General features: G+C 35.8%; 3 protein-coding genes across 5 annotated transcripts; all 3 read right to left on the bottom strand.

Annotated features, from left to right (window-relative positions):
* Window positions 1-33,783: 33,783 nt before the first annotated feature.
* LOC132307026 (probable serine/threonine-protein kinase PBL7) lies at window positions 33,784-39,458 on the bottom strand. Of its 2 annotated transcripts, none has more exons than XM_059804680.1 (5): window positions 39,160-39,458; window positions 37,964-38,217; window positions 37,557-37,749; window positions 37,036-37,427; window positions 33,784-34,678 (listed from the first exon to the last, which is right to left on the bottom strand). In XM_059804680.1, the coding sequence occupies exons 1-5, from the start codon at window positions 39,269-39,271 to the stop codon at window positions 34,364-34,366; spliced, it is 1,266 nt and encodes a 421-aa protein (XP_059660663.1). In that variant the 5' UTR covers window positions 39,272-39,458; the 3' UTR covers window positions 33,784-34,363. The 2 variants fall into 2 exon arrangements, with proteins under 2 accessions (XP_059660663.1, XP_059660664.1); XM_059804681.1 differs by having other exon boundaries at window positions 33,785-34,678; window positions 37,557-37,746; window positions 39,160-39,455.
* Window positions 39,459-40,435: 977 nt separating this feature from the next.
* On the bottom strand, window positions 40,436-50,469 carry LOC132307025 (two-component response regulator-like PRR37). Of its 2 annotated transcripts, none has more exons than XM_059804678.1 (11): window positions 50,171-50,469; window positions 48,957-49,402; window positions 46,943-47,104; window positions 46,693-46,826; window positions 46,253-46,432; window positions 43,661-43,844; window positions 43,125-43,542; window positions 43,008-43,035; window positions 41,928-42,671; window positions 40,872-40,945; window positions 40,436-40,765 (listed from the first exon to the last, which is right to left on the bottom strand). In XM_059804678.1, the coding sequence occupies exons 2-11, from the start codon at window positions 49,318-49,320 to the stop codon at window positions 40,693-40,695; spliced, it is 2,361 nt and encodes a 786-aa protein (XP_059660661.1). In that variant the 5' UTR covers window positions 49,321-49,402; window positions 50,171-50,469; the 3' UTR covers window positions 40,436-40,692. The 2 variants fall into 2 exon arrangements, with proteins under 2 accessions (XP_059660661.1, XP_059660662.1); XM_059804679.1 differs by having other exon boundaries at window positions 50,195-50,469.
* Window positions 50,470-52,311: 1,842 nt separating this feature from the next.
* Window positions 52,312-63,742, bottom strand: LOC132307024 (mitogen-activated protein kinase homolog NTF6). Its single transcript, XM_059804677.1, has 6 exons — window positions 63,385-63,742; window positions 62,469-62,598; window positions 62,068-62,205; window positions 53,448-53,780; window positions 52,952-53,135; window positions 52,312-52,838 (listed from the first exon to the last, which is right to left on the bottom strand). The coding sequence occupies exons 1-6, from the start codon at window positions 63,540-63,542 to the stop codon at window positions 52,666-52,668; spliced, it is 1,116 nt and encodes a 371-aa protein (XP_059660660.1). The 5' UTR covers window positions 63,543-63,742; the 3' UTR covers window positions 52,312-52,665.
* Window positions 63,743-72,089: the final 8,347 nt, after the last annotated feature.

The following is a 72,089-nucleotide window of genomic DNA, read 5'->3' as shown; positions in this document are numbered from 1 at the left end:
GTTTACTTGCAATTAGGATTAGGGGACTTGAAGCCAACATCGGTAGTCATCCAACTAGCCGATTAATCAATTAAAAAACCAAGGGGAATTGTTGAGGACATTCTAATTAAGGTTGATAAATTTTATTTCCCGGTTGATTTTGTGGTACTAGATACTAAGCCAGTCCCTAATCTCACCAATCACATTCCAGTCATCCTAGGAAGGCCATTCCTTGCCACTGCCAATGCCACCATTAATTGTAGATCTGGCATTATGGATATCTCATTTGGCAACATGATGGTTAAGCTTAATGTATTCAATGCGAGTCAACATCCCACAGATGAAGACGAGTGTTTCCTAGTGGATGTCTTGGATGAAACCATAGAGGAGACTCTTCCCTCTATTCTATCTAAGGACCCACTTGAGGCGTGCCTTTGTGAAATGTTTGAAAGTTGTGGTTTTGACACAGAAGGATCCATAAGTGAGGTGAATGATTTGATGGACTCTGTGGCCACTTTGGATTACCCACCTTGGAAAAGCAAGAAAGAACCTCTTCCTTCACTCTCTAGTACTCCACCAGTTCCATCTCTCATCTCTCCTCCTATTCTTGAGCTTAAGCCTCTTCCATCAAATCTGAAATACGCCTTCTTAGGCCCAAAAGGGACTCTTCCGGTCATCATTGCTTCCAATCTTGAAAATGACCAAGAGAATGATCTTTTGGAAGTGCTTAAAGCTAACAAAGAAGCCATTGGATGGAGTGTGGCTGAACTAAAAGGCATTGACCCTTCTATTTGTATGCATCACATACACATGGAAGAGGATGAAAGGCCATTTAGGGATGCTCAAAGGAGATTGAACCCAAATATGAAGGAAGTTGTCATGAAGGAGGTTGTGAAACTTCTAGATGCGGGGAATCATTTATCCTATCTCTGATTCCAAGTGGGCTAGTCCAACTCAAGTGGTTCCTAAAAAGTCGGGAATCACAGTTGTTGAAAATGCTAAGGGTGATCTTATTTCGAAACGCACCGCCACTTCATGGCGTGTTTGTATAGATTACCGAAAGCTGAATTCTGCCACTAGGAAGGACCATTTTCCATTGCCTTTCATTGACCAAATCTTGGAAAGATTGGCTGGGCAACGATACTATTGCTTCCTAGATGGTTACTCGGCGTACAATCAAGTGGCCTTAGATCCATTGGATCAAGAAAAGACCACATTCACATGTCCTTTCAGTACATTTGCTTATCGACGGATGCCTTTCGGATTGTGCAATGCTCGTGCCACTTTCCAAAGGTGTATGATGTTAATTTTTTCGGACATGGTGGAGAAGTATTTAGAAGTCTTCATGGATGACTTCTCGGTTTTTGGGTCCTCATTTGATTCGTGTCTCCAAAATCTCAAAAAAGTGCTTCAAAGATGTCGTGAGACTAATCTTGTGTTAAGTTGGGAAAAGAGCCATTTCATGGTTCAAGAAGGAATCGTGCTTGGACATGTCATCTCTAAAAGAGGAATAGAAGTAGATAAAGCGAAAGTTGAGCTAATTTCTAAATTGTCTCCACCTACTACGGTGAGAGAAATCCGCTCATTTCTAGGACATGCCGATTTTTATCGCCGATTCATCAAAGACTTTAGCAAAATTGCTAGACCCTTGTGTAACCTTCTTGCCAAGGAGACTCCATTTGTCTTTGATGAAACATGCCTAAATGTTTTTCATCAACTTCGCACTCTTCTATCATCCGCTCCTATCATGCAACCTCCAAATTGGTCTTTACCATTTGAGATTATGTGTGATGCTTCCGACTTCGCAATGGGTGTTGTTTTGGGGCAAAGGATAGGTAAACTACCATATGCTATATACTATGCGAGTAAGACTTTCTCAGGTGCCCAATTGAACTATTCTACCACCGAGAAAGAGTTACTTGCCGTAGTATATGCCCTTGATAAATTTCGGTCATATCTCTTAGGATCCAAGGTAATTGTGTTTTCCGATCATGCCGCTCTTAGGCATCTTTAATGAAAAAGGAAACCAAACCTCGCTTGATAAGATGGATTATACTTCTTCAAGAATTTGACTTTGAAATCAAGGATAAAAAGGGCTCCGACAATGTCGTTGCCGATCATCTGTCTAGATTAATGGTTGAATCTTCTCCAAATCTTGAAATTCATGAATCATTTCCGGATGAACAACTCTTTCAAATCTCAAATGGGACGTTGCCTTGGTTCGCCGACATTGTTAACTATCTTGCAACCAGCAAACTTCCCATTAATTGGTCAAAACAAGAAAATGACCGATTCTTTCCTAACATCCGGAAATACTATTGGGAAGATCCCAATTTGTTTCGTTATTGCCCGGATCAAATCATCAGGAGATGTGTGCCGGAAAGTGAAGTTCCGAGCGTCCTTGCGTTTTGTCACACACTTGCTTGTGGTGGGCATTTTAGTGGAAAAAAGACCGCGTTGAAGGTTCTTCAAAGTGGGCTCTTCTGGCCCACTATCCACCGAGATGCCTATAACTTTTGTAAGGTGTGTGTTCGGTGTCAAAAGTTGGGATCAATGTCAAAGAGAGACATGATGCCCTTAACTTCAATCTTTGTAGTTGAAATCTTCGATGTATGGGGCATAGACTTTATGGGACCATTCCCAATGTCTTATGGCTTTCAATATATCCTCGTTGCCGTTGATTATGTTTCAAAGTGGGTTGAGGCTTGTGCTACCAAAACGAATGACCACTCCGTGGTAATTGCATTCGTTAAATCAAATGTCTTTGCTCGTTTTGGTATGCCAAGGGCTATGATAAGTGATGGAGGAAAACATTTCTGTAATCAATTCTTGAAGCAACTTTTCTTGAAATACTCCGTCACACATAAAGTGGCCACTCCCTACCATCCCCAAACAAGTGGGCAAGTCGAGGTGTCAAATAGGGAAATCAAGCATATTCTTGAGAAAACTGTCAATCCGACCCGAAAAGATTGGTCAAGAAAATTGAACGATGCTTTGTGGGCTTACCGGACAGCTTACAAGACTCCAATAGGCATGTCTCCATATAGACTTGTTTATGGGAAGCCTTGTCATCTTCCGGTTGAGCTAGAACACAAAGCACTTTGGGCAATAAAAAGGCTCAACTTTGATCTTGATAAGGCTGGAAAGGACCGTTTACTCCAACTCAATGAGCTAGAGGAATTGAGAAATGATGCCTATGATAGTTCAAAAATTTACAAGGCAAGGACAAAAGCATTTCATGATAAACATATTGTGAAAAAGTCCTTTGAAGCCGGTCAAAAGGCTTGGTTATTCAACTCTAGGCTCAAATTTTTCCCTGGAAAGCTTCGAACCAAATGGGAAGGCCCTTATCAAATTATCTCCGTTTCACCTCATGGGGCTGTTGAACTTAAAAATCTAAAAGATGAAGGGACCTTCAAAGTTAATGGTCAAAGGCTTAAACCATACATTGATGGACAAAATATTCAAAGAAATGTGGAATCTGCCCTCTTGGTAGATCCCATTTATTTTGAAGATTGAGAACATCTCACGTCTTTCTAGCGACATTAAACACTAGTTGTATCGAGTTTCTCCTTCGTTGCATTTTAATTTTCATTTTATTATTATTTTATTTCTATTTTTCCTTTTGTACATTTATGCATTTTTAAATTTAAAAAAAATTTAAAAAAAAAAATTGTAAATGAGTAATGTAGGTTGGTGTTTGATTTTATTTCTATTTTATTATTATTATTTTTATTATTTTTGTATATATTTCATGTTAATTTTGATTTATTCAAAAACATAAAAAAAAAAATTTTAAAAAGTATTAATTAGTATAGGTTGATAAGTGATTTTATTTCAATTTTATTTATTATTATTTTTATTTTATTTTTTATCTATTTTTCATTTTAGTGTATATATTCTTTTTAGTTTTGTTTTGTTTTATTTTTTTTTGTTTATTTTTATTATTATTATTATTATTATTTTTAAAGAAAAAAAAAATTTAAAAATTGAAAAAAAAGGAAAAAAGAAAGATCGATCCCCAAAATGGGTAGGAGATCGATCCCATTTTCTTGGCAGAGAGCAACAAAAAAATAGGCCAAGTGGATTGATCCCCCGTCCAAAGGGATCGATCCCATTTTACTTATGTTTCTCCCTTCTTATTAAACAGTGAAGGGGACAATTTTTGCCTAAAATTGTCGATCCCCCATCAAAGCAGATCGATCGCACCTTAGCCCTTGAAACCACGAATACATTCCTCTCTGTTGCTTGAAATTCTGCTTCTTCCCCCAAAAATCTCTAAACCCAATTTCATTGTCCAACCCTCACGGTTCGTTCTTCTCTTCTCTTGGCTGTTCATAGTTCTTCTCTGGCGTCGAGGCTGAGTTTTTCCAGCAATTTAGGCTGGTGTTCTCCAGCGATCAAGGCTGTTTCGGCCTTTATTTTTTCGCCGTCAGATCTGGGTCACGGCTATTTCATATGCCGGCGAGACCCAGCAGCGGATTCGCAGCTGGGTTCATCTTTCTGGCGATCTGTTTCGTCATCCGATGACGCGGTTGTTCGTTGCTTTCCTGCGTCGCATCTGGGTTCGTCTTTCCGACGCCGTTTGCCGTTTTCTGGGTTCGTTAGCCGGTAATTCCAGCTGGTGGGTTCGCGGCTCGTTATTCTCCAGCGAGGTCGCGGCTGCATCGGCATCATATTCCAGCGATCTCGGCTTCATCGGCGTCCCTTTTCTCCCAGCGATCGCGGCTGGTTTACGGCTGCATCGGCGTCGTCTCTCCGGCGATTGCTGCTGGTTCGTCCAACGGCGTAGCGGCTGGGTTCTTCTCCGATCGCTGCTGGGTCGCTGTTCTCCGGCGAATGTCGGTTGCGTCTCGCCGGCGGCTTTTGATTAGGCTTTCTCCGGCGACCTCGTGTTAAAAAAAAAAAAACAAAAATGGTGTCTGAGCCATTTTTCCGGCGTCGCAACTGGGTTCGTTCTCCGGCATCGCGGCTGTGTCTCTCTAGCAATTTCGGCTGGATCTCTCCGGCGCTTTCGACTGGGATCTTCGCCGGCGAGTTTGCAGGTTCCTTCCGGCCGTGCTTCATTCTCCGACGAGCACGTGTTGTCAATAAATTAAAAAAAAAAAAAGAAAAAGAAAAGATAAGAAAAGAAAAGAAAAAAAAATTAAATAATAATAAAAAATGAAAAAAATTAAATAAAATAATAATAATAATAAAACATAAGAAAAAAAACAAAAATTAAAAAATTAAAAAAAAAAAAAGTGTTAAATTGATGATTATAAATAAATAAATAAATAAAATGGACTTGATTATTTAAAAAAAAAAAAAACAAAAATAAATAAATTTTTTTAAAAAAAATTTAATTAAATTGTTGACTCAAACTAAATAAATAATAAAAAAAAAAACCAATTCAGTAGATTTTGAAATAATGTTTTTATTTATTTAATTATTTCTTTTAAAATGTCCAAAAAAAAAAAAAAATTCAAAATTTTTCAAAGTCGCATTCCGTCTTACTAAAGACGTTAAATTTAGTCCATGTTATTTATTTATTTATTATGTCTTGTATACTTATTCTTTTTCACAAAAAAATAAAAATAAAAATAATAAAAAATATATTACTAGTATACCCTTATGCTTGGTTATACATGTTCATCTTTTATCCAGAGTTTCATCTCATAACTCTTTGCATCCTGTTCTATATTGTTTTTGATTGTATGCATTGCTTATCCTATATGATATTTTATGTGAGTTTGCTAGTATGGTTCTACGGCTAGGTTTTTGCATCCAAGTTTGGGGGAGACATCTTTCCTACTGGATCATTGCTGGACTTCATAATCTTTGCCATCACGGTATACTCTTTCCATCATTTTTCATTGTTCTCTTTGCACATTGAGGACAATGTACAGTTTAAGTTTGGGGGTAAGGTTATCATGCTTCATTCTATTTTAAGTCGAGTTTGAAATGCATGATGCAATTTGAGATGTATTTGGCAATGATTTTGAACTTTTGAAGCATAGTACTTTTAAAAAACAAGTTGTTAAAGTCTAATACTTCTTGTATGCTCTAGGATGCCATTCAGGGGTAAATTTTTAATTTTTGATATCATGTTTGGTCTTGTGGTACACATCATCTTGTTGGTTGAAAATGCTTTGAGAGTTGATTCTAAAATTCTACACTTGCACTTGCGCACACTAGCATTCAATTTGTGGGGTACATGCTTAGTTGATTATTGTCTTGGTTTATCCCAATTGAGCTAGTATGCTTTGGAAGCTTTCATTCTTGATAAAATGACCTTGCAAAGAAAAGAAATAAAAGCACTCACCAAAGGTGAGGAACAAAAAAAAAAAAAAAAAAAAAAAAAAAAAAAAAAAAAACTGCATTCTTTCAACATGTCAACTGATTAAAAAGGAAGACAAGGAAAGAATGTAAGATGTATGATTAGTTTGAGTTCGTAGCCTAATCATTCCGAGTCATTACGCCCTTAGGAGTGTCTTTACACTTAACGCCCTAAGACCATCTGGTTTGGGAGTCGTTGGCTCAACGCTTGTTACATGGGGTGATTAGAGAGCTTAAGGAACTTGGACATTGCACATGGTCATACATATATATATATAAAATTGATGAAATCAAATATAAAAAAAAAAAATGTTTGATTGAATAACAAGGTTCATTCAATGTCTTGATGTCTGGTACTATATCTGTATGCTAGTTTGAGGGTAAGGCTATGCCATTACTTTGATTTGCTAGGATAGCAACACATTTTGATGCCGGTTCACTAAAAAGGGATGATAAAATTGATTCAATTTGCATGATTAACTTGCTTGATGTGTGGAGGACCATTTTTGCTTACATGATGTTGAAATATTGAGAATAGCTTAGAAATGGCAGAAATTTGCATACTTGAAGTAGTCTACTTTAAACACTTATTTGATATGTGTCGTTACTTATCAAGTAAGAAAGAACTGTTGATGTTTGTGGGTACCATTTCTGGAAACCCTCACGAGACTTCACTCGTCCACTAGGAGTAACCTAGGGGTTTAAAAGGCTTGTTGCATATGCTAAATGCAACCGTGATCCCTACGAAAGTGGTGTTATCTTTATTTGCTTAATTAGTTCATAGTTGTATATATGTTTGTTTCATTTCCATGTTGTAGTTCATTGCTAGGGACTACCAATATCTAAGTTTGGGGGCGTGATAAGTGCTTAAATGTTGCACATTTCAGCACCTAAGCTAAGGTATTTCAATCTTTGCATCTATCTTAATTTTATGTTTTAGTCCTAATTTATGTTTATGTGTATTTCAGGGCAATAAAGTTAAAATGAGCTAAGAACGGTCCAATTAAGTCTTTTTGGAGTTAAGCAAAGATTTTCAGACAATGGCACAAAGCGGTCAATTTCGGGCCTTTGATGATGTTCCCAAAGATGGAGAAGCAAACCAAATAGCCCGGGGCAAAAATGGAGCTGAATAAGGCTTAAAGGAATTTGTCAACTCTGGGGGGATCGATCCCCAGGGTGGGGGATCGATCCCCCAGGACTTAGCAACATTACAGCTTTTATTTAATTTTTGGGCTCATTTTGGGAACTGTTGGGCTTTAATGAGATTGTTACTTAAGGCCTAGTGAGCCATTAGATTAGGGTTAGTTTTAGTTTTTATTTAGGTAAAGATTATTAGAGAAAAAAAGAAGAAAAGAGTTTTATTATTATTATTTTTCTGTATCGTAGTATCGTATTTTCTCTCTGGAAAAACACGCGAAGAAAGGGAAAAAGAAGAACAGGCTAGGGTTTGGAAGAAAAGTTCAGAGAAGATGAAGCAGATGATGGGGATTGTCCTGTCTTCGACTCCATCAACCATGAGTGGCTGATTCTTCTACTTAGGGTTGGATAAACCCTAAGCATGTAACCTATTCTCTCTCTCTTTTCATACTTTTTGGGGATTAATTTATGTAATTAGTGTATAGTCTTGAATATTATGAATTAAATTCTTCCAATTGATTATCTGTATTAATCTCATATTGTCTTATGTGTGGTTGATTGATAAACAAATTTTACACATGAATTCTTTGTTAATTGATTCTTGTGATGGCTATGCATGGTATTGCTTAGTTGTAATTGTGTTTCAAATTGATGAAAAATGCTTCCATTTGATGGATGGTACTACATGTTTAGGTTAATTTGTTGTCTAATTAGTTTTAAATTCATGTTTAATTAGTTTAATTTAAGTTTAATTAATTTAATTACAATTCAATTATTAGGTAAGTAGACCATCCATACTTATGTTTGAATTCCATACTTTTTGTCACAATTGCATTATCTTCTAGATTAATGTGTGTTAAATTTGAAACTTGGATTGATAAATCATGCTTTGAATGGGTGAATTGCACTACACTTAGTTTAATTGTCATTAGGTAGTTGATTCATGCTTGAAATTGATGGTTTACACTTTTCATTGCACTTGTTAGCCACATATAGATTACATAGTATTATTTCCCCAATTAGTTGAAAGTGAGTGAGTTAGGGAATGTGCTTAGTGGTGAATCCTACACCCTAAGTATCTTTCCAATCTCTTAAACTCTATTTCTTTATTGCAATCATTTAGTTTAAAATTAGTTTTAATCACAAACAAAACCTTTTTGGCAATCACATAAGCATTAAAGTAGAATTCAATTCTGGAAAACCTATAATTGTTTAGATCTCTTGGGACGATCCCTGCTCACTTCATACTCCATAGTATAAGTGTTTCGTGGTTTTATAAATTTTAAAATATGGTGCCCACTTGACATTATTTCTAAACCTAAAATGTTGTGCATTATTTTGTGCACACGCTCGGTCGCACCATTTAACATGCATAAACGATGTAATTAAAACTTAGTTTAATTCCTAGAGTCTAACTAAGTATGCACAGTACACAGATTCATGGGAAAGAGAAGGGCAGAAACTTGCCTTTGAGTTTCAGATTTGAAACTCTAATTCCAAAATTTCTGTATGATACGTTTATGTCCTAAACTGCAAGTCTGCTCCTCCAGTGCTTTGATTCAACCCAGAACAACCCCGTGCCTTCCTCTTTGAACTACTTTATTAATCACCCAAGGTTACCCTGTGTTTCTCTCCAATCCTTCTCTCTGTTTCTCTCTGCCTCTCAGTCCGGGAATAAGGTTTTGTTTTCAACCCTAGGCAGAACATATACATGTATATTTATACATTTATAAACCCTAAACCCTAATTCTAATTGTAATCCAAGAATGGAACGTATTCAATAAGTAAATTAATAAGTCGGCTACACCTTGAAACCTAAAACCCTAAGTCACGATACACAAAATCAATAAACAGTGAATTAACTAAATAAAACAATTAAGTAATTAAAGTAATTAAAACAGTCAACTAATCCAAGTTATTAATTAAATCAAATACAAACCAATTAAGTAAAATAACATAATAAAACCAATTAAATAATTAAATACACTTAAACAATTAATTCCAAGTAAATAATTAAAAATAACTCAATTAATTCAATTTAATCACCATAATAAAACAATTAAGCAATTAAGCAAATAAAATGCAATTAACTCAAAAATTAAATACCAGAAATATCGAAATATCCTTTTAAAATTAGGGGTATTACAACCGGTATGGGACGGTGGCATACTAGGGACGAATTAGTTTCAAAATACTAAATCCTAGTTATACGGAATAAGGGAATGGATTATAAAATAAATCATACTTATATTTAAGTCAGATCAACTGAAACAAAGTTGAATGACTAACTGAATTACTTGCTATGGATATGTAAGTCAAAACAACCGAATAAGCTGAACGATTTACTGGATTACTTGTTGTCTAAGTTAAGTCAAAGAAGCTGCACAAGCTGAATGACCAACTGTATTGGTTTGGATGGATATGATAGGACTTTAAATATATACTTATGGTACCGTGATATGAGTTTGAGTCTTAGGATCAACGGTTAAGGAGCGTATATGCAGTAGGATGCGTAGCTGGCTATGTTGGTTGAGATATACCCTGTTAGGCTTAGGTACTCATGCCCACTCAGGTGCGTTTTGCATGTTGTCTTCTCCTCAGGTTAAGACCCTCATCATAATCCAGTGAGAGTCCCATAGTGTATATATATATATATATATATATATATATATATATATATATATATATATGTACGAGCTACATAGTTATTGTTAAATTGGTTATGATGTACATGCGTATCAAGTCTCTGCTTAGATTGTAGTAGGATAGAACTTGTTCATGGGCCTGACCCACTTCTATTTTTCAGGTATTCGCCAGTTTCAGTTTTAGACCTGATCATGCTGAGTAGAGACTATCACTCACTCTTCCGACGACATAGGACTTCTCTCCATGGTTTACTTTGGATGTTCTTTTAGTAGTTTCATTTCAGTTTGGATTTTTATTAGGGGTCCACTAGAGATGGATTCCCGAGTTGTTTAAACTATTGGAGGTTTTGGATTATTGGTTTTTCTAAGCATTTAATTTGAAAGGATTTTATTTTAGAATTCATTCAGCTTTTATTTATTTCTTAATTCATTTTGTAATCTGTGTTCATTTATATATTAATTGTTTGATATTCCCTCGGGTTCGGGCTTGGGCCTGATCAGCCCGTGTCTCATATCCGAGGGGTATCACAATTGGTATCAAAGCACTCCAGGTTCTAGTGTCTGTAGAAGTGTCTTTCGTTATATGACTTCCGCGTTACGTCTCTTAAAACTTAGAGCCATATTAGGATTCATTGTACTCTTTTACGATTCGTTAGAAGAGGCAGATGTCAATTATATTTCATAATTATGGAATGGTTGACACTAGGAGGAAGATGGGATCCAAGGCGACAGCGATACAGACCCAAAGGAGTAAAAGAATACGTTATCGAGTTCTTTGTCAGAAGCAGAACTTGAGATCGAAGGGTTAGTTCCGTTTGGCGCTACTTGTAGAAGTATAAGCCAATGAAGGATTTAGGAGTGTGTTTTAGGTCACCGCATAAAGGGACTAATACGATTTCAGTTGTTCTCATAAAGGAGACAAACAAGGAATAGGAGTCCGAAAAGGATTCAAGTGGAGGAGATTTCAACATACCCAAGAAAGAGGGTATTGAATCTTGAAAATCAAGGATCGCGCGAGGGTGATCTTGTTCGCTAATAGTGTAGTGAACGATACTAGTAAAGTTGGTGTGGATCGACCTACATATAGTTAAATTTTCGTGATAAAGAGAACTCTTAAGGAGTTTAGGATCGGATGGAGTTCTTATCGAAATGCAGTAATGATTTTATATCACATTCCGGGGAGTATGGGGATTATGTTATGAGGATCTAAGTTGCTTTATTAAGCTACATTAGACGGTTTGTATTCTGTGTATAGGGAGGATGAGGGTTAAGCCTTTGGAATTTGCTGAGGTAAATGGATTTTGTTTTAAGCTATGGTTTAAGCTTATGTTTCGAGGTTGGATGATTACCTCCGAAACTATAAAAGGAGATTGTGAACCAATCAGGTAAATTTGATTTCCAAAAGAGACTTTCTTTTCTGGGAGGAGCGATGTTTTACGTAAGATTTTACTGTGTTTTATTGTGTGTGCATTATGTGTTTCATTTTCGTCAATTATTCAGGATTGGGAATGCGGATTAGTTAGGGACATAAGTGTGTGATCAGCCAACTACTGTTTTAGAGGAATAGCGTTAATTATTCTAGGATTTTGGGCATACGGTCATAGGATTTGGTAAGTATACCAACTTTAGCCAATCTAATGAATCTAGACATGCGTAATTATGGTATGTTTTTAGGATGGGATAATTTGAACCAGTAGTATGAGTCAAATAGTCCGATTGGTTGGATATACCATAACGCCACGATGATCTATCGGAGGTACTAACTTTGTTGAACATCTTTTTGGAAATTTTGAAAATTGTTCCCAAGTTGGCAGGGGATTTTGTACTAGGTTAAGTACTTATTGGAATGATACCGACTGAGAATCATAGACGGATTAACTATTCATCAGTTTATGAGGGGGTGACATTAGGAAGAGTTACCGGAGTTGCATATCGAAGAGGAAACAAAGTCTCTTCATTTGCAAAAATAATATGGAAATTTTTTTTTTAAGTCACAGTTCGCAACAAATAATTGTTGCTAGGAAATTACTTACTTTTTGGAGGATGGAAAGATTCTATATTCTTTTAAAGTTAAGCGAGAAGTCTAATAGACACTTACTTGTGTTAGAAAAGTAGGATGTCAAGGACATGAAGGTTAGACCGAGCATCTAAATAAAGAAAAGGTGCACGATGCATGTGGGAAAGTTGTAGTTAGTTGACTTTTGATAAATAGAATTATCGATTGACTTCCTACATTGGAAAGTTTATCACGGATCAAAATGTATGGATTTAGTTGCAGAGTTAATGTTTGGTGATGCTCAAAATTAAACAATGGGTGCAGATGAAAGCTGGTGGTACCAAACTAACGGTACTTTTTGTAGACAAATTGGAAGGAGGATGTAAGGACTAAGGTTCATAACTTTTAGTTTTTTCTTTATTCTGGTGGAAACATGATGTTTCACGGAATGAAACAGATGTTTGGAGGATAGGCAGGAGGAGGGACCCAGTAATTTTGTCTCAAAGTCTAATATCTAGTAGATACTTCAGATGAACCATCAAAGATCACTAGATCCTTGCAGCCATTTCTCATACTAGAGCGGGAATGACAGAGTAGTTCCCACGGATTTAGTTGCGAAATTTTGGATTCTACACAAGGGTCAGGATTCTAGTTGGGATACTGCTTAATTGATAAAATAAAATCAGCTTCACTTTGTCTATTTTGGAACTGATAAGATATCAGTTCATACGAATAACACGGATCACGAGACGACTTAGATGGATAGATGTGGTGATTTACACTTTGCATTAAGTTTCGTCCAGTGGAAGTAGTAGGGAGGAGGATGATATTAACAACTGATATGATAAGTGAACCTTCGGTGGTTATTGCGAAATCAGTTGAGTTTTAGCATGTGTAAAAAAATAACACTTGTTATTACCAAGGTAATTGAGGAGGTCAATTTAGAATATTGGAGCTGACCCTAGAGGATGTAGTACCTTACTCAAATGAGCTTAGGGTACTGAAGGAGGATGAGCAGTTGGTCTTTATGATGCTAGGAAGGTTGGAGTGACTGAGCTGTAAAATTTATAAATTTTACGGTACAGTCAAATGGTTATGAGTTACATCACGACATACCAGGTTCGTTTTGGTGAGCAGGTACAGATAGAGACATGTATATCACTGTCTCCAAGTATATCACTTGTTCGCAAGGTTGTAAATGGATACTTGGATATCATTAGAGGTTTTAGCCACTTCCTATATCAAAATGGGAGTAGGACTAATCAGGAGAGGATGGTGGGTAGAAAATACCGATATTGGTTGAAATTTTAATTCCATATAGATTAAGAGTAGTGGATAGAGCAAGTTCGCTTATGGATATCATTTTAGTGGTGTTTACCTTGGCGTTTCATGTCAATTCTACGTGCACTGATAACGGAGTTATAGCAGGTGGTTATTTCTTATAGTAGATAAACAGTGTGATGTCAAAGGAATTTTTTGAAGGTGTGGGAGCAACAACTTTGTTTCGCATCTCTAGACGGGAGGTTTGGTCAAGACATTATCTTTAGTCATGGAGGATATGCTTAGAACATACATCCTAAGTTTGCATGGGTAATTGGAAGTGTTACTCCGCTTTTCAGTTATTATCTATGCTATTGTTGGCATAAAGAGGTTCGTACGACAACGGTTGAGGTTTTGGATATTACGTAGTGTAGATCTCTCACTTGTTGGTCTGAAATGGAAGCGAAGGTTATCTAATAAGACCTTACCTTTATATAAGGTTACATCGAAGAGAAATACTCTCTTTGTCGAGGCTTGCATGCGGTTTGAAGGCGGCAATCGGATTTTGTAAATGGTTGAACTTGTGTATTCAAGTTTTCTATCAGGAGATGATTGTTTGGGATTTCTTCCGTATTGCAAGCACTGTTTTTTTTAGGAAGGTCAGTTTTACGTATTACACTGACTTTTCCCGAATATTGTTTATCGATTTAGGCAGTAACCTATTGTTTCGCGTTACTAATTAGTTAGCGCTGGATGCATAGGAATTTTATGCGTCTTTCTATTGAACTTGGAGGAATAGAGATCGTTACCCTTCACTAAATATTGGGTAAGATTGGATCGTTGATAGATACAACCTAGGAGTTGTACATTTATGGTTTTTCTTAAACATAGAAACCTTGTATATTGTTAGATGTGTTGGAATTTGGTGGAGCTTATATACAAAGGCTGTATCACACGAAAACGTAAATGAATTTTGAAAAGACATTAATTCAGAGTTTCGTGAATTCCGATGACAGAATTCCTTTTCTTAGGGGGGGAGAATGTAACACCCCTAATTTTCAAAAGGATAAAATAGGAATTTAAATTTGATTTCTGGTGCATTTTTATTTGGTTATGTGACTTATGTGTTTATTTGTGCAATTGTCAAATTGTGTATTTATTTAAATTAATTGTTTCATCATAATTACTACCTCCATCCCAAAAATAATGTCATCTCTCGGGAATCGTGTCAGTTCAATTTGTGAGAGTCGCGATTTTCTAAAAGTGACACTTTTTATAGGACGGAGGGAGTATTTATTTGCTTTACTTTATTTATTTGTTTTAATTGTAATTATTTAATTATTTATTTAATTATAATTACAGATGTGCTTTGTAGTGGACATAATTGTTTAGTCATTTGTTTAATACATTGTTTGCGTTATAATTAAGTTTAGAGTTTTATTTTATGTAAGTAGGTTAGCCGACTTAATTAGGCTGGAATTAGTATTAGGGTTTTGTAGGAGCCTATAAATATATCTGTATTAATCTGCCAAGGGTTTTAGAACCCTATACACGTACTAGAGGTAGAGAGAAAACAGAGAAAGACTTGAGAGAAACAGAGAGAGGAAAACTAGGGTTTAGCTGGGACTAAGGCTGAACCAAGGAAGGATTGAAGGGGTGTTGTACGGGTGTGGAACCAAGGAGAAATATAGGGGTTAGAACGGTGAACGATCGCCGAAAAATCTAGGAAGACGGCGTAGAGATTTTAATTCAAAATTTCATAGGCAAGTTCTATTCTTAACTCTCTCCCTTTGGCTTGTGTTCTTTACATGACTAATACAACTCCAGGACTAAATAAAGATTAAGATTAAATTGGATTGCATGTCTGAGATACTTAAAACTAGACGTGTTTACAAGTTGGTTATTGTTTGCTTTAAATTCTTTCTTGTTTAACTCTTGATTTATTTCATGTTTTAAATGATGTCAATTAATGAATAAAGGATTTAATCAGTGCTGGAACACCTTGGGAAAACATTAAACGTAATCTGATTCGCATGGGTGATCACTTGAAACAGTATGTTCATGAATGGGTAATTGTTTCGGTTTAAATTCTTCTTACATAATTTGTATTTTAATTGATGTTGGTTGATGAATTGAGAGTTTAATTAATTTTGGAACACACTTGACCTAGTATTAGACACCTAGGAGCTTTAGGAATGGAGGACAGATGATCAGAAAGTCAGAAAATAGCCGGCGTTGGAAAAGACAGAGGCTGAGAAGAGTAGAGGCGGCTCCACCCTTCAATGGAAGCGGCTCCATTGAAGTGGAGTTGGCTCCACATGTTATTGGAGGCGGCTCCAAGAGGGTGGAGGTGTAATACCCCTAGTTTAAAAAGGATAAAATTAGGATTTAAATTTCATTCTATGTGCATTTTTGTCTGTTGATTTTTGTGGCTATGTGCTTATGTGTCAAATTGGCTATTTAATTAATTGTTTGTATGTTTAATTTATTTTATTTATTTATTTGAATTAATTGTTTATGTAATTGGATTATTTTGTATTTGCTTTAATTGGGTTAATTTAGTTTTATTATTTTTTTTAGTATTGTTTCTCTGTGGGTTTTATTATTGGTAAAGTGGAATTAGGGTTTAGTCTCTAATCATTCATGGGCTAGGGTTATTATTATACCTCTATAAATATCAGTAACTGAGGTTTAGGGTTTTGAGAAAAATAGACGTGAATCCTGTAAAATAGGACCGTGAAATATAGAGTGAAAACAGAGAGGGGTTGTAAGGACAGAGCATGGTAAGGTCTGTAAAGGGAAGAATAGGGAGGATCAAGGAGGTATGGTGGTGGACTAACTAGAATCAGAGGAGGCTTGACAGTGGGTTATATTGCCGGAACAAGTAAAGTCTGTACAGGCAAGTTCTTCTCTTCCTCCTTCCCTTTGGTTCGTGTTCTGTGCACCTAGATATTCTCTAGGGTTTAATCAACCAGTAACTGGGATTTATATGTTTAATATATATTATATAAATGATATGTTTGCATTGAAATCAAAAATTGTTACAATTTCTGCATGGCATGTTTCAGTTTTATTTCTGTGAGTGTGTTAACTCTATTGTAATTTTAAGCTTGTTAATTGATTTCAACCACTGCAAACGGATCCTTGGGATGTTACTGGGTGTTACTGGGGTGATATAAGATCCTTAGGTTCAGTGGTAAAGAGGAATAGAGGGAGTGAAATAGAACTGGCGTTGTAAATCAGTTCAGTGTTGTGTTCTAACCTGCAAGTTCTATGGCTTTGTTTAAAGCTTTGTAATTGTTCCAAATTGTGTTATCAAACCATTAGCATGCTTTTTAGTATTAATAAGACCCTTAGGACCAGGTTTAGGAATCAACTGAAGGGTAGAAACATACCGGAAAAGAAGCAGAAGGTCGGAACGGAGCAAAACGGGGACAGACGGCTCTGAAGGAGGTGAGAGCCGGCTCCACAGAAGTGGGAGCCGGCTCCCACACATGTAGATCCGGCTCCTAGGTTATTAGAGCCAGCTCTAGGCTGATTGGAGCCGGCTCCCAAAGTTCTGGAGCCGGCTCCACCCCAAAAAGTGCTTCCTGGATTTATTTTTGACGCAGTTTTGAAGCTGTGAGTGTCTGAATTGTTTTGGAAAAATTCTGGGACACTACAGAGTGTTTAAGAAGTTAGTTTTGGATGTTAATAAGACTTTTAAATTGATTAAAGTTTAAAACAAAATTCATGAAGCAATCTGTTTAAAGCTTGGGCGCATTAGGTACGGTTAAGAGAGAGATGGAGATTATACGCTTAGGTTTTTCCCTGGGTGTTCCAGTGGGTTCTAATATATTTATAACATTGTTCCAAATATATTTTAAGGCCATTGATGTATTAGCTTGGAGGTATACATGCTTTGGAGGTTAGTTGCTCAAGTTGATAAATCGTTCCCTGCAACTATTTGGTTTACTGTTTGGATTTAAATTGCTGGAACTTTATATATTTTGCTGCAATTGTTTGGATATTGGTTTGGACTGTAAATTGCTAAACTTTAATTTAGGTGTTGTAATTTACATGGTTTGGATGTCAATTGTGAAATCTTATATATTATTCTGCAATCAACTGGATTAGGGTTTTGAACTGAAATTGCTATAATATTGTATAAACGATGCTGCAATTACTTGGCTTTGGTTTTGGATTCAAATTACTTGTTGATTATATATATGTGATAATTTACATGGATATGGAGGATTGTATGTACCGGTATGGGACGGTGACATACTAAGTAAGGATTAGTTAAAACACTAATCCTACCTAATTTGGAAGGAGTTGGATTAACCATACAAAGGTTAATTCCTACTTAAATGGATGTATATGAACCGATATGGGACAGTGTCATATTAGGGATGGCTTAGTTCAAAACACTAAGACCTACCTACATTGGGAATGGATTAGCTCAAAACACTAAGTCCTACCCAAATTGGATTAAGGTATGGATTAATCATAAAGGTTAAGTCCATCACCTATTTATGTCATGTCAATCAAATAAATTGAATGACCTACCATGGTTTCAGGATGGATTTGTTATACATATATCAGACCACTATACAGATGAATGATATTTTGTTTTAGGAGTACGGACTTTATATATTTATTATATGGGCCATGGTATGAGCTTGAGTCTTAGGACCATGGTTAGGGCGCGTATATCGCCTAGGATGGATAACTGGACGTAGGTGTTGTTCCCTGGTAGGTCTAGGTACTCATGCCCACCTTAGGGTGCGTATTTGCATGATGCCTTCTATTCAGGCTGAGACAGACCTACTGGACTAGCGAGCGTCCTATAGTGTGTACTATAAACATATATGGACTACTCTAGCTATTGTGAGGTATCTATGGTGTATCTGCGTATCGGGTCACTGTATGGATTGTAGTTAGATTAGAACTTGCTCGTGGGCCTGACCCACCCCTCCATTATATTTTTCAGGTGTTCGTCAGTCCAAGCTGTAGAGTTTGATCGTGCTGAGCAGATACAGTCATTCACTCCACCGAAGGCAAAGGATTGTATTTCATGTAGTAGAATTGAGTTTTATTTCCAGTTCTTTTGAACACAGTTGGAATTTGAATAGGGGTCCACTAGATGGATTCCCGAGTTGTATATGGAGGATCAGTTGTACCATAAAAGTTATTTATTAATGAAATTTTATTTCGAGGTTTCATTCAATGGATTATCATTTTAGTTTTCTATTCAGCATATTTTATTTAATTTTATTTATCTCTTTTGATATAATTATTCTGTGTTCAATTATTGCTAATTGTTTTGATATCCTCGGGTAATCGGGCGTGGGCCTGGCCAACCCGCATCTGGAAATCTGGGGGTATCACAGGAGGTGGCTCAAATGTGGTTTTTCCATTTTTTTTTTAGTTTCAGCGAGGGTTTTGCTTCGGTACTTGGATTTTGAAGTTTACAGCTTAATTAGAAGCTATATTGGAGGTTTTCAGAGGTGTCTAAGAGCAAATTAAAACTCCCGAGGGCCTTGGTAATGCATGATTAATCTCCTTGTATTATAGTTTGAACAGTATGAAATTCTTACACAAATTGGTATACTGTTTTAAATGTGGAGGTTAAAAATTGTTCAACAGTGTTTTAGCAATTTTTTTCGAGAATGATTTTATGGTTTAAATTATATTCCAGTGTTATAGATAAGCATGTGAATTTATATATTCTATTATGCTTATTTGGAATGAATTGATGTTTACATGTATAATATGTATTATCAGTTATTGGACTTTGTGGAGTAGTATCAAATAAGCCTGTTAAATTACAAAATTTTATCATGCTTAGTATGAAACAGTTGATGTTTATATTTAACATTTTAATTATCAATTGTTGGAGGTATGGATTAGTTGATGTTTACTTTCTTTATCTGTATTATCAACTACTGGATGGATAGATTATATGTACCGGTATGGGACGATGGCATACTAGGGACGGATTAGTTTCAAAATACTAAATCTTACCTATACGGAATAAGGGAATAGATTATAAAAAAAATCCTACTTATATTTAAGTCAGATCAGGTGAAAGAAAGTCGAATGACTAACTGAATTACTTGCTATGGATATGTAAGTTAGAGCAACTGAATAAGCTGAACGGCTTACTGGATTACTTGTTGTCTAAGTTAAGTCAAAGAAGCTGCACAAGCTGAATGACTAACTGTATTGCTTTGGATGGATAGGATAGGACTTTAAATATATTTTTATGGTACCGCGATATGAGTTTGAGTCTCAGGATCGACGGTTAGGGAGCGTATATGCAGTAGGATGCGTGGCTGGCTATGTTGGTTATGGTATACCCTGTTAGGCTTATGTACTCATGCCCACTTAGGTGCATTTTGCATGTTGCCTTTCACTCAGGTTGAGACCCTCTTCATAGTCCAGTGAGAGTCCCATAGTGTGGCTATATATATATATGTACAGACTACATAGTTATTGTTGAGTTGGTTAGGAGGTACATGCGTATCGAGTCTCTGCTTGGATTGTAGTAGGATAGAACTTGTTCGTGGGCCTAACCCACTTCTATTTTTTAGACCTGATCGTGCTGAGTAGAGACTATCACTCACTCTTTCGACGACGTAGGACTTCTCTCCATGGTTTACTTTGGATGTTCTTTTAGTAGTTTCATTTCAGTTTGGAATTTTATTAGGGGTCCACTAGAGATGGATTCCCGAGTTGTTTAAACTATTAGAGGTTTTGGATTATTGCTTTTTCTAAGCATTTAATTTGAGAGGATTGTATTTTAGAATTCATTCAGCTTTATTTATTTCTTAATTCATTTTGTAATCTGTGTCCATTTATATATTGATTGTTTAATATTCCCTCAGGTTCGGGCTTGGGCCTGATCAACCCGTGTCTCGGATCCGAGGGATATTACAACATAAAACAAAACAAATAAATACTCATATTCAGAAATATCTGACCAAGCCCTGGAACACTGTCCAAAAATTTTAGATAAAACTTTAATACTCAAGGCTGATAATAAGAAAATCCCTTATTTCAAAAGTTATGTTAAATAAAGTACGTTATCCCAACATGTACACACAAAGTTTATTTCCCTGTCCACGCATTATCTGAAAATTTCATACGTAAAACCCCATAATCATTTAATTACAATAATTAAACAAAATCTGTTTGGAAGAATATTTACAAATATATATGTTAGTCTCAAAATATACATTTCCTATTTATACAAAGATATATAACCAAATAGAACCGAGCATCCATCCATGTCTGTGGAGGAATTTCCTCTACGACCTCTTGTCCATAACCTGAAAAAAAATGTATATATAATAGGAATGAGCAACCACAACTCAGCAGGAAATGCCTAACCACCACTCCTTAATACCCCCATGAATCCAAACAAAGAATAGGAAGTAGAAAGGAGTTATAAAAATCAGGGGGGGAAATAATCATCACATCTTCATGATGTCTCACAAAACAGTCAACACAGAAGAATATGAAATGCCATATACACAGAGTCTAAACCATTTCCCTTATTACAACCTTCTATATAAAGAATTACATTTCCCATTATCACAACCATCAATCTAAAGGTATGCCCCTGTACCATGAAAAGACTATCCCTCTATTAATACCTAAGGAACCCTTTAGTATTAATGATTTACTGCACCTAGACAAAAGGATAACCACTCATGTTTAATCATAAACACAAACTGAGAATATCCATCTCTATTACTCCATAATTACCACATTCTTTCCAATCAATATCTTAGTTGGTCCTATGTTATACTGGGAAAAAATAACCGCAATATCACATTTATAAACCAAGTCATGAATGGATATGCCATGCAATGGGTGCAATGTCATGCGATGTTGTTCCCCATTTTTTCCAATTCACTTCAAAAACTTCACTTTTCAAATCGTTAACGTCACCCGTCCCTCGGTACCCCCTTGGCGACACGAGAGAAGGATTTGCCACTGTGCTTGACCCTTGGTAACCCCACAGCGTCATTTGGGACCCAGTTGGCTCAACCACACTAGGGCGATCTCCCTAATACTCTCTAGGCTACATTAACACCACAGACCATCGGTACCCCCTTGGCGTCCGAGTTTTCACAAAATCTTTTTCTCAAAATATTTCCTAAAAAAAAAATTAGTTTGTTTTCCAATCAAAACTCCTCCTTAATAAATCAGTTTTGTCCCATTGCTTCCCAATGTAAGGCATGATTAACACATGCTACACAATATTTTAATACCACATCATTACTCACATCAAAATCCAATTCTATAAACATACTTTGGCAACAAATTTATCATGGCAGCAAGCTTTACAATGACATACTATCACAACCTTTAAGAAATCAAAACAAGCATGTTGTCATCTAATCTATACAACATAGAAGTTATTAGAAATAGAAAACATATAGAAATTCTATAGATACACTTTAGCAGCAAATTTATCATGGCAACATGTTTCAAGGACAATGCATCATTCAGTTTTTGAACACTATTACAACGCCAAACTTATATCAAAACAGCTCATAATTGAAGTGAACTAAATATATAATTTCCAGCTTGTCAAACAATAACAATACAACCACTGTGATTACTAGAATTTCAGTTTTTAGGCACATAAACATCAACAACATTTTAAAAGCTCAAATTCCATATTTAAAACACATAACACATCATTTCTGTCTAAGTTACAAAATTTCAAATTTTAATTACACAACATGCTTGTAAAGAAAGCCTAATTCAAGTTATATAATGGTTCAATTTAAGGGGATTTAATTCACAAGGAAACAAAGGGTGTGAGGGTTAAAACAACCCCTACTAGTTGTTAACAATTCATACGCAGCTTGTTACCTCCATCTTTAAAAATTCATAATAATTTCAACTCTAAGTCAAATTGAGTGATTCTAAAGGCTAATGAAAACTTAAACAATGTACTTGGAAAGTGTCAATTTAGTTTAACAAAATCCCTTCCCAATTGGAACAGTTTTGACTCAAAATTTCGAAATAAAATCTGCCCAGAAACTAATTTCCAGCCTGTAGCTTCGATCTTTGAAAAATCATAAAAATCCCAATTCTCATCCAAATTGAGTGAATCCAAAGGCCTCTGAAAGTTCAAAAACTATATTTTCAAGATAAAATTTTACTTCACCAAAATACCTAACCAGTTTAATTTTTTATACACTTTACAACTTAATTTGAAAGAGATTAACTCATTAAAGGCAATGGAATTAAGGGTTAGACAATCCTACCTCAAGGGAGTTCAAACCCTTGGAACAAACACCTCCAAGCTACGACATGGATGGATCAAATCACCAAAATGAAGAACAAACACTCATTTGTTATCAATGAAACTCTTCCCTTTTCAACCAACTTCTGAAATGCTGTGATGAAGGAATGGACACACCCAATACACTAATGGAAAGCTCACTCTTTCTAGCTCACTTTTCTTTCACATGGCAACCTCTAATTCACCCCACAAAGCTCTCAATTTTGGGCTTAAAACTATGTCCTATAATGGAGGATAATGATGGACGAAGGTGGAAGGAAAATTACAAAAGCCATACACAGCCTAATTCTGCATAAATGAGTCACACAAGGTAAGCTAAATGAATGTCATATGGTATCCATGTGTCAAGCCCACCATGAGTCAAATGTGTGACTATGATAAATGACCAAAATGTCCCCACCTCTTCACTTAACTACCAAAATGCCATTACAACCTCAAATGACCATTCCACCCTCATGAATAAAAAAAATGACATCCAAGAAAATTATTTTTCAATTTAAGAAAATAACTCCAAAACCTAAAAATCCTGGCGTGGGACCCACACGAGTCGCTCGGCTCAAATATTCAAAAACTGTCTAAATGATTCCCGAAGCATATCGATGCATTCCGGACTCAACAAAACATTCCAGATCATTGTAAAACCTTTGTGACACACAATCACAAGCATGGCACGTAACCCGAGGTAATGAAATAATCACTTATGCCAAAATGAGAAATGCCCGGGAAAAATTAAAAAAGTGATGGACATCACAATCTACCCTCCTTAAAAAGATTTTGTCCTTGATATCTACCCTCCTTAAAAAGAAAAGATGATGTGCCTATCACACTCACAGAACTCGCCAAGAACTCTAACCAGCATCACCACACGATCTGCAAAGCCTATGGATTCACATCTACAACAGATACAACAATCTATAAAATCCCCTCCAACTCTCTAGATACTAACGAAGAAAAGTGGACACAAAATCTCATGATAAAATGCATCTACTATCAACTGACTCTAATTTGCGAATCCAAAGCCTGACAAGTCTGTGCCCTCAAGCAATAATGGATTCGAATCCTACAAAACCGAGCTAACGCAAATCATAACTGTCAAGATACTCATAACATTATTCCTGGCGTCTACTCTTATCACCAGTTAAGGTAAAATCAATCTCTAACATCAATCAATCCTTATTAACAACCGGTATTCAACCAAAATGCAAGTCAATTAAATGATAACCCAAACATCACCATATTACTCTACTATCGTCACCATCTCCAACCCAGGAATTCATAATCATGACATTCTACAGAATTGAGAAATCCATAACACAATCACTGTCACGAATGCTAATGTGGCAATCCACCAATCCAGCATAACACCAATGAAAAACTGCCAATCCTCAACCATCATAATCATGAAAGAATACAGCTTACCATGATCTGCTAGTCTGACTAGCGACTAGTGTCTGTCAACACACACTCATAAAAATGGTAGCCTCATCGGAGTCTAGAGCCCGCCCACACATACTCGTCAGCATGGTAACATAGTCGGCAACTAGCGCCCGCCCAGAACGTCCTTATATGTAATGTGGTATCACCAGTGCCTAATACAATCCCATAACATACCCTTTTCCTGAGACACCTATGACGTCACCTAAAACCGTAAGTGTCTCCCATGACACACTAACCGTCATCCTTATCAGTATCTTGATATTGCATTTAGAGCCGGGTATAGTCCACAATATCCGGCCGGTCCATTTAGCCATCCCATGCCCAAACAACAATTACATTATCACTAACCCACTTTCTTCGAATCACAAGTCACTAAGACTCAATTCTGCAATCGAAAACTTTTCTAACATCAGGATCTAACTTTGGACTCCTTACCACTAATCACACCTGAACGTTCCGCTGTTACATGCATGAAACACCCACATATGCTAAACACTAATCAGTACACATCAAAACTATATCCTCATTGGTAGAACCTCACAATACCAGCCAAGTCGTGTCCAATGAGGACATCTGACAACGATGCAAAATGCCATGATACCCACACATGCTCATGCTGATAAGCCATCCACAAACGACAACGCTACTGGCGTCAATCCTACCACTCATTTCCCAAACCTCTAAGTGTCTGACCTTTCTTACGAGGTGACATACTACAACGAAATACAAGTCAACAACAATGACACTATCCACAGTCCCTGACTCACATGGATACAAGCCATTAAACACATAGCATGCTTCATCTTTAAACAATTAAACAATTATCATGTAAACACATAAACATACTTGTAAAGCCCAAACCAAATAAACACATAGCCACTTAGGCAGGTAAGCATGCTTGCAAAACAAGTAACAAGTAAGTACGTAAACATGTGAGACAACACAAACTAGAAAACCTTTAATCGTAGACAGACCACTACACGTCGTCCCTAGGGTAGATGAACCATGCTCTGATACCACTTTGTCACGACCTTACACCGTAATCCAAGTTGTGAACATAAAACAAAAGAAAGAAATACTCATATTTAGAAATGTCTGACCGAGCCCTGGACCACTGTCCAAAAATTTTAGATAAAACTTTAATACTCAAGGCTGATAATAAGAAAATCCCTTGTTTCAAAAGTCATATTAAATAAAGTACCATGTCCCAACATGCATACACAAAGTCCATTTCCCTGTCCACACATTATTTGAAAATTTCATACGTAAAACTCAATAATCCTTTAATTACAATAATTAAACAAAATCTGTTTGGAAGAATATTTACAAATATACATGTTGGTCTCAAAATATACATTTCCCATTTATACAAAGATATATAACCAAATAGAACCCAACATTCATCCATAGCTGTGGAGGAATTCCCTCTACGACCTCTTGTCCATAACCTGAAAAAATGTATATATAATAGGAATGAGCAACCACAACTCAGTAGGAAATGCCTAACCACCACTCCTTAATACCCCTATGAATCCAAACAAAGAATAGGAAGCAGAAAGGGAGTTATACAAATTAGGGGGGAAAATAATCATCACATCTTCATGTTGTCTCACAAAACAGTCAACACAGAAGAATATGAAATGCCATATACACAGAGTCTAAACCATTTCCTTTATTACAACCTTCTATATAAAGAATCACATTTCTCATTATCATAACTATCAATCTAAAGGTATGCCCCTGTACGGTGAAAAGACTATCCCTGTATTAATACCTAAGGAACCCTTTAGTATTAATGATTTACTGCACCTAGACAAAAAGATAACCATTCATGTCTAATCATAAACACAAACTGAGAATATTCATCTCTATTACTCCATAATTACCACATTCTTTCCAATAAATATCTTAATTGGTCCTATGCTATGCCGGGAGAAAAATAACCACAATATCACATTTATAAACCAAGTCATGAATGGATATGCCATGCAATGGGTGCAATGTCATGCGATGTCGCTCCCTATTTTTTCCAATTCACTTCAAAAACTTCACTTTTCAAATCATTAACGTAACCCATCCCTCGGTACCCCCTTGGCAACACGAGAGAAGGATTGGCCACTGTCCCTGACCCTTAGTAACCCCGCGGCGTCATTTGGGGCCCAGTTAGCTCAACCACGCTAGGGCGATCTCCCTAATTCTCTCTAGGCTACATTAACGCCATGGACCCTCGGTACCCCCTTGGCGTCCGGGTTTTCACAAAATCTTTTTCTCAAAATATTTCCCAAAAAAAAATTCAGTTTGCTTTCCAATCAAAACTCCTCCTTAACAAATCAGTTTTGTCCCATTGCTTCCCAATGTAATGCATGATTGACACATGCTTCACAATATTTTAATACCACATCATTACTTACATCAAAATCCAATTCTATAAACATACTTTGGCAACAAATTTATCATGGCAGCAAGCTTCACAATGACATACTATCACAGCCTTCAAGAAATCAACACAAGCATGTTGTCATCTAATCTATACAACATAAAAGTTATTTGACATAAAAAACATATAGAAATTCTATGGACACACTTTGGCAGCAAATTTATCATTGCAGCATGTTTCAAGGACAATGCATCATTCAGTTTTTGAACACTATTACAACACCAAACTTATAACAAAATAGCCCATAATTGAAGTGAACTAAATATATAATTTCCACCTTGTCAAATAATAATAATACAATAATTGCGATTACTAGAATTTCAGTTTTTAAGCACATAAACATCAACAACATTTTAAGAGCTCAAATTCCATATTTAAAACACATAACACATCATTTCTGTCTAAGTTACAAAATTTTAGATTTTAATTACACAACATGCTTGTAAAGAAAGCCTAATTCAAGTCATATAATGGTTCAATTTAAAGGGATTTAATTCACAAGGAAACAAAGGGTGTGAGGGTTAAAACAACCCCTACTAGTTGTTCACAATTCATACGCAGCTTGTTACCTCCATCTTTGAAAATTCATAACAATTTCAATTCTAAGTCAAATTGAGTGATTCCAAAGCCTAATGAAAGCTTAAACATTGTACTTTAAAAGTGTCAATTTAGTTTAACAAAATCCCTTCCCAATTGGAACAGTTTTGACCCAAAATTTCGAAACAAAATCTGCCCAGAAACTGATTTTCAGTTTATAGCTTCTGTAACGACCCTAAACTGATACCATTTTAAAAAATAAAATAAAATAAAATAAAATAAAATAAAATAAAATTAGCATGACCTCCCCTAAAAAGGGGACTACAACCACCTGCTCAAATAAATAAATAAAAAACGCAATGACCCTTCCCGGCCTTTCAAAGCACCTTCAACCTAACCCAACACATAATACAATTAATATACTCCAACATCCCATCCATCCGTTCATTATACCTCAACATGGCTCATCTCATGGTGGAACATTTACGTACCGTTTAATCCAAATTATCATAATTACAGTCCCAAAATATAGTTACAATAACAAGAGTTCACAAATTTCTATACCAAATATAACAAACTAAGATTTTACAAAAATATGGGACTTGACACAAAAATAGCAAAAAGAAGTCTTCTAATCCAAATTAGGCCTATGGTGGAAAGTTATCAACCACTTTTTTCCCGTTTCCTGAAAAAAATATTAAATAATAGGGTGAGCATAAAACTCAGTAGGTAGCACATAAGACACACTTCTTGTGTCCCCGTGAATCCAAACATAGAATAGAGCAATGAGAATGGGGATCAGGCATGTAGGGAAACCACAATACAATAATCAATCTCCACATAAGTAACATAATGTAATGGGAATGCAATGCATGCCGATGTCGCTCCCCGTTTTCAAAATCAAAGCCATCACTTGTAAACTGTTAATATAACCCTCCCTTTGGTGACCCCGCAGCTACACGAGAGAAGCATTGGCTAGTGTCCCTGACCTTTGGTACCCCCGCGGCGTCATTATGGGCCCCAGCTAGGTCAACCACGCTAGGGCAATCTCCCTAATTCCCTCTAGGCTATATTAACCTTCCGGCCCTTTGGTACCCTCGCAGCGACCGGATTTTCACAAAACCGATTCATTAAAATACTTTCCCAAAATTCTCTTTTTCTTTTCAAAATGATTTCTTCCCTTTCATGCCCAATGCTAGTGCATGAATGCATCAATGTTATGTCCATGCTCATAATCCCACGACTAGTTCAAATTTAACTAACAAGGCATGGTTCACAAAAATTCCCAAAGGATTTACCACATAACGGCATATAACAAGATTTTAGCATTTTTGGCATATGAAAATTAACACATAAACATGCTCATTACATAAAGCATTTAATCCACATAGTTCCATAGTTATCATATAAGCAAGTTTTTCATACAACATATTTAACACACATTCTCATATGTTTATATATCTCAATCAAGTCAATTTAAACTATAATTAACATAATTAAGCATTCTAAGACACAAATCAAATAGATCAACTCACTAAAGCACAAGATTTCATGGATTAAGGGCCCCTACCTCAAGATTGGACAGAACCTTTGAAATGGGTTCCAAATTTCGAAATCCAATGAGGGCACCAAAGCAGAAATTTCTGGTACTAGTGCGTAGAGCTCATCGTGCTCTTCATTTTGCCTCAAACGGCACTTAAATCCGGCAAGAATTGAAAGAGAAATCTTGTCTCAAAGATTGAAACTCAAAATAAAGAAAAAAGAAAACTCTAGAAGGGGAGAGAGAGGGTCGAGCGGGAATGAAGAGAGAAGGAAGAAAATGAGGCTTAAAACATGCATATGGGTCCCACCATTTTTTTGAATTTCTTTTCCCTTTTTCTTTTACTCCAATTTCTACATCACACACATATAATGCAACACATAAAATACCACTTAATCCACATAAATTAAAATGCACAAAATGCAATGGACCCAACTAAAAACCCGTACACAAGACGTGAAAAGACCGAAATACCCTTGCATCAACGAATTACCGGAAAAATGAAAAATGTAGAAAATTGGACACGTCATAGCTTCCATCTTTGAAAAATCATAAAAATCCCAATTCTCATCCAAATTGAGTGAATCCAAAGGCCACTAAAAGTTCAAAGACTATATTTTCAAGATAAAATTTTACTTCACCAAAATACCTTACCATTTAAAGCAAGTTTGATGAGAAATGATGAGCGCTGAAAAGTGCGCATTTAAACCCCTTAAGCTTAGGTATTCTAGGACCTTTATCTATCTTACTTTCTCGTTTTAGACTGATTTTGTATTATTTTCATTTTCAGGTACTTATCCCCAAAATAAGCTAACTCAACTAAATAAGAGCATAATTGAAGCAATCTTGAGATGAATCAAAGAAATGAGCAAAGTGGAAGCAGTTTAAAACAAAGTATGGAATTCAGCAGGTTCGATCGATCACAAGTATATTTCGATCGATCGAAAATTCATCGATCTAGACATTTCAAGATGGATCCAAGCTATTTTGTCCTTATCCAAAGATCCCACAAAGTTCGATCGATCCAACAATTCTCAGATCGATCGAAAAGATTCCATCTTATCCTGTTGTACCACCATACCTACCACTTTTATCTCATTCCCCAAAATATCTTAGATTTGTCTTTATCCAAAAAGGCGTCACCATAGAGGATCGATCCAGCTTAAGTTTGATAGATCTCAGCCATGTTCGATCGATCTCAGAGAATGTTTGATTAATCGAACTTCCCCAAGTGCGAGAAAATTCAATTTCCAGCTCATTAAAAGCTGTCTCATATCCAATCATTGGGAGGAATATTGGTGTACGAGCCTAAGTCATTGGGGGTGACATTTTAACCTATCTATATAAGGAATATAAGCCATTCTTGATAGCATACTTGAAAGAAGACTTTTGACATAATTTCCATATCATATTCTTAGTGAGGAAGAAAAGAATTGAGGAGGCTAGAAACACAAGCTTGAAGTTCTTCCATCAACCAAGAAGAGGAGCAATTTCTACCATAGAGTTAGCCCTTGAGTGTTAGAGGACACCATTCATGAGTGGCTAGACATCCTCTTGGGGCTAGAATTAGCCCTCAACATACTTTCTACATCTTGATTTATGTATTTTTCAGGGGATTTGTATTGTGATATATGTTTTGACATTTTTATATACATAGATCTTATTTATTCAATGATTTGTGTGGTTTAATGCTTCCAATTGATCATTTCATTCTATCTATATGTCTATGTATGCTAGAATAGATATTCATGTGTTTGTCTCTAGATTTTGTATTATTAATGCATGTCTATGTGTATTGATGTTATAGATCTAGAGATTGTCAAGACATAGTGCTTATTAGAATGCTCTTGTGGTTTATTTGATGGTTCATACTCATTTCTTAATGGATTGTGCCTCTCTCTTAGTTTAATTAGTTTAATTTCATGTCATTAGCTTAATTGTAGTGTAGTTGTAGTTTAGATGTTAAATGGGAAGACAATCCATGCTTGTTATTTGATATTCCATACTTATGAAAACAAGTAGCATATGTCTCTAACCTTGTGATGTGTTTAGATTGTGAGATTAAAGAAAGGATTAATGGCTTAGTTTGATATATTGTGTTATCCACTATATTGCTTAGACAATATATACTTAATTAGTCATCCATGCTTATTAAAACAACCACACATACACACACTATTGTTGCAATACATATTTTCCCCCTCATTAATCATTCATTAAGGGTGTAGAAAAACTATGTTTAGATCTCTAAACCCCAAGATCTCTGTCTCTCTTATTTTCTCTCTATTACATTTAATTATTTACTTTAATTTAAATTGCATCTTAGTATAATTCAATCACCAACCAATCTTTTGATCACTCGACCTACTAACCCTAATCTCGATTCCACAACCTAATACGACCCACCAATCCCTTGAGACGATCCCTACTCGCCCTAACTATATTTTTAGTGAAAGGTAGTAGTGATAAATTATAAATGTAAAACTTGACCACACTCATCTTAGTCCATCTCTTTGCAAGCTTTGGGTGAACCGCGGCTTAATCACACCAAGAAAGACTCAAACAGAATCTGCCCCAACCCAGAATTTCCAGCAAGAACACTCTAACTTCAAAAATTCATAGTAAATTCATTTCTCAACCAATTTATGGGGAGCTAATTCTTAATGAAAGCTAATTAACTATATTATCATAATATCAAATCATCTCTAAATGATAAATTACGAATTACAGGAATTTGAGCAAAACAGTAGCGTGTAATTTCAACCCAAACAGTTTCAGCATGCTTTAGTTTAATTTTTTATACATTTTACAACTTAATTTAAAAGAGATTAACTCACTAAAGGCAAAGGAATTGAGGGTTAGACAATCCTACCTCAAGGGAGTTTAAACCCTTGGAACAAACACCTCTAAGCTACCACATGGATGGATCAAATCACCAAAGTGAAGAACAAACACTCATTTGCTATCAATGAAACTCCTCCCTTTTTCAACCAACTTCTGAAATGTTGTGATGAAGGAATGGACACACCCAATACACCAATGGAAAGCTCACTCTCTCTAGCTCACTTTTCATTCACATGGCAACCTCTAATTCACCCCACAAAACTCTCAATTTTGGGCTTAAAACCATGTCCTATAATGAAGGATAATGATGGACGAAGGTGGAAGGAAAATTACAGAAGTCATACACAGCCTAATTCTGCATAAATGAGTCATACAAGATAAGCTAAATGAATTTCATGTGGTGTCCATGTGTCCATGTATCAAGCCCACCATGAGTCAAATGTGTGACCATGATAAATGACCAAAATATCCCCACCTCTTCACTTAACTACCAAAATGCCATTACAACCTTAAATGACCATTCCACCCTCATGAATAAAACAAATGACATCCAAGATAATTATTTTTCAATTAAGAAAATAACTCCAAAACCCAAAAATCCCGGCGTGGGACCCACACGAGTGGCTCGGCCCAAAAATCCAAAAACTATCTAAATGATTCCCGAAGCATATCGATACATCCCGGACTCAACAAAACATTCCAGATCATTGTAAAACCTTTGTGACACACAATCACAAGCATGGCACGTAACCCGAGGTAATTAAATAATCACTTATGCGAAAACGAGAAATCCCCGGGAAAAATTGAAAAAGTGATGGACATCGCAAATACTTCGGGCCTCCCTCTTTGGCATGAATATGCCGAAGTTGTATTGGGGTGAGGCAGTGAAATCAGCTACATATTTAATCAACCAAACACCATCTAGTGTGATAGAGTTCCAAACTCCCCAACAAAATATGCAAATCATTGTTTTCCGTTCCTCCTCTCCCGAATCTTGAACCATGAGTATTTGGATGTACGGTCTATATTCACGTGCCTAAAGTCCAGCGGAGTAAACTTGATCCATGTGCGAAACGGTGTGTCTTTGTAGGTTACTCGGAGTTTCAGAAGGGATATTAGTGTTATGATTCTTAAATTCGGAAGTTACATGTGACATTGGATGCTTCATTTCATGAATTTGAACCGTACTATTCAGGGGGTGTCGGTGTCTCTGGGTCTTCTCTTCAGGGTGAGAGTCATAATGAAGAGAATAAATATGGTGGAAATGAATTATTCGAATTGGAGGAAAATGAGGGATGTTTTGAATTGGGTAAGAGTCGAATGATGCAGTCTGTGAGAGCTTCACGCATACAAGAGAAAGGAATGATTGTTAGGTGCCTGAAATAGATTTAAGTTATTGTATACTTTTTCTATATAATGATAAAGTTGTGTTGTCATTTTTTTATTGGTCAGGATGATTGTTTTGTCATGTCAGCATATTAAGTTGAAAAATAAAAGAAACAATGTACTACGCAGTTCAACTTAAGGGCAAAAAGGTCAGTTAATTTTTCTATTAACAGTTGGTTAACAAATTGTCCTATAGTGCAACAATAATATAGTTTAGGAGGTTATTTTTAATTTAATGAGGTTTATTGCAATCGGGTCATAGTTCCGGGGGTTTTTAGTGTACTTAACCCTAAATTTTATATTCTTGTAAAACTATAACAATCTAAGTTACATAAAACACAAAAGGCATAATGCATGTTAGAGATGGTGTCAAAAAAGAACAAGCACCTGTACTTGACTCTTGAAATGGACAACCCCAGTTGATCTGGGATTGAGGGACAAACAGAAAGCTGAATAAAGTTGGGGCCATTTATTTATTATTATTATTTTTTGTTTTTTTACGACCGTCGACCCTCTTAAAACAAAATCTATCACTGGGCACCCCATCCCACATATACAGAGAAAATTTTGGAAGGTGGCCCCGAAGGGATTCGAACACCGGAACATAATTAGCAAGAATAAATATGATTGCAATTTAAGTTTGGTGTCTTTTTTAGTACTGAACTTTCATTGCCATTGCTTCATAATGAAAATGCTTGTATTAACATGCCAAATTATGAAACCTGTATGAACTAATTAGCCATTAATGGTAATTTTCAGACCTGCATACTCCAAGCATTCTTATTGTTTGAACATGAAAATGTAAACCAAACTCAACTAAATTTGGTTTGAAAAACTTCCTTGCAATTCTTTAACATCCCATTGAAACTCTGAGAACTATTTAACAGTTCTAAAAAAAGGAAAAATAAACGCACACACATATATAAAGGCAAAATATACACAGTATAAAGTAGCGTACATGTAGTCTGCTATATGGACAAGAATAAACTTGAGCATATATAAATGTATAACTGTATATATATGTGTGTCCAATCCATGCACAAAAATAAATTTGTGTGCGCGCGTAGGAGGATGTTTACATTGCACTGAGTTTACGTAAACATAAATGTGTGTGCGAGAGACAGAGCGACACAGAGAGAGAGATTATTATCTGTATTATTACACGGTTGCTGTTCTGGAAATACGAGTGTGGTTGAATAGGGTATCAGCCATCTTTCTTAAACAAAATAGTAGTTGTACTTAACCATAGAACCTGCTATTCTCCATGAACCTATTGAATGTCTGCAAGTGCGTCAAGAGGGATAACAGAAAGGAAAAGTCCTTATTTATTAAGAAATGACAACTTTACTATTATCTACGAAGAGGCGTGTATCAATACAGCTCGCATTTTACACTGGAAGGGAAACAAGAGAAAAGGCAGAATTTCGCTTCCCTGATAAAGAGTATGGCTAGAAGTAGCACCTGTTATCTTCTGTTCAACGAAAACTGATAACCAGGCACATCGTGCACGAACAGAGCCAAAAGACATTGACGGCTGAAGTTAGTCGTCCAGGCTGGTTTTCTCCTGTCCATCATCAGCAAGAAGTTTCTGCTTATCGTCCTTTACTCTTCTATGAGTGGTAGGGGCCCTTCGGGGGCCTGGGACAGGACGAGATTGAGGATCATATGGTTGGGAGGCGAGGTAATTTAAAGCAGTGACAACATCAGCTGCTTGAGGGCGCATGGTAGGTTGTTCCTGGACGCACAATGCAGCAATGGCAATAGCTTGATACAAGCCTCTCACCGGATACTGACTTTGGAGTGCTGGATCAGCCATCTGTAAGAAATTCTTCCGGTCTTTGAACAGAGGTCGTGCCTGCAAACAGTTGCATTTAGATGTGCCTGAATAAGCCCAACAGAAAATTCTTTTACACTTTACTACGTCTCACTCTTAATGTAGCAATTTGTGGAGTAACATATATTCAGTATAGAGATTCTTTCCACTTACCAAGCTTCGTAATTCAAAAGTTCCTATATCGTAATAATGCAAAAAAAAAAAAAAAAAAAAAAAAAAAAAAAAAAAAAGGAAAAAAAAAAAGAAGAAGAAGAAGTTCTTATATCGTAATGGTGATATAATTATATTAAGAGAAACAGAAAATGAACCTCATAGATAATTACTAAACCAATACAAATATGAATTTCACCACCTAACCAATGCAGTAGAATTTTTTTTATGTAAGTTAAGACAATAAGCTCCACAATAAGATGGACAAATTAAAGACAAATTAAAGTTTAGAGCGGAATGAAAATATAGGAGTCATGTAGCCAACCCCAAATAGTTGGCAAAAAGGCTTGGTTGTTGTTGTTGTGGAAAAGCGCTGTTTCATTTCTAAACCCCAAAAAAGGGAAAAGCACATTTCACTCAAACTGGTGAGCAATTTAAGCTGTAAACCAAGGTTTGAGTTGTTCAATACAAAAGACATTGAAGAGATCAGCTTGTTTCTACACAATGTGAAGGTAAACTAAAGAAATCGATAGGCAAGAAGTATATGACAGTTTGGAATTGAACCTTGTTCAAGGCTCAAGATTTACAATCATTCGATTCTGGCTGCTCCAAGTGATACTAAATAACAGAATGATAATTAAATATCTGGAAAATGTCATTTGAAACTTGCATATAAGTTCCAACATTTTTCAATCTTCAAGGAAACTATAGGGTATGATTGATGACAAGAAGTTTCTTTTTTATTTTATTTTATTATTTTTTTAGGGGTTGGTTAGTGGGTACTATGGGAGTTGTTTTTAGTGTCTTGAATTTTTCTAAAGCTCTTATTGTTTTAAAAAATAGGGATAACTCACCATAGGTTTTGTTCTATAATAGTTTCCAAGCACCTGAAACTCTGAATATACACAAACTTGATCATGTGTGAATTTTAATGTAGCAGTAAATAATAAAAATGTGACAGAGAAAATTACTTAAAAAAAGGCAAACTCAGTGCACGAGACTCCCGCCATTGTAGGATCTGGGAAGGGTCAGATGTATCACATATGATGATATCTCACTAATACTATCAGAGAAAATTACTATTGAGATGAAAACAATGAAAATCCACATCTTCTATTAGTATTGGTGAGATATCATCATACGTGATACCGATCTGATCCACAATTGAAAATTTGTTCTATGTTCACCATTCTCCTTAATTTTCTTCTACTTTCTTCAACTGGTTTAATTGATTAAGTATTGAATTTCACATTTCATTTTCTTCTCCTTGAGATACCTTTTCTCCTTTTATTAATCAACCCAAAGATATTTTCCAATACCACCATTTACAATTAAGAGAGAGTATTAAAAGTAAGGTAATATTTCTTCAATCAAAAAAAAAAAACCCTTTAGCGTCAATAGAAAGCAATGTGTGTGTGTGTGTGTGTGTGTGAAAGATTAATTATAGTGCAGAAAATATAAACCAAAAGAAAAGATAAACAATTTGAGTACGCAATATAATGAGAAGAAAGAGTACAATTATACAATATGCTCTAAATTAACAAGGATAAACAAATTGATGTTGCAATTCGAGACAAAAAGTAGCGTAAAGCAATTAGTAGGCTTACAACTACAGAAAATAGGCCTATGCATCAGTAATATTCCTGTATGTAGCCAAGAATAGTAAAGTGGCTCATAGGAGTTGAAGTTCATGTACGTAAATGATGACAATATTTCCAAACAGTACTAATGAAACTAATGAATGGTGGCCCCATATTGCAATAGTTGAAATTAAAAAGCATGTCATTAGTTTCAAACATACCACTGGAGCAAAAAGAAAAAGAAAAAACCACGAGGTTGATGTCAACACCAAAACAATTGGTACAGATTCTTCGATGTTTTACATGTGGCTCTTCATTCTCTAATCAACCTAGACTGCCAATTACTCTAGCCATCTTGGATGACCCATAATGCAAAAGATGTCATCTTCTAAGTTGATCAATTCAAGTTGTCCATCAACTCCTCAGACAGGCCACAAAACAAAGGTGGTTCCAAATAATGAAGACCGATTCTTTCAAACATTAATTTTTAACTGAGTGTTTATTTTTAGATTGATAAAATAATATTCCACAGGCGTGCATATTACTTAATTAGCACACAAATCTTTCCACAAGTATAAACAAAATCTCGTACATGAATAGTCTGCAAAGATATTAACAGGAGCGAGTAGGGAAGCAGAAGTATCTTACCCATGAAACCAGATTCTGCTCGGCAGAGGATCTTGATAAATCGATTGCTCTCCTGCCGGTGATGATCTCCAAAAGAACAACCCCAAAGCTGTAAATATCTGATTTAAATGTTAGCTGACCGGTCATTGCATAATCCGGGGCACAGTAACCGTATGTGCCCATTACTCTAGTGGAAACATGGGTCTTATCTCCTTCAGGACCAACTTTGGCCAAGCCAAAATCAGATAGCTTGGGATGATAGCCCTCGTCAAGCAGAATGTTTGAGCATTTCAAATCGCGGTATATAATAGGGGGCTTTATCTTGTTATGTAAATACTCTAAACCCCTTGCTGCACCAGCTGCTATCTTCATTCTAGTATTCCAATCAAGTTGTTTCCTGTCAGGTCGAAAGCCTGTGCAAGGGAAAATGCATACCAAAACAAAGAAAAGACAAAAAAAAAAAAAAATTAGATGACGGTGCAAATGGTAAACAATCAAGACATGGCGAAAAACGAGAGTCGAGTTTCTGATACATGGCATACCATGCAAATGGTCTTCCAAAGATCCCAACGGCATGTACTCGTAGACCAACAGCCTCTGATCCCCCTCGGCACAATAACCAATTAACTTGACTAGATTAATGTGGTCACACTGACCTAATGTAGATACTTCAACAATGAATTCCCGAATCCCTTGTGAACCATGATGATTGAGTTGCTTGATAGCTACAACCTGCTAAAGGAAACCAGAAATTACTAAGGTGTGCCACCAGCATAGTACAAAGATTTAGAGCTTGACAAGACAGTCTACGAAGAGCTCATAAAGGCGATATTATCGCAAGAAAAAACATTAACATTCAAAAAGATAAACTAGGGCAATGATAATCTAGCTACTTGCAGGTTCAAAATTCCGTATAAATGATAAATGATATCAGATGAATTCAACCAACCTGACCGCCATCCACCAATACTCCTTTGTAAACCTTACCAAAACCTCCCTCACCCAAAAAGTGCTCTGATTTAAAATTCTCCGTCGCAGCCACCAATTGATAATAAGTAAATGTTTCTGCCTTAATGCCATCAGTCACTCCATCCTCCTCCACATCTGATTCCTTGCTGTCCATATGCGGCTTATTCACAAATTTAGGGTCGTTCTTCACCCTGAACTCCTCATCATTTTTAGAGGGATGCGCTTTTAATATATCTAAATCAGACAACACAAACAACCAAAACACGTGAGAGAGAGAGAGAGAGAGAGCACCATTGAAAGAACAAAAAAGACATAAAGAACACATGGTGAAAGCCAAAAAAAAAAATTTGATTCCAATATGATTGACGTAAAAAGAACATGGTGACTAAAAGCCAATAAAAGTGATTCCAATATGATTCTCACAATTCACTAAAAGTGCAATATCAAGATAACTGAAGTTATTACAGATTGGAAACAAATATTAATCCGTATAATTTAAAAACAAACAAAGAACACACAAAGGAAAAAATAAAATATGCATACCCATAAAAAATAAATTAAATTTGCTCAAAATTCTATGGCTTTACAGAGTCACCCAGCACCACATAATTCTTAAAAGCACCATAACTTGAGCACCATAACTTTTAACCCATATCACTCAAATCCATGGAAACATATCAAAATTTAGACTCCCAAATCTGAGTTTGAAATGAAGAAAAAAAAAAAATCAGCTTGATTATAAAGCCGGGCTAGAGAAACAGATGGATGGATGATGATTGATGAACTTTTTGCAAAAAAATTAAACAGAAAACATTACATGGGAATTCACATAACACCACAAGAACAAAGGCTAAAGGCAAACCCAACTAAAATGAGATAATATAAAATAAAAACAAAAACACAAAAATCAGAAAAATAATAACCAATCTTTTGGAAAGTTTGCGGATGAACAAGAGATGCATACACAATATTTCAAAGAAATTGATTTCTTTTTGTTCAATTTAAACGATTTCATTCAAAATAATGCATGAAAAAAAATAATAATAATAAATAAAATAAAATAAAATAAATAAAAGACCCAGGTGACATTTTTTTCAAGAATTTTATAGATTGAATGCTGTTCTTGTTTATGAAAAATATATATATGTATGATCATTACATTTCTAAAGATTGTACCTGCGATGGGTGTTTGATAGTCTCGTTCATTCCCATTGTTGAATATATTGCTATAGCCCTTCTTCTTCACAAGATGTTTGTCAGGATCACCGGTGCATGAAAAACAACCCATGCCTCCCCCTCTCTCTCTCTCCTCTCTCCTCTCCTCTCCTCTCCTCTCCTCTCTCTCTCTCTCTCTCTCTCTCTCTCTCTCCCCCAATGTATATGTGGGCGCCGTCTATATATGTTTATAAATAATTATCCTCTCTCGGCTCCAGAGAAACAGAGCGCCCAAAACAATATACATGACTCAGAAAGAAGGGGGGGGGGGGGGGGGGGGGGGGGGGGGTTGGAGACGGAGACAAAAGTTAGAAAATGAATTTGGTATTTTTGTTCGGCACATTAGCTAAAAGGGGAGTTTAAATATGCTTATCAATTAACGCGATATTTATGACGTGAAATGTAAGACTGGTGTCCAATTATTTTGGAAATGTTTTGTCTTTCTATTTCTAAACCATGCTAGTATCACAGCTTTGGCACCAAGTTCTGATCACAGATCAAATTTTACAACAAAAATAAGAGAACTAAGGTTATAAATTCTACATATTTTTTTGGGACTCATTATATGCATGAATATATATTGCTAGGATAATTGTATATGCACCTGGTGTTTTTGTTGAGACACAAGGTGAGCCGGCAATGGTCATTCAACGAATTAGAGCCTACTAATCAACACGGTGATATAAAAGCTTTTTCAAAATGACAAAATTGGATTTTTGGAGCATCTCATCAGCTAGTTTAGTTGACCACACAACTCCGTTTCGAATTTGGTCAAAGAGTTTTTGAATAAATATTTAAAAAAAGAACCACGATATATAGGCAGAAAAAATTGGCCCAATACTCCAATCGAGTCCATGTAAATGCATCAATGTTAGATCAATGGGAGTCATTTGTGTCCATGTGATGCATTAATGTGGGACCAACATTCATGCAACCAAAGACTGCCTAGGAATCATTTTCCCTAAAAATAAAATAAAAAGAAACATGGGTCCCACATGAATGCAACACAACACATGGTACGGTCTTGGTATCGTTTTCCTAGAAAAAAGAAGCGTTTTTCGTTAAGTTAGAAAGCAGCAGTTATACACATATATCATGTTTTCCTCTGAGAGCAGGGTAAATTCATGCTCCATATTTGGTTCTGATTAATGTTCCAGTGACAACATTCTATAGAATTAATCACCTAAACTTCCTCTTTTCAACAAAAGAGATCAAACAAGAAATCTCTGAGAGAAAATTCAAGAAAAATGACACGACATGACGGTTTTTATCGCAAGAGGAAGATGACAACCTTCTGATGGAGTCGAGAAAAGTTTACAACCATAACAAAAATCTATGGCATCTTTATAAGTTTACACATGATTAAGGATTTCACTATTACTAACATTAGCACAACTTATAACCACATACATAGCTAGTTTTAATCTCATGTACACATATCCAGATGCACCGTTAGGCACATGGATGAGCAGACCTGAAGTTCAGCTCCTCTTATTATACATCAACAGGAGAATTACCCTCCCGCGCAATGTTATCCTGCCCGTCTTTTCCCACTTTGTCATTTGACCTGGGAAACAAGATACAAGTAAGATATAACTCTGTTGAATTCTTCCAAAATACAAATAGAAATTACAAATACGGATAAATCTGCAATGCAGTGTTTGTCGTCATACACTATTTGTCGCACAAATTGTCCCCGGACACGAGGCCTTTGTTCTGCTAGCCTTTTCCTACTCTGGTATCGGACCTGGAAAAAAAAAAAAAAAAACAGACACAAGGACTTAGTCCTGTTGAACTCTTCAATTCTGTAAAGAAAGAATAAAAACAGGAACACAGAATAAAAATTGATTAGAACAAGTCTTAATTTAAGAACATTAGTAGACCAAAGCCTGCTGAGGCGGTTGAAATCATATGGTTCATTTGGTTGAGCAGCAAGCATAGATTGTTAGACAACAAATAACTTAGTTTAACAGCCTAATAACGTCATTTCCTCCGGAGTTCAGTACTATCATGTGGCTGGTTTCAATCAAAACAGCAGACAGTTTATCTGTGGGGGGCAGGCCAAAGCAGCTAAATGTTAATCAGAATAAATATTATATTTTACAACACAATCTGTAGAGCTATCGAGAATGGAATGCAGAGAGAAAGAAAATGCGTGCCAAAGATATAGCATGTTGGGGACTCTATAGCCATACATACTAGATGTCGTTGCCAATGACCAGTTGATAAGAGGAATTTGGGGGATTCCAAATTGGTCTTAGTGTGAGATGTTGGAAGTTCAATCCATTCATGTAGCCTAAGATCTGTGCGACCAGTGTATATATGATCCGAAGTGTTACTCACATAATTGCATCTAACACTTCTTTTGCATCCGTAACACCCAAATGGATTCTCTACCATCACATTGCTGTAGTTATTAGTTGGAGGGCAGAAGAGATGTGTTCTATTCAATTTTTATTTTCTTGGGTCAGTAGATGAGTAAAATAGTAACTCCTAGTAGGATTGAGGGTGACTTTCAATAATTATCCCTTATTTTGTGCCGCAAATACCCATCCAGCAAAGGACATTCTTTCCAACAGAAGAATGATCAAGAATCTATAAGCTGGATAAGTGCAGCACCGAATTTTTTTGGATCTACGAAGGCAACTAGAAGTGAGGTAAACTGAGTATCAGACTATCAGTTCGTTTCTTCTTTAGCAAGAACAAACACACCTAAAAAATCTAGGTACCTTTTTCTCAAAACATCTCTCTTTCCTTTTCTGACGGAATTTTGTCAAGGCAGCTGCTCTCTGTGCATGTCGATCTTCATCAGCTCCATTCCCACCACTCCCACTAATGCCAACAACTCCACTGTCTCCAGCAACCCCATTGTCAATTTCTATGTTTGTGGCTCCAGCATTGCTGCTTCTGTTCTGTCCGTTGCTTCCATGGTTACTCCCTGAAGCACTCCCATTTACACTGTAATTTCCAGCAGCATCTTCAATGGGCTCTCCAAGCATATTTGATGATCCACATTGTGGAACAGTTGCTGCCATCTTCTCCAGCGACAGATCATCATGGTCTGACTGTGGCTCATGCGGTATGTTGTGGATGTGGTGGTGATGGTGGTGATGGTGATGATGGCAATGCTGCACTTGGACCCGATTGTTCCCTCTTGCTTGTACTTGCTCTGTGCTGACTGACACATCAACTGCCTTCCCAGGTACTGATTTTGGTGCACAAGCATGACCATACTGCACCTTTTGGAACCCAGAAGAGCACAAACTTTTGAATGCCGATATGGATTCTGACTTGTCATCGAAAGCTTCAGGCTTGGGGACGCATTTAGTGGTGGAGGCCATATCATTGTTGTTTGTACTCTCATTAGACTGCTGATTGGGAGGTGTGCAATTAGAATTGTGCATTTTTTCTCTCTTCATTGTGACTGAGCTTTTGTCCAGAGGAGAATGGCTTCCTACCTTCCCTGGGGAAGCCTGCGAAACAATAGAGATAATATTAACCTCCACAGCAAAAGGGTCTAGCTCCTCTACAACTGGTGTCTAATCGCCATTACGTGTTACCAATCACCATAAGCCACGTCAAGATACACAAGGATGAAGCTGCAATTTCACAAAAAAAAAAAAGAAAAGAGGAGAGAGAAGCACTTTCCATTCATCTCGGTACTCCTTTTTCTGTCAAAATGATAGCATTGCCCCCCTCACATTGTGATGTGTGCACACTCAATTTTAACATGCTGGAAGTTGCACCAATTGAGGAGGAGTTGCACCCCAACAATAAAAATTACCTGTGGTATGAGGTCTAAAGAGTACCTGATTAGCAGAAAAAGTGGTGCTGTATCTGCATTGTTAGGAAAAAAAAAATCTAAGGTCACTTTATACATGCATCACGCAACAGATACTTTTTAAGTTCACAAGTTTTCCTCTTACTTCGAAAAAGCTGACAGGTTTGAATGTCTCAAGATATTATTGTTGTCATGCACACTGGTGCCAACATCTACTCCTCTCAGCCTATCTAGAGTTAGCTCAAGAGATGGCAATTCTCTTGAATCACTGCCAGCTTTATCTTTGATTTGTGAGGTATCAGAAAACCCACTGGGAGCATCAATAGCTCGGTAGATACAACTGCCAACGGAACTAATTAGATTTGCAGCATTGTCGCTTAGTTTGCCACAAATATTGTCACTTCTGATTTCCAGCTGTTCTTTCTTCAACTGCTTACTGTCTAGGTCAGACAATTTCTCCCGACTTTTGCTGCCAGGTTGAGAAAACTTATGCTGGTACTCAAGTTGTGAATCTGGGTCTCTAGATATGCCTATTTCCAAGTCTTTGCCCATTGCAACATTGTCTTTTAAAATGAACACGAGTTAGAACCATAGAAAATCCAAACATAAATACTGCAGATAAGCCATAAGTAAATGGATTCTTTTATAAGCCATAAAAGAGTGGATGTTTTTTAGGCTCACCAAGTTGTTCATCCTGTTCTGCACACTCTTTTGTTTCTGTAACATGCACCCACCTGCTGCTAAATGTTTCAAGCTTTGTATGAATGACTTGGGCACAAGTGCTATCAGGAGCATCAGCCAATTGATCCCATTGTGATGTGGGCTGGCGGCTTTCAACTTCAGCTGCTCGTTTGGTCCAAGAACTCTGCAAATAGTAGCATTCCGGGATTTCTTTTGTTAATTTTTTAGCAGGCAATTAAGATTATGTTTCTTCATGTTTATTCCAAGCTTCTAAGATTTTTGAATCTTTTTTTTATTTTGAGACTAATGTACTGATATGAATGACAATATTAGACAAAATAATAGTGGCAAATATTAGAATTCACTACCTATGACAAAATATATGAAAGCTGATTAAAAATCGGATCACAAAATAGTTCTAAGTTCAAATGTTGCTCAATAAGATGGATTCTTAATCATTCTCAGTAATACTTTATTAAGGAAAATTGCTATCTCCCCTCAGTCCCAGCTAATTGTTTTAAGTTCAAATGTTGCTCAAGAAGTTTCTCTTCTTTGTTTTTTTGACTAAATAATGGGGAATAATATTGTGTTACATACACAATGCTTTAAAGCGAAAAAAAACTCGCTTTATTGTTTTTATTATCTTGATGTATGCCTTTCTAAATAGATGTCCTCTGGTTATCACATCAACTCACATGCAGAGATATGAACCCATATTCAGTAGCTATTTACTGTTACCTGGACAACCTCTATTTACTTCTTTACTGGGAAGTAGTAGCTTTATTTCAGCTATACCAAAAGAAAGTTTCATAGTTTGGGAACCAGAGCAAAAGGGAGTACACTGAAACATAAAATATGATGGGACGCAAACAGCATGTTAGCCAATGGCAAGGTAGGAGATAAAACCAGAAAATTCTAGAAGGATCAGCAGAAAGTTCCATTGACATTTGACAAGGAAAAAGTTGGTTCAAGAAGAAGCCCAATTCTCTCTGCCACGTACTAACCCAAAAAATTCCGTATCGTATGTAGAATGGAGATAAGTTTGAGAAAAAGGCATTACTCAGTATGTCAATCAAGGATTCCAGGAAGGGAAAACTAGGTATAGACCTAACTTTGGCATAATTTGAGAAAATAGCTGCTAAGATTTGAACCTGCGTTCTCACACTTGACAACCTTAGATTTTACTACCACTACACCAAGCAATGAAAGTCTACTCGAGATAATTTAAATAGAATGGAGAACTAAATGCTATTATGCTCATAAGTAGAAGGAATAACTTCAAGTTCATCCAAATTTATGTTAATGTTAGAATGAGAATAATTACATTAATCCGCTTGAGGTTTAAAAAATATAACTCAATAATGAGACTACGAACTCTAAGAAGCAACCAACTTTCAAGAAGAGATCCCTGGGCTTTCTTCAGATGGAGAAGATATTGGGAGATCCGGGCATACCATGTCATTGGTATGCCCAACCAATGAACATGCACCATTTTAGTTTGTTAAGAGCATGTATTATTTGTAGGTGGGACCAGTTTAATTGATTTGCGCATGTTCATTGGCTGGGCATACCAATGACATGGCATGCCCGGCTCACCCAATATCTTTTCCTTCAGATGATATTGCATTCTGCTTTGGAACGGGCAAGTGGCATGGCTGCTCAAGGATGCGCTTGACAAGGTTGTGATAGCAGCTAGCCAATATAAGGTCCTTGAGAGGGAAAAAGCTCCACTTTAATTTGCTTTTGCTGAATTCTTTAGGGTGTATAGAGGTTGTAAATCATGAACTGTACAAAGTCTATGACTAGTTTGAAAGGAGGCTATGTCAATAAGGTCAAAAAGCAACTCTACATGCATTGACTGAACTAATGCAAAGATATGAGAATAAAACCAATAAATAAATAAAACAGCACATTCTCATCATGTATCCTTCTTTCACATTAATAACTACTTTCAGTGGACACCTTCTTTTTCCTTATATTTTAACCTTCAATTATAACAATGTTCTTGCCCATTAAAGAGGCGTTTCCATCACAAATTTACCTAGTAATAAAATATGACATTTAGCTTGAAGTGACATTTTCACATCATATAAACATGTTGGAAATTAAACTGACCACAAATTATTGGATCTCTGAATGTTAGCACAAGCAAGGTAAATACGTGAGTAAAATCAAATGATTAATTTACTCTGGGTTTGCTCATTTTGAATTAAAAAATAGAACTCAAGGAGGCAAAGCAGTGGTATGCAATTTTTTTACTATAACCACGTGTTTTTGCAAAACAAGTCCAAAACTAATATTTCGATTCATGAGTAAATTCTGAAAACTCAAAAACCAAAAAAAAAAAAAAAAAAAGACGGAAAAAAATACTGTCAGACCCAACTGGTTTGACAATAGGTTAAAAATTATACATAGCAAGTTGAGCACGGGTTCTGAAATCAATAATGAGAGAGGAAATCTAAGCATAATCAATGATCTTATGCAGAACACGCACCTCTAGTTGAATTCACAATCTGCTAGTCATTGAAAAATATCAGGTAGAAGGCATACATTAAACAAGTGTAGCAATGTCACTTGAAAGGATATTGTTACCTGAGTGCCACTTCCATTGTCACTTCCATCCCGAATACTCAGACTGATACTCCCATTATCAGGCCCATCACTGCTACCAGTATTTTTTTCAGACTCGGCATTACTTTTTGGCTTTGCATATTTTTTAGTCTGTGTGCCACTCTCACTCCCACTACCACTTGACTTCCCACTACCACTTGACTGAGAAAGGATGAGGAAAATTAATCCAATGCTTATGGAGTTTCAATATTAGTTCTCCCAATCAAGAAAATGGTTAAACTGATCAAATATAAGATATGAGATCACAAAAAGGTACCAGCAAATATATCAAGGGCTAACTTAACAAACAAGCCCATTAGAGTTCCCCAGTACATATATTATTGACCTGAGGTGAATATCTATAATTGGCTCATCACAAATATACACATGCATAAAGTAGAAGAAAGGTATAGCCAACTAACACTGTGACATCTCCTCCATACGTGCTGCCATAGGTTTTTAAGCTCATTTTTCCGAATCGGTTTCACAAGAAAGTCAACTGCACCCTTTGACAGACAGTTAAAGGCTACATTCATGGAATCATGAGATGACATCACTGCACACAAAGCCCATCATGTGTGTTTGTTAAAAGCAACGAATCAGAACAAATAATGGAAAAATATGCATTACATTTCCAAGGAAACAAATATAGGAACACTAAAACAGACTTACTAATCACTGGAATATTCTTGAAAGTTTTGTGACTCATTATCTTGCATAAGAGGCCAAATCCCGATAAAGAAGGCACGACTACCTCAGTTAGGACGAGATCAATATGATTGGTCAAATCTTCTAAGATATTCCATGCTTGCAGACCGCTTGCAACAGCAGTAACTGCCAAGATCGGAAAGAAGATTATAAATGCATAAAGGAAAGGAGGATAGTACAAATAGGAGTTATGTTCATAGACAGTTACACAGTAAAACAAAAACTGTACAATTTCTAAGTATTACAGCTTTTAAATTTAAAGCTTCTATATCACAACACAAAACTTAATAAATGCTAACAAGTACAATTGAATCGCTAAGGAATACAACTCTAGCAAAATTCAGTTTATCCTTTTTGGTCATTCCCAAATCCAACAATTTGATCTTCTGGAGCAAGTGGTGCCCTATCAGGGTATCTCCACGTGCAAGAAGGGGGTCAAATGTGACCAAGGGTGCAAAAGTTAGAGATTATTAGACCCATAGTTCAACTTCCAAGTTCCAACCCATAAATCATTACTATATAAATCACTTTCAAAAACCTTTGATGTTACATAAAGCAGCAAGCATTAACTCAAAATTATTTTACTCACGCCATATGTGCTTAAGATTGAACTCTTGACACGAGGGTCACTCTCTGCATAGAACATTGGTATGTCATGCAATTATTAATTACATACAACTGCAACAAGTGTCAACGTTAACATGAATGCATATAAATATATTCACCCCTATTTACTTCAAAAGCATATAAGCAATGTACTTACTAAGAAAAAGAAAATGTTTTATCCCTTGGCCCATCCAGCCTACTGCCTCCCCATAAAGGGAGTCCATGTATCAAATCTCATAACTTGGCCAACTATTGTGTCCACAGCAATGGGAGACACTCATACTCCACATATTGTGGATTTAGAAAGTTTAGGATTAAAGGCTTCAAACCTTTTGAGATTCAATTTTTTTGTTTTTTCAGTTAACAAAGACCCCATTCAAAAAATAAATTTTTTTTCAAAATGATGGGATACTCGAAGCCTTTTGAATCTGGTCGATTACATAGTACTTCATTAATTAATTTCTAATTGATAAGATAACCATTTCAAATCTTGATGGGATAATCATTTTGAACCGTCACCTAAAAGAACACACAATTTATTGTATCACCTCTTGTAATGCTCATGAAGAAATTTTTCTTTGTCTTAGAGTTTGTAAAATTTAGTACAAGAGTAGTGAAAATTATTTTATAGATCATTAAATTTGTAAGTAATTTTCCTTTAGAAGTTTTTTTTCTATAAAATCCAATTTTTAAAGTAAGACTAAAAGAAGCTAGCTGAATTCTTTAGCATATTCTCAGAAAAAAAAAAAAAATATATATATATATATATATAGTACTTTTATTCTTTATAATTTTCATGGCCTTTTAGTACTACCAGACTACAGCGGCCATCACTTCTTGCCTGTCCAAGTGCTTTCCTAACTACTCTGCAACATCTTAATAACACTTGAGACCGAGGTGAACAAAGGCTAAAGGCTCTTCGAGGTGTAGTACTCAGGTTGCTTTAAAAGAAGCTGAGTAGCACTTCACCCAGATGCAAGTGCTCTAGCAAAGAGGTGTGTGTGTGTGTGTGTGTATATATATATATCATTACAGTGTTACCAATTATTGGCCGAATTTCATGTTACAAGCTTTCCAATGGTGCTTCCATCGGAATAAAATGATGTTGTTCCAATTGCATAGAGGAATAAAGTGAAGCAACTCATTTCTGTACAACATCCAAATGCAACCAAAAGAGGGGATATAGATGGTTTTCATGTAAGAAGTATATAGAAAGTGAACCTAAAAAGAGAAATCAACTTTAAGGATTAATAACAATCAAAAGAATCGTGGTTCATAGAACAATTTTCATTAAATACATGTATGCAATTATATACGAGTAGTTGTTTACACACGATCCAGATCAATCGTTACATCAAAATATATTACTAACCTTCATAACTGCAGTTCCGAAGCAAAGCACTAACAACATGACGAGTACAATCATCATTTTCTACCAACAGAACTTTCAATGACCTAATAGGAAGAAACCTCTCCCAATGTATCACGGGACCTTGAGGTTGCGGTTTTTGCAGAGCAGCCGGGACATGAATCGCCCCTTCTGATCCATTGTTTACTTCTCCTACTACATCATTAATCCTAAACTCGGTTTCCTCAGATGAACCTAAGCCTTGCACCTCACCTACAGTAACATCCCTAATTTCCTTTTGCTCGTCCCATGAACTATTATTTCGTTCAATCAAATTTCGGTTGCTTGCACCATTATTCTTCATTGGAACAGCTCCTATTATCCACATCCAAAAAGACTGAAGAAGAGGAATGCACAAAATTGAGCATACATCTTTCTGTCTTCAGAAGTCAGCCTCTGCAACACAAATCCTTCAAACAAATTCCAAACCCAATAAACATAGTGAGTAAACATTCAGCAACGAAACCTTCCAACAAAAAAAAAACATTCAACAAGGCAGATCCAAGAGAAACATAAACACAGCTCGTATTATTCAACACTTCAATCGTCATAATACACTCAAAAACAGCTCAACAAAACACTAGACCCCTATAACAAAAACCTAAAACATAATTAAGACAACTGATTATAACCTAAGCCCTATAATTACTCAAATCAAATAGAACACAAGCGCAAGAGAAAAGGTGAAGCAACTCAAAATTACCCATCCATTACAAAAAAATAAATAAATAAATCACCATAAAACGAAGAAACGTATATACATACACATGGATATTGCAGTCAAGAAGTAAAGCTTTTCCATAAACAAAATTCCATATTTATGAAAAATTAAATTGTGTGTATATATATATATATATATATATATATATGTATGTATATCTACAATTAAAAAAAAATGAAGGTACAGAACTACAGATATATATTTTTTATTTTGTTAAGGGAACTAAATCTAAATATTTCCAAGCACCAGAAAATTTATAAAAAATAATAATAATAATCAAACTACCTGAAGAAGTAAATCAATTGTGTATTTGAGTACAGGATAGATATATTATATACACAATTACATATGCTTATATACATAGATATTTACACAAGCAAATCCATATATATATATATATATATATATATATAGAGAGAGAGAGAGAGAGAGATTTAATGAGTGCGTAATTAATTACAGATCTGAATCCGAGCAAATAAACCTTCAGAGCTTAATCAATGGAGACCAGGCCTGAATTAAGCTCGATTGAGTATGAAAACAACAAATCAGAACCATTGATTTGTGAGATCAAGACCTTCAGAGCATAGTATTTAACACCGATATATGAGTCAAAATAGATTCAAACTTTCTTCGTCCATTCAAAAAACATAGCAGAAAAAAGCTTGACTGGTTGAGAAATTGCGAAGCTAAAAGGTTAGAGAGAGACAGAAAGCAGAGTTTAGAGAGAGAGAGAGAGAGAGCAGAGAGTACAGAGAGGGGAAAAAGATTTTTTTGGGGGAAGGTTGGTGACGTGTAACAAATGGAGGTCCGGAGAGTGTCTGAGTCCGCGTGGGATGAGAATCTGACATGGAAACATGGGAGCCACTTGATTGTCCGAGCTGGACAAAATCAAAAGCCGAAAGGTCCGAGTTTGTGCGGCGAATCTAAAGTACCATCCTCAGATCTAGAGGTGGCCACGTGTCGTAACGCACGCACATCGGGGTAGAAAACCCTAGGGATCTGAATGAGACGCCGTCAACTAATCCGTTAGATGTGCTCCTACAAGGCTTCGAATGACAGAAGCACCCCTGTTACTCTTTTTGGATAAGAACAAGTGCTATTCACGAATCATGTTTATCCGTTTCTTTTTTCCTAAACCATAAAATCGCCCCGTCACGCGACACACAAAATCAAAACTGTTCCCCGCTATCCAGCCAACGCAAACAATCCCATCGCATTTGCTTTAATATCAACACGTTATATTTTACCAATTTTTGTAAAACCCACTAATTTTTTATAACAAAATTCATCATTTAATGTGATAAAAATTAAAGCACAGAAAGTGCGTAAATATAAAAATACCTTGCATTGAAGAAAATTTTATGCTGCTTGACATGACATGACATAAATTTGAGTTCTCAACATTAGACTTTTTATTTGACAAAAGTAATTTGGTAAAAGTTTGACGATAAAAATTTGAATTGATAAATTTTTAAATAAAAATAAAAAATAAAAAAAAAAAATTGAATTGATGAATATCATAACGTGATTCAAGTCTTACTATAATCACTTTTGTAAATATTATGCTAAATATTAAATTTTTCAGCAATCTAATCCTTCTAACACTATGTATCAAATTTTTTTTTTTTTTTTTTTTTTTGGTGTGTCAAATACAAATACACACCGATTTAGGTAGGCACTTAATTTGTTACTCATAAAACAAAAAAACGGTTTCAATGAATTCTAAAATATTGTTTTATAAAAAAGATTTATTTGTAATGATCTTATAGCACTTTATAATTTGCAATAACATGCCAGTTCCAATATATCACCCCTCTATTCTTTCTTTCCATGGCCTATCAACCATTTATGATATTCAATATCAATTTGCCTCATACACGCACTATTTACTATTATGCTTCTTTTAACTAAATGATTCTCTGACAAAAGGCTGTCATCTTCTAAAATAGTAGAAGATTTAAAGTCATATGCATATTCAAAATGAGTGTATGAATTTCTTGCTTAGATTAAATTCAGTGAAATCCAATGCATCACAATCTTCTGAAGAAACTTTCTTTTTCATTACATTTTGGGCAACACAAGTTCCATTCAATCTTCTCTGACCGAACCACATCGCTTTACTCATACAAGTCTCTGTTGTTTTTTGCTTTGTGAGAGATTTTGATGATGGCAATGTTGTGTTTGAAAGAGTATTGAATTGTTGGGATTTCCCATTCCAAATCCGACTCGATCCGGTTACATGGGAAAAGCAAAGAAGGAAAAGAAATGAATATTTTCTATTAAAAAAAAACATTCTTAGAGTTTGGATGGAAAAATAAATAAATATTGAGAGAAGACAGGTTCATGAAATATAAGAAATTAGATGGGTCAAGTTTGCTACGGGTAGTTGTCCTATACACACAATTACAGTAAATGTTAACACCAGCCGTTTCGTTTGGATTTGGGATCAACTAAATTTCTTCCGATCCCAAATCCAAAGTACCCATCCGCAAACACAACATAAAAACATGTCAATAAAATGAGTGAGAGAGACAAGCTAAATCCATCCCTCCTCTCCCACCCACACACATGTAACAGCAACCAAATGAAACTGCAATATGCACCAGAATCAATACTTTTTGACCATTTTTTATCTCTCTGTTTTCAGCCTTTATATTAATAAAACTGGATTCAGAATATACAAACCAAAATGGAAAAAGGAGGCTAGGAGAATAACCTTCTTTTTTGCATACATATTCTCGATGGGACCGGATTCTCGAAGAGTGAATCCAGTAGCTCCCCCACCCCTTCTCAACAGTTGATACAAGGGAGAACCTATCTCCCTGATCACTCTTGCTTTATATGAAAACCATACTACATATTATACAATTACTAACCTTAAAATCCACAAACCACAACACTCTATCAAGGCATCAACTGAGCAACATAAGCAAAGGATAAATATTGGTGTGACTACTCCATCATATCCGGGTTATATTTCAGTGCCTCCCTCCATATGAGGTCCTTTATATCCTCTTCACTCAAATATGATTGTTCGAAATCAAAGTTGAAAGGAGATGGGCAAGTGGGTTCCTCATTGATCTCGTGGAGACTCGACAAAAATGGATGATTCAATGCTTCCTCAACTTCAAACATATCATTTGAAAATAAGAAAATACATATATATACACATCAGAAAAAAGATGGCCTGAATGAAACGGTAAAATGTTTGAGCAATTACAAATAGTAAGAGGCATACCAGTTATGCGCTTCGATGGATCAAAAACTAGCATTTTCTCTGCAAGATCAATGGCTATTGGGTACACATCTGGGAACTTCTTTGAGAAGGGTTGCTTTGGGACATGAGGGAGCTGCTTGACATACTTTCGAGCATTATCACTCCTTAGGAATCCAAGATCTGATTCTTCGGGTGAACCCAATAGCTGATTCAGGCAATAATCATGAAATAAACAAACAATCAATTCATAACATTTATACGTAAACCCATTTCAGACCTGCAACTTTTGTTGTTGTATATTAGAGGAGAGATGGCTTATAATAGAAAAGAATGGAAAAATAGAATTCATGCGGCCAACCCCTTTCATATAGGATTAAGGCCAAGATGGATGATGAACTTTTGTTGCCATATCTTCGGCAAGTACATGAAGTCTAGCAATACCAACAGTACATCACCCCAATGCTACATCAATGACATAAAGAACAGGCAAGGGAATTAAAGTTAGGAGGTCAAGTACCTCAGTTATAAGCCCCAACTGCTGAACATAATCTTTGCCCGGAAACAGTGGTTCCCTTCTAAGAATCTCCATCAAAATGCAACCAACTGACCAAATATCAATGGCAGCAGTATATTCTGAGCAGTTGAGTAACAATTCAGGGGCACGATACCATCGGGTTACAACATATTCTGTCATAAAATCTGTCTCTGAGGTGGTTCTTGCAAGCCCAAAGTCGCAAATCTTAAGGTCACAATTTGCATTCAGCAGCAGGTTGCTTGGTTTGAGATCTCGATGCAAAACATTTGCAGAGTGTATGTACTTCAGGCCCCGCAACAACTGATATAGAAAATACTGCAAAAGGAAATACAGCTGATGTTTTAACTACAGATCATTTATAATTTGATTTTAAAAGACTTACCAAACAGAAAATTCCAAACAGAAAATTCAGACTGCACACTGTAAATTGCCACTACAAAAAATTTTACTCCATGTGCAAAAAAGTAAATAGACATGCCATATGTTGATTCAAGCATACCGGCACCTAACATTTTATTACTTGTTTCTAGATCTCACTTTCTATTACTTGAATAACACAACATTTCAGCAACTAGGAGTTGACCTATATACATTTTTCATCGCAATGTGGCTTTGTTTTAGAAAAAACTACAAAGAGCTGGGAAATGACTTTGTTTAGTTCAGTTATATGGCTTTGCTATATAATAAAAGAAATTGTTAAAAAAACACAATCAGTTTCTACTTGTATCATATTTTGGAAGAAATTACACCAAAACGTGTAATTGCAACTTTGAATTGAAATTTGAAACACAGATCTTTTTGATATAATTATACCATCATCTCTCAAAACCCCATCCCAGTCACTGCTTCTATCATTCAGTCTTCCATTGGTGGAAGAGTTAGAATGCCCCTTAAAGATTTATGACTAAATGATTAAAATATTGTTATTCGGTTGCTTGTGACTTTGAAATCCTATTTTTGTCTTAAATTGTTAAGTTAGCTTCAAATGTTTTTATTGGAGAAACCTTGGACGGAGAAATGCTTAACAAATGCAAAAGGATGACCTTTTTTCTGATACAAGTGACATGACCCTCAAAATTGAGTTTTTACATACCCATAGTTGAAAAACTTAAAAACTTAAAACACATCAAGAAATAGAAGTGTCAGAATCTTCAGAAACATTATCGTGTATTATTCTATCATGCATCAAGTCAGGAATCATAATTGAACTATTTAGATTTCTATGGTGATTACACTTGGCAAATTCAGTCAATACTTTGTGGCTAAGAACTGGGGCATTTTTATGTTCCAGCTGATTATTAAGTAGACGTTCTTGGTCCTCAATACCTAAAACCTAAAAGAACAGCTCTCTGGATTGAAGCTCTGTAACAACTCGTGTAATTTGGAAAAATAGAAACTCTCAAGTCTTAGATGAGTTGTCATTAAATGTCCTTGCAGTTCAATAACAAGAAAGCATCTTTTTCCTTATTTGGGTATCTAAACTGCAAGTTTGCTCTGTATATTGATTGCATATCATTAAAACATGTGCACAGTACATATAGAACGTCGTATTTGTTATACAGATAATCATCCATTTATGTAACTACAGAATACTAAAGTCAGAAAATGGTCCAAGCCCAAACTATTTGATATTCAAGTCAATCAAGACCAGTATCCCTATGCATCAACAAAAAGAGAATAGCACGGTACATGATAGAGACTAGTAAAGATGCATGAGAGGCACTAGAGTTACAGAGCAAACGAGAACTTGAAGAGCTGGGCTAATTCACAAAAATCTTTAAATATTCAGTAACCACATGGTACAAAAGTAACAGCATCAAATTTTCAAGAGGAATATGTCTTGATGCAGAGAAAATTCAAGATGTGTAATTATGGAAAGCACTTTCAACTTTGCAGCATAGAAGACCATGAGGAACCAGTAAACAAATTTGCCAGACAGTTGTCATAGATCAATCCAAACACCATACACTGAAATCGTTCACCATGAATCAACTCAAATCTAATCAACTCACTATTGGTTAATTAACATTCAAATGAAATGACAAATTTGAGAGTGACTTTGTTTAAGCACGTTAAATACAGCTTCTATACACTGCAACCCATTAAATAACTTACTAACATTTGTTAATAAAAAATAGGCAAAAGTGCAAAAAAACCCCTGAACTATTCACTTTGTTGCAAATACCCCCCTGAGCTACAAAAGTGTGCAAATACCCCACTGAGACTCACCGGATCAACTTTTCCGGCCTATGCTAATTTGAAATGACCGAAATAACCTTACTTATTAAATTATATAAGAAAGATAAAAAAAAGCCTAATTTTTTCTTTTATTATATATATATATATATACACACACACAAAGATGCATACATATATATATCCACACACACAAGGCTGCGCTTTCACCGCCGCCTCACTCATCGCCGGTGCTTAATACCAATTCCAGCTCTACAGTGCTCAAGTTCTCGCCGCCGCTGATGATTACATCCTTCCATCGGTCTTTGATTCAAGCCGTTGTCAGAATTTCCTTCAATCAGTCTTTGATGGGTGTGCTATTCTTGGAATCAGATCCCTGTTGGGCGAAGCTACAAGATATTAAATTGTGGTGAAAAACTTAACTTGTGTTGCTAGACGATAAAAATTTGATGGATTTTCAAAGTTCTGTATGAAAATTATTTATCTATATATAAAAAGTCATGGACCCCTATACGTTGAAGCATGGGAAGATTATAAAAACATTAATTGATTATATGTATTTGGCATAAGTGGTTGTTGGTGCCACACCACTGTTGTGGAAGTTTATCTTAGGGAGTATATGGTTGTATACTAAAACGTTCAATGCCGATGGACTGAGTGTGCGGTTGAAAGTGAAGATAGCCATGGATGGTGAGCACGAAGCTTCCGGGTTTGACTTGGGGTTCCTCTTGGTTCAATTGGGTTCGTCATGGGTGTGATTGGCTTTGTCATGGGTCAGACTGGGTGGTGATGATGGTGGTAGAAGTGGTGGTAGTGGTGATATATATATATATATATATATATATAAAACCAGCCAATGCTCGCCGGAATTCTCTCTCGCCGTCGTCCCAATTCGTCGCCTTCGTCTTTCATCGCCGCCTCAATCTTTTCCTCTACTTTAACCTCATCACCAGCGGCATTGGAGAGGTCTGTTAATGGTCCCGGTTGAGTCAACTCATTCACTCCTCGCTCTCTATCTAACTCAGTACCCACAATTCGTTCCAAGACGACGACGAACCATCTCATCATCTAGCGAGACCACCACCGGCATACCATCCTCATCGAATCGCCGTCGTCTCCTGAATAGTACTTCAACTCTGGCAACATCCACAACAAACTGTCTTCACCGTTCAATCACTTTGAGAACATATCCTCTATTCCTTGTTGCTTCGTCGTCATCAGAATCCTCTCTGGTTGTCGATCCTCTCACAGTCCATCGTGGATCTGTTATCATGGTAGACCTAGTTCCACCGTCTGTGCCTCCATCTCTCTCTAACTTTCTGTACGTCTCTCTCTCTAACATAAACTTAAGTTAGTGGGTTATAATTGGTATTTTACAATTAGGTTTTTTTTTTTATTTTATATAATGTAATAAGTAAGGTTATTTCGGTTATTTCAAATCAACGTATGCCATCCGGTGAGTCTCAGGGGGGTATTTGCAACAAAGTGAATAGTTCAGGAAGTTTTTTGCACTTTTGCCTAAAAAATATACATAAATAGTTTATGATCTAAAGCAGCTTCAAATTCAAATATGATCCATCTTAGATCAAGGAGATTCCAGGGAAATAAGTGTTGTTTCATTCTTTTAGAGGTTGTTTTGGACTTTTGGTATCTCGAGAATTGGTTCGAACCAAGTCAAACTCATTCCTTATCTATGTCACGAAAAAACCAACATTAAGTAAGCTAAGAAAAAAAAAAAAAAGGAAAATTTAAAATATGACACCTTTTCTAGCTTATATTACAAAAGTGACCATATTCAAAAGAATGGGTCTATAAAGCTATTTAACACAATGTAATTACAAATACAACAACTTATACACTAGCAATTTCGTATTTGACAAGTACCTATACAGTATACATTTGAGTCTAAATTTTTTTTTTTTTCCTAGTTGGTACTCACACACACTGTCTCTACTGATGTTCGAACTCCTGACCTCCCTTTGCAAAGTAAGGGCCTTGTACCGCTAGGCCACAGGCCAGTTGGTACATTTGAGTCTAAATTACACATCACATTGTGCAAAATGACTCTCCCAAAGCCCAAAACTATTCATAAACAACCACCATGAACAACCACCCACCAGCAAACCATTCCGTCCGGCAAGACATTTTGGCAAACTTTTATAACAAACGCAACGAACCCAAGTTGAATCAAAAATCACGAAAGAAAAGTAAACACACCACACAAAGAACACAAAGATTTGTACATGGTTCGGCAACAGCCTACGTCCACGGTTGGGATCTGACGAAAGTTTTCACTATGTGTAAAATCGGAGATTACAAGATTTCAGCCCCTCACTCTGTTTCTATACGAATTCCAGAGTCTCTCTCCCTTTAACAAGTAACCCTTCTGCCGAACTTTCTGTATTGCCCTCAAACGTCCTTTTCTGCAACTCCTTAGAATTCAGAGTTGCCTTCACGTCTTTCATGGACAAGGTAGTTCTGTCATACATCATTGTATCAACAAAGTTCTCATACGAGGGTGGTAGAGAACACAACAGAATAATAGCTTGATCTTCAGCCTCCATCTTGACATCAATATTATTCAAATCCATGATGATACTATTTACCTCGTCAAGATGGTCTTTCAGAGACGACCCTTCGTGCATCTGAAGAATGAACAACCGCTTCTTTAGATACAAGCAATTCGCAAAAGATTTTGTCATATACCGGGACTCCAACTTCTGCCACAGCCCATCCGCCGTAGTCTCTTCCGTAACCTCTCACAGAACCTCATTACTCAAGCACAACAAAATCGTATTGTGTGCTTTCTCCATAACCTCATCTTTGTCCTTGATCTTTTCTGGCAGTGCATCCTTCCCCTTCAGCGCCTTAGATAACCCTTGTTGAACCAACAAAGCTTGCATCCTAACCCGCCACAAGTTGAAATTGTTTCTGCCGTTAAACTTCTCGATTTCCAAAAACTTGGTCGACATCCCTGCTTCGAACCAAAAGCTCTAATACCAGTTTGTTATGACAAACGCAATAAACCCAAGTTGAATCAAGAATCACGACAAAAAAATAAACACACCACACAAAGAACACAAAGATTTGTACGTGGTTCAGCAACAGCCTACGTCTACGGTCGAGGATCCGATGAAAGTTTTCACTATGTGTAAAATCGGATATTACAAGATTTCAGCCCCTCATTCTGTTTCTGTACGAATTTCAGAGTCTCTCTCCCTTTAGCAAATAACCCTTCTGCCGAACTTTCTGTATTGCCCTCAAACGCCGTCTTCTGTAACTCCTTAGAATTCAGAGCTGCCTTCACGTCTTCCATGGACAAGGCAATTCTGCCATACATCATTGGATCTTATTTATTCACGCACTTCCGCTGCCCCCAACAAATTGGTATTAGAGCCAAAGGTGAAGGAGATCCAGAAAACACAAGAAGTCTCAACATGTGCTGCAACGAGCTTCAGTTGTAGGTGGAGTAAATCTGCTTAGTTAAAAGGCATGGAACTCAAGTTGTCAAGGTGGAGCCCTGGAGGTTTGATTGATCGAGCAAATTTGTTTTCTTCCATGTAAGGAATTACCTAATGGAATACAACTTTAAAATAGAATCTTAATTAGAATAGGAATTTAAGACACAATTTCCAACAATCTCCACCTTAGCTCAAATTCCATCAAGCCAATCATCACTTTTCATGGCATTGATCAGGACAATTCTTTTGCAGCTATAATCTTGACGATACTCCTGCAAAACTGTGATTGTCCACATTATACATTGCTCGATCAATCAAACCTCCAAGGCTCCACCTTGACAACTTGAGCTCCATGTCATGTAACCAAGCAGATTTACTCCACCTACAACTGAAGCCCATTGCAGCACATGTTGAGACTTCTTGCGTTTTCTGGATCTCCTTCACCTTTGGCTCTGATACCAATTTGTTAGGGCAGCGAAAGCGCGCGAAACACAAAGATCTAATGAAAGCCGACAAAGCAATCACACACAAACACAAGATATACATGGTTCAGCCAAAACCGGCCTTCGTCTATGGATGAAAAGAGATTCCACTATGATTCGTAGAGATATTACAACAATAGAGTACCAACACCACCACTCCACGAGTCTACTTCCTCGCTACCAGCATCACCGGTGTTTTTCTTACTCTACCCCCGCAAACTACTTCTACCCATCAACTCCCTCATGAGACTACATCTCTCTCAATCTCATAAGTCTCAACCCACAACATATGTACCTATTTATAGAGTTACAAACATAATTCCTTGTTGGACAAGGATTACAATTCCTTAGAGGCCAAGACTTGCCAAATAAAGAATTACCTAATAGAATACAACTTTAAAATAGAATCCTAATTAGAATAGGAATTCAAGACACAATTTCCAACACAAACTACTACCACCACCACCCCACCACTGCCGACCACCAACCACCAATGTCAGCACAATTTGATTTTTTTTTATTTTAAATTTTTGGCCTTTCTCTCTCCCCCCTCTCTCTCCTCTTCAAAATCCCATACACCAATTGCAACCCAAGAAGAAGAAATTCACCAAATCAAATACATGTTGGCTCTTTGTCTATATATCTATACACACACACACATATATATCTATATATATTCATCCCCACTACTGTGTGATGCAGTCCCTAACTTGGTTTTGAAATTTCTCCATCAAAATCAACTCCAGCGGAAAATCACCACCGTCTGCAACCACATCTCCAAACGCAAACAAACCGCCTACAACGACAACAACTCAACCTTCCTCCAGCCACCACCACCTACCGCACTAAATGGCGGCATCTACCTCTCCCTCCTCGAAGCCGTCAAGAAAATCCCAGAACATTGTCAAAGTCATTGACCACCACACCGTCAAGAAGCTCGTCCTCTCCTTCAGGCGCCGCCTTTGCAACAACATTGAAGCCCGCCTCAAACAAGTTCATGAATCCCAGATCAAGCTACACAAAGAGATCGAGAAGCCCAAAATCCTCGCCGATAAGCCGGATCTCTACCCGGAGAAGCTCAAAGCCCTAACTATTTTCCGATGAAATTGTATCAGACGGCCTTGATGATGACTAGGAATAGAAAAATGAGTGTTCCTCCGTACCTAAATATCGTGAACCTCCATTTTCATTGTCATCAGAAGCGTATGAATTGGAAAGTACACCTCCAAGAACGTACTACGTTTTTGGAGTCCAAAAATAATCGAATCATCCCCAGATGTAAGAGAAGCAAATCGTTCTTGGGAAGCCTAAAAGACGCCAATATAGTTTTGGGTATCATGAGTTCAGAAATTTTGTAAAATTGTTTGATTTCGATGCTATTGTTTTTGAGATCATCTTGTAATGGAGTAATTTTTTGAGAGATAGAAGCCATGAACCCTACAGTCTAACCCTTTGGGTGTTGATGGACTTTTAGTACTTGTAGTTTTCTATAGCTGCAACTGAGTAGTAGTAGTTGTTTTTGTTGTTGTTGTTGTTGTTGTTGGTGGTGGTGGTGGTGGTGGTGGTGGTGGTGAGGGTGATTTACTTTGTTTGTCAGGGGCTTCTGTGGGTGGGGGTGCCTGGTGGTGGTGATAGAGAGAGGGGAACAAGGATGCTATGGTAGAGTGTATAGAGAGAGGGGAGATGGATTGAAATTTTAAAAGGTGCGGAGGGTATTTTGGACCAAAATAGTACAATTCCAGTATTGGTAAATTCTTTTGCATAGTGACTTTTATACCCAATACTTTTCGTATATGTTGTATTTGTAATTATGCCCTCATAAGTTGTTGAAAATTAATTTTTTCCAAGAAAAAATACCTCTTTTGCCTTGTTTTCTGTAAAAGACAAACGAGTTTAGAAATAACTGACTCCACCAAACATAAAACTAGTTACCCCTATCTTCAGCTGACTTGGTTCTTGTTTTCCCAAACAGCCTCTTATGGTCCTTTTAATGTGGATTACAGATAAAATTATGGATGATACACACAAGAACTATATTCATGAATTGAAGTGAAAAAATTAAAGAATATTCATATTTTACTAATATGCTAACTTGCAAAGTGAAGCAATAGATTGTCAGCCTTTCATATGATACAAAGCAACTCAATGGAAGATGATGAACAGATTAATCTACAAAAGGCATGCAATGTTGAACCTCAACCTGTTTTAATATATAAATGCATATATGTCTGCATATGTGTCAATGTATTGATCAATATATGTGACCTGCTATTTGCATTAAATTATATATGCATGTGACTCTGTGTATGTGTCAATGTATTGATCAATATTTTGACCTGCTATTTGTGTTAAATCTTAATGTGTTAAATCTCAATGTGTAATAGTACAGGTACAGTGAACAAATCTCAGGTATCTACAAAATACCAGCAATTTGTAGGAGAGCAAGCCATATAATTGACCTACCTGACAGTGATCATCCGTAAGTGCCTGGGAAGAGCGTATTATCTGATGTAGATCAGTATCCATTAATTCATACACGATATACACATCATTGAACTCTTCTCTATCTGGGGGCCGTATGATGTCCTTGATTTTGATGATCTGCGTTAGATCAATGTATTAAAATATCAAATTGACATAAAACAACAAAAATGGGGCAAAAAAGAGAATAGGGTCAGCCACATATCCTCTAACATTCTAACTCTGCAAGTTCATCATTTATCAATCTGACCACTAAGCTATAAAACGTGAACATGCATTTAGGTAAATTAGATGGCCTCAACAGTGTCATTGATTCAGGACACCTTGGCAATTGCAAAAAGTGAACCCAAACTTCAGAGTAATTCATGCAAAATAGTAAGTACATTCTCATGATCCATATGGCAAAGAAGTTTGATTTCGCGTAGGGTCCTTTTCGCATCAATCCTATTGTCAAATGCATTGCCAATTTTCTTGATTGCGATTTCTTCCTTTGTCTCGGAGTTAGTAGCACAGCTGTGATGAAGAGATAAATAACACCCATCAGACGGTCTTGAATTAAAGAAAAAAAAGACACAAAACATTTACCAGAAATACATCAAAATTGTCCTACAGATGTACATGAATTATCAGATGTTTAGGTTTTTAAGAAAATTTGTCTCGGCCACAAAAAGCCACATGTTTAATCTTGTAAGGGAAACAAACTTCAATATTGCCCTTGCTGGTTGTTTATACTTTATCAAGACCAAAGAATTATATCTATATTTGCAACATAAACATTAATTAACATCCGTTAAAATGGTATAACTACATAATTTAAATCCAAAAACGCGTAATTTGAGCTTTAACCTATCACATCATCCAATAATTGGGATGCCTAATCAAATAGAAATAAAAACCCTAATTACTTTTGGAGTATACCATATATATATAGAGATTTATAAGCTCAAATAAACCCTAAAAATCACATTTCAAAATGGCTTTTGGAAGCATAGACGACATCGAATCAAATACAGTCCGTTTGGTTTCTGGGAAAACTTAGGAAAAAGAAAAGAAAGTAATTTGATGTTCAACATTATCTATTTTTCAGTAATCCACAATCATCCAAATATCAACTATACACACATACATTTATACACTAAAATACCTAATTGAGCTACTCGTTTCGTGATTTTTTTTGTTTTCCGTTGTTTCTTTCCTCCATATTCTCAGTTAAACGAAGCACTAAGCAATGTAAACTATGCATACATATTATGTACACACACCACATAGATATATAGGGAGAGAGAGGCAGAGGATTACCAAACGATGCCATAAGCACCGCGTCCGACGGGTTGAAAGGGAGGAACGTACTTGGCGGAGACCTGGAAAAGGTTTCCGAGAACGTTGTATTGAATGTACCTCCCACCATGCGTTAGAACACTTTTTACATCTACGATTTTGCCAGATTCGTTCTCCATCTTTCTCTTTCTCTTTTCTGCGAATCAGATTCAGATGTTAAAGAGAGTGTGTGAGAGAACTCCTCTTTCTCTATCTATATGTATATATCAAACTTTCTCTCACTGTACGAGTTCAGCGGAGGAGAAGAAAGAAGAAAGGAAAAGAAAAGTTGGAGAAAGTGCGAGGTCTCGAGTGCGGCAGGGACCTAAAGAGGGCCATCCGATTCTGGCTTTTTATTTGTGTGCGTTTTTTAATTTTTGAAATTTGAATTAGAGCTTCCTAAAATTCCAACTTTACCAACCACTATACAAAAATCATCGAAAATGTCCAATTCAGGCTCAATCCAATGCGTGATACATTTCAGGCTATCAGTAACAAAACTCGTGCAATTATATAAAGTCCTAACTCCACCTTCGATTTAAATTTAATTCAATTTACATACTAGAAATTAAGTCAATTATTTCTCTTTATAAAAATTAAGGGTTAATAAATTCATACTATAAATTAAGTCAATTATCCCTCTTTATAAAAATTAAAAAATAATTAGTAATAATGCATAGTTAGAGAGACAAAATAAGAAATAAGGTCATGATTATATCATCCTATTTAATGCCATTACTTGCTCACATAAAATAGTACTATTTATTGTTATTAAAAAATAAATATAAATACATTAAAATAAGGTTGATCACGATTATAAGTATATATATAATATATTCAAGATTATAATTTAGGGTAAAGGGCATATAACCCCCTCAACTTTCATCAAAAAACACAAAACCCCCCTTAAATTAAAAAATGCCCCCTGATCTATTAAAAATGTACAATTTAAGGACAAAATGAATAGTCTCCGGCATAAGAGTTCACCGGAGATGTTTGATTACAAAATTACCCTTTTGTAAAAGGACGTCGTTTTAGTGTTTGATTGGCTTCTATTACTGATGTGTCAAACAAATTGTGAACAGACAATAATATTTGGGCAACTCATTATCACCTTACCAAAACTTCAACGCCAAACAGAGTCTGAGCCAAACCCAACCAGTGAAAGTTAAGCTTTGAAATCCTAACTCATCCATTGCAACACCAACATAGCTACTGTACGAACCTCCCCCCTCCTCCCTCTCTATCTCTCTCTTCTGTCTAACTTTCTATTCCCCTCTCTTTCCTTTTCGTGGCCAGCGATGGAGGCACTGCTCCGGCAGTGGTCATCGGCGTCGCGAAAAAGCGATCGCAAGGTCGCGGCTACGCAAGTGCATCACAGCTTGGAAAGGTCGACTTCATGGCGACCCATGTCCAAAACTACTGCTCGGCGACCTTGTGTCGCCGTGGTACAGGTCTCCAAGTCACCGGATGACGAAATTAGCTGTCGTGAAGAGCAGCGACCTTGGGTCGCAATTTGAAGAGGGTTGCATCGCTGGTCAGCAACCCAATAACTTTAGAGAGGGACGGCGACCATGGGTTGTCGTCCATGGTGGTTTCCAGGTCGCGCTCCGACGACCTAGTTATACGAGAAGATGGCAGCGCTCCGGCGTCCTATTCTCTCTCTCTCTCTCTATATATATATATATATATATATCACGATATTTACTGGAAAACGGATCTGATTGTTGTCCTAGGGTAGCATGGTACCGTTCGATTTCAAAATGTTTAGAGGAAAGAATGACTCGTCTTTGATATAATCGGAGTTGGAGCGATCGTAATAGAGTTGCCGGAGACGGATAGGATGACCGGAATTGCCCAGCGGCCAACTCACCACCACCATCAACGTGGAGAATTTTCCTCCTACGGAGACCTTTGCATCAACAACTTTGGTGTGGCACCGCTCCTCTTTCGCCGGAGACTTTAGTGGTTTGGCGGCTGCTATTGCACCAATTTTTGGCCGGAGACTTCACTTTGGCCGTTGCGATTGCATCGTTAATGCTTAGATCTTCTCGCACGGTCATGGAGTTTGAAATTGTGCTATCATCGGTTTCACTGCTAGTTGATGCTTAAAACCTCTCGCTGGCGCCTGTGGTCATGGGGTTTCAGGTTGGTCATATTGCTACTAGTCGTGGAATTTTAGGTTGGGCTTTTACTGATTTTAATGGAATTTCAAGTTGGGCAATCTTTTTTGATTAACAATAGTAGATTAAAATCTAATGAGTGTGGACAACTGTGACCAACTATCTTGCTTGGTTTTAGAGGAAAGAAAAAAAAGAAAAAGAAAAAAAGTAAAGCTAAACCTCTGTTTTTTTGGGGGGACTGATGGTATCATTTTACATGATGGTGACGAACAAGTTCTATCAAATTAAATGTGACACCCCCAACATTTTCCACGCATAAGTTGATCAGGCTTATACACGAAAAACGAGGGATATCAAAAACAATTGGCAATATACAAGCATGGAATACAAAATGATGATAATAAAAGAATTTAGACAGGAAAGAAACACTAAATAATACAACATCCATCCATCCATTATTTAAATACAGTACTCCATTACAACTTGAAAATCCTATGTCAAGGATCCCTAAATATAAACCTGAGAGTTCAACATCAAAAGTAAATAAAAACTGAAACTGAAGTAATACGTAAAACTTCTACCCTGAACTGGATCGTAAGAGTAGATGAGTTCGGATGGTGGTCTCACACTGCTAACCTCAACCTTGGGACGGGTACTGACCGTATCCTGAAATAACAATAATGGTGGGTCAACCCCACGAGCAAGTCCTCTCTACTATGACCCAAATCAGAGAATCAAATAAATTAATCATTTATATCCGGATGAGTACTATATCTGTATACATCCTAAGGGAACTATCCAATGTATAACATGACCTCAACCAGAATAGACGGTGATCACTTAGACTCACACTAGGTGGTTAAGTGTCGCCTTTCCCTACCCGGGAAATCAGCTATTATACATGGTGCACGGTACTGACAACACAGACTATAACGAACTACACAGTGATAACATCTCTCAAAGTACTGATGAATATACTGAGCATATAAATTAGGCAATACATGCCAATAATATTACTAAATATACTGAGCATGTCAATTAGGCAACACATGCCAATAATATTAAACCACATACCCCGACAGCCACACATCTGTCTTTAGCAACGAATGCATAAGGTATAAATGAGTCTAAACTTATTAGCTAGCTCACATGGTTCTATATGGCAACACATCCATATAATATAAATGTGACATAATTAAACAGTCCATTTATTTCCTGAAATGCACACAGCATGATAATCATGGTTTATATATCATTTAACAGTATAAACATCCCATAAGATATCATGGATAATTTATATGACTAAAACCATGGCATTATTTAATTTAACAGTAATGTTTGATACCATTTAATAAGATAATAACACTATTTATATTTAACAATGTCATTAAATAAATCACATTAATATCCGTACTGTAAACGAGCCAATAAATGCTTAGAAAAGATTAATCGGCCATAAGAATAATTACCGGGTATTAAAATAATAATTTCGTGGCCCGTTAAACCCGTAAATACCAACACAGTACCTAAAAAATCCACGTTTAAGGTTCTGGAATTTACAAAACAAGCCCTAGGGTATTCTGGTAATTTCCAGCAGCTGACAGGGCCCCTCATGCGCCCCCACGCGCCGCCTTAAGCTTCCCCACGCGCAGCCCAACCTTCCCCACTCTCCCACGCGCCTCCACGCGCGTCTGGCATCAGCCACGCGCGCGCACGCGCTCCCACGCGCGTCTGGAGAGTTCCACGCGCGCGCACGCTCTCCCACGCGCGCGTTGATGGCTTCTTGCTGACGCGGCGACCTCCGGTTGGTTGGCTGCATCATTTTTCCTACATGTGCGCCACACCGGATCAATCCACCTATCTTCCCTCCATCCAACGCTCCTAGATCCGGTTGTACCGCGGTAACATGGACCGCGGTGCACTGGATCAATCGCTCCTGTTAATGGCCCAGATGCGCGCGCATACCCTCCTATGGTGCGCCGCATCACACCGGATCACTCCGGTCATCTCCCCCATTACCAGCGACCGGAAAACTCGCCGGAAGGTCGCCGGAAATTGCAGAAAAGCCCCGGAAAATCTAGAAAATTCTAGAAAAATCCTTAAAGCCTTATATAATTATTTTTAGCTATATTTTAATTACGTAGGCTAATAAATAATTATCTAACCCCTTTTTTATAATTAAAATCACATTACTTTAATAAACTAAAAATTAATTTACTGACATTCCTAGCATGGTTTCTAGTCTCTAAAAAAATCAAAATAAATTAAATGAGTAATTTATGGATTCAAAGGGGAAAAGTAGATAATAACTTGCCTTATGGATTTAAAATAAATCCGCCGGTTGTGCGTAGTCGGGTAAAATCGCCTACACCGGTCCAAGCTTCTTTCTCTCTCTCTTTTCCTTTCACTCTTATAAAATAGCCCTCTGTAATTTTTAAGCTTTCTAACTTAAGTGAGTTGCCTTAAGGGTAAGTTGGCTAACTAATATATATATACAAACTTATATAATATATATAATACAAATATCTAATTTACATTAACTTCTCACCCATTCCTCACATTCCTACCTATAACATTTAAGCCAAGCAAGCCAAGTCAAGCAAAATGTCCTAAGGTTCAACTATGGGAATGAAATCCTATCCTAAGATTTAATTTTTCATCATTACATTAATTTATTATTATTATTATTATTATTATATAATACAAATTAAATACTTTAATTTAAATAATATTAATTAATCTAAAACATAACCAATAAAATGTCTAAACTAATCATTATAATATATAGAACAAAAAAATCAATATTACATGCGCAAATAAATAAAATTAATTAAATAATTTAACATATATAATTAAAAGGTGAATAAATCTACACATTAAAGAATTAACCTAACACAAAATTAATTTAAATAAACTCTTTAAAATTACGGGGTATTACATTAAAGGCGACATTCTAGGTTTTGGATGGGGTTCGTTCTCGATCTCAGAAGATGGAGCGAGAAATACACGGAGTATATACATATATACATACATATATGTATATATATATATATATATATATATACACACACACTACGTTTTATATATATGTACTACAACATATGTATATATATGAATATAAGGGTAGGGTTGGCATTTTCAATTTACGGCATATGCACGTGACTATTTTACGACCAAAGTTTACTGAAACAGTGTCACCTGACTTTTTTTTGCAAAAAGTGTGATAGTTTAGGGAGTTTTCTGTTAAAAAAATAGTTCAGGGGGATTTCTTGAGAAAGAGAGTAAAGTTTAGGGGGGTTTTTGGCACATTACCTTATAATTTATAAATATATGAAAGTTAGGTCAAAATTTGAATTCACTTTACTAGCACCTGAATAAAAAATTGTCTTTGGGAGAGCGTGTAGACAACGATATATTGGTAGATGGAGTCTTCCATTTGTTTATTTTTATTATATTATTTTTAGATAGATAATATTGTCAAATTTTAAAACTTAGATAGATTTTAAAAATGTCTCCATTTTCTATCTCAACTAAATAATAATAATAATGATGATAATAAGTTTTCCAATATCTCATTTTCATAGACAATATTAAACTTCAAATGTTTTTATACTTGGCCATTGAAAAAAAAATTTTGATTTAATCTTTTTTAGTTATTTTTCTTTAATTCTAACAATTTTAATTTCATGTCGATCAAATATAGCCTTATATACACTGTATTTAGAAGATATGAAGATGACTTTGCGAAACAAGAAGATAAGGTTGCGTTTAGTAACGAGAAACGTTTCTTGTTTCTGTTGTCAACCTCTAAAAAGGCAAAACGAAAACAAAAATCACATTCAATAAAATATTTCTATAATAGAAAACGTTTTCAATTTTTCTGAAGAAAAGAGAAAATATCAAAATAATATTTCTTAGGGTGCGTTTAGTAACGTTTTCGTTTTTTGTTTTTGAAGTCTTAAGAAAGCAAAAACATGATTTTGTTTTCTTGAGTGGAAATAGAAAATAGAAATGATATTTATTAACGCTTGTTGTTGCCACAAATTTGAAAACATAAAACAATAATTGTGTTTAATAATACAACATATTTGTTACAAAATGTACATAATATTCTTAAAATTTTTTTTTTTATTAAATTTTTTTTTTTCATTTCTATTCTTTAAAATTATAAATCTTAAAAATACACAATACATCATCAGTACAAAATTAGATATACCAAGACAAAAATATTGCCACCAATTATGTATATAAATACATGTATATCCATAATGTATACATTTATTATGTGATATATAATATATTTAGGATATGATAATTTATTATGAATAAAAAATATTAAATAATATATCTTATATGTAATAAAATATATATTGTGTTGTAATATTGTAAATTAATTATAATTTAATATTTACATATAATATAATATAGATATGATATATATAATATAAAATATCTACTGCTTAATAATTTAATAACATTATATTCTATATCAAAAATTATTTTGTCACAAAAAATAATTTACATTATTATTTAATATATTATATATTAAAATTTATTTTTATCAAATAAAAAATAATATACAATATTTAATTTATTCTATATTAAAAATATATATATTTTATTAACATTTAATATGCAACTTAGTATATAACACAAATAATATGAATTTTATTTAAAATAAATAGTGCCTATGTAGTAACATTAGTGAAAACGTTTCCATGCTACAGTGCCAAAAATATAAAAAATATCATTTTGATGTTTTCTCTTTTCTTCACAAAAATTGAAAACGTTTTATGTTATAGAAAAATAAAAACATTTTATTGAACGCGATTTTTGTTTTCGTTTTGTCTTTTTAGAAATTGACAACAGAAAATAAGAAACGTTTCTTATTACTAAACACAACCTTATGTTTTCGGCACTGTAGCGCATAAACGTTTTCACTAATGCTACTGCACAGGCACTATTCATTTCAAATAAAATTCATATTATTTGTGTTATATACTAAGTTGCATATTAAATGTAATAAAAATATATATTTTTAATGTAGAATAAATTAAATATTGTACATTATTTATTATTTGATAAAAATATATTTTAATATATAATATTTTAAATAATAATGTAAATTATTTTTTGTGACAAAATAATTTTTGATATAGAATATAATGTTATTAAATTATTAAGCAGTAGATATTCTATATTATTATATATCATATCTATATTATATTATATGTAAATATTAAATTATAATTAATTTACAATAATATAACATAATATATATTTTATTACATATAAGATATATTATTTAATATTTTTTATTCATAATAAATTATCATATGCTAAATATATTATATATCACATAATAAATGTATACATTGTGGATATACATGTATTTATATATATAATTGGTGGGAATATTTTTGTTTTAATATATCTAATTTTGTACTTATGATGTATTAGGTATTTTTAAGATTTATAATTTTAAATTAAATTTTTTTAGATTTATGGCTTTTTGATATTAATGGAAGCAAGTGTCGTACCTGAGTGGTTGGGTTGCTCCCTGTGTCCCTGAGAGTTCGTGTTCAAATCATCTACCCTCCCCCTCACCCTCCCCTCTAATCAATAACTCTTAAAATTCTTGCCATGAAAAAAATAAAAAATTTAAAGAATATTATGTACATTTTGTAACAAATATGTTGTATTACTAAACACAGTTATTGTTTTATGTTTTCAAATTCGTGACAATAATAAGTGTTAATAAATATCATTTCTGTTTTCTATTTTCACTCAAGAAAGCAAAATCATGTTTTTACTTTCTTAAGACTGTAAAGACAAAAAACGAAAACGTTACTAAACGCACTCTAAATATAATTGTCCATATAATTCTAATTAAAGTGGATGGTTCTAGATTCAATATCGATCCACATCAAACTATGGTTTGGGCACGGAACTTGCTTTGCCTAGGCCATAAGTTCATAACAGCCAGTTCTAAAGTAGATTACCTTTAAATGGAACTTTATTTCTCGTTTTAGAATTAAATCATTACCATAAACAATCAATTTTTATGTGGATAAATTTCATTTACCTTCAAGTTTGTCAACATTTCATGGACTTTTTTTATCGTTTTGTCCATGAAATGTTGGCTGCCATTTTAGATATTAAAATGGCAAAATGGTCAAACATGGAAGAATCTGTTACATAGATCAGAACTTTAGGGAAGGTAATTGAAATTATAAAATATAAAGAGGGCTTATGTGGGATATTGATGAACCTCAAGACAGATAAGTGGAATTTTACCATATTTAAATTTAGATATTTATGTTTTATATGTATAAAAAATCTTTATTTTACCCTGTTAGTGAGATTTGAAAGTTACCAATGGATGGTATGATCTATCCTCCTCAAAAGAAATGCTAAGGTCTAGTTTGGTGTGGTGGAATGAATTGGAATGGATTGAGAATGGAGGTGGGAATGGAATGGAATGGAAATGATGATTCTTATTCTACCGCTTGGTTGCAAACATGGAATGTGTAAAGATGGAATGTTCATTCTCATTCCTGTGTT

Source organism: Cornus florida, unplaced genomic scaffold (genome assembly GCF_030987335.1).
Source record: "Cornus florida cultivar Cherokee Brave unplaced genomic scaffold, ASM3098733v1 CherokeeBrave_3.0.0_Hap2_Chr05, whole genome shotgun sequence".
Taxonomy (NCBI): Eukaryota; Viridiplantae; Streptophyta; class Magnoliopsida; order Cornales; family Cornaceae; genus Cornus; species Cornus florida.
The sequence above is the reverse complement of the archived record's forward strand: the minus strand, read 5'-3'. Positions and strand labels throughout refer to the sequence as shown.

Bases quoted from the DNA above. Each gene is read 5' to 3' on its own strand.
- LOC132307026 (XM_059804680.1), bottom strand. From the start codon at position 39,271: ATGGGTTGTTTTTCATGCACCGGTGATCCTGACAAACATCTTGTGAAG. The intron at 37,428-37,556 runs GTATGCCATGTA...TCCCTTGCACAG, and splicing joins TTTGGAAGACCATTTGCATG to GCTTTCGACCTGACAGGAAA. The intron at 34,679-37,035 runs GTAAGATACTTC...AACTGTTTGCAG, and splicing joins AGCAGAATCTGGTTTCATGG to GCACGACCTCTGTTCAAAGA.
- LOC132307025 (XM_059804678.1), bottom strand. From the start codon at position 49,320: ATGTGGATAATAGGAGCTGTTCCAATGAAGAATAATGGTGCAAGCAAC. The intron at 40,946-41,927 runs GTACCTAGATTT...TTTTTTTTCCAG, and splicing joins AGAGATGTTTTGAGAAAAAG to GTCCGATACCAGAGTAGGAA. The intron at 40,766-40,871 runs GTATGACGACAA...CTTGTTTCCCAG, and splicing joins CAATTTGTGCGACAAATAGT to GTCAAATGACAAAGTGGGAA.
- LOC132307024 (XM_059804677.1), bottom strand. From the start codon at position 63,542: ATGGAGAACGAATCTGGCAAAATCGTAGATGTAAAAAGTGTTCTAACG. The intron at 62,206-62,468 runs GTACTTACTATT...GATCTAACGCAG, and splicing joins GCCATATGGATCATGAGAAT to ATCATCAAAATCAAGGACAT. The intron at 53,136-53,447 runs GTACTTGACCTC...TGCCTGAATCAG, and splicing joins AGTTGGGGCTTATAACTGAG to CTATTGGGTTCACCCGAAGA.